The sequence below is a fragment of the Triticum dicoccoides genome, chromosome 3B (genome assembly GCF_002162155.2).
Source record: "Triticum dicoccoides isolate Atlit2015 ecotype Zavitan chromosome 3B, WEW_v2.0, whole genome shotgun sequence".
NCBI classification, from domain to species: domain Eukaryota; kingdom Viridiplantae; phylum Streptophyta; class Magnoliopsida; order Poales; family Poaceae; genus Triticum; species Triticum dicoccoides.
In genome coordinates this window covers 467,732,916-467,805,004 of record NC_041385.1, presented here as the reverse complement: position 1 = coordinate 467,805,004, position 72,089 = coordinate 467,732,916, and the positions used below count along the sequence as shown (strand labels likewise).

The following is a 72,089-nucleotide window of genomic DNA, read 5'->3' as shown; positions in this document are numbered from 1 at the left end:
CAGGTTGAAGGGCCGGGAACATTTGCACCATCCCGTGTCAAGGTGCCAGACTGCCCGTTTCGGGCCAGGAACGCGGCAAAGCCATAAACTTCCCTTGCTTGTTTTGGTAGATTTTGGATGGATCACTAGTGGCTATGCGGTAATGTGCGCACTAATCAAGCTGACACACTTATTAACGTGTTGACAATCCAAACGAGCAACAGTTAAAAATATAATATATAGAATAGAACTGCAGCAGAAGAGTGTTCATTCATAAAGCAAAGCAAGCGAAGTAGTTTCATCGATGCTAATAGATCTATATTAATAGAGGTGACAAATTTACAAGTGGATAGTTGGATGACTGATCACAGAAACACATCCAAACTGTTCAAGTCAAGGTTTAGCAGTCTCCAAAAGGTGGGCGATCTCCAAAAGAGGTAGAGTTCTTCGGATCATCACAACACAAGCATACCAAGTCTTAGTGAGAAACTAAACACGATATATGGATCATATGTACACGCAGTAGCTGGGGTCGACAGTGGTGCGTCAAGAGACGATGCACAGTTGCATCATTCGCTCACTAAGCTGCTCCTATTGCCATTTAATCAATCAACCGGTTTACCATCGAGACAGACCTCACCACCGTGAAGTACTGGCATACTCAAGAGGAGGGCACCTCACTAGGAAGCCGAAACCTAGACATCAGCACAACCATGTTGGACCTTGTACTGCCAGTACAATGAAAAGAACATTATGATTTTCCAAAGCAAAAGTTTCCAAGAATAGGAAAATAAATTTTACATCAATTTCCTCTCAGATTCTGAAGACCTCCCTAAATCAGAAGAAGAAACCAAGTAGATGTACCTAACACACACAAATACATGGAGAATTTTTTTTCGAAAAAGGGGGACACCCCGGCCTCTGCATCAGAACGATGCATACGGCCACATTTATAGATAAATGAAGAGGTTCAACAAGGTCTAATATTCTGAAAACAAAATAACAGCGCCACAACGCCAAAAACAAAAGGCCCAAAAGCCACAACCGGCTGGCATAACAAAGATAAGTAAACTAATCGCCTATCCTATTACATGACCGCCATCCAAACCGGTTGAAGATATCCCGCGCTACCATCTCCCACCGGACAGATCCAGTAACCAAACGCTCCCTGGCCTCCGTCGGAGTGAGTAACGACCACATACGGATCAGCGCAGTAGCTCGGAATAAAACTTGCAAAAAATGAATATTTGTTGTTATGTTAAAAGCCAAATCATTTCTGCAGTTTCAAATTGCCCACAACAAAGCACATACTCCTACGCGAATGTGTCTAGCTGTTTCGGACTCTATCCCAACAAGCCACGTTCCAAATAACGTACTGACCGAATTCGGAGAAGTAATGTTAAAGGCAATGTGCACCGTGTGCCACAAGACTCTCGCCAACGGGCAGTCAAAGAATAGGTGCTTGATGGTTTCGTCCCGATCACAAAAACTACACCTAGTAGATCCTGTCCAGTTGCGCTTAACCAAATTATCCTTTGTTAAAATGACTTGTTTATGCACAAACCACATAAACACTTTAATTTTCAAAGGAACTTTGACTTTCCAAACATCTTTGGAACTAGGAATGGCACTAGAGTTAATGACATTGATATACATCGACTTAACTGTGAACTCTCCAGACCTAGTAAGCTTCCAACACAACTGATTGGGCTGATGAGAAAGTTGAACCTCCATCAGTCTACTCACCAAATGAAGCCATGCTTCCCACCGGTCGCCAACAAGCGCCCTCCTAAACTGAATATTAAGGGGAATTGACTGCAAAATTGTTGCAACAGTAGCATCACGTCGTTGAACAATACGATATAGGGATGGATACTGAAGCGCCAGCGGAGCTTCACCAAGCCAAGTATCCTCCCAGAAGCGAGTGGTGGTGCCATTACCGACTATAAACTTTGTTCTATTAAAGAAGACAGCTTTGACTCTCATAAGCCCCTTCCAAAAAGGCGAGTCAGTTGGTCTCACTGTCGCCTGGGACAAAGTCTTGGACTGCAGATACTTACTATGGAGAATCTGCACCCACGTGGCCTCAGTCTCAACGGATAACTTATACAGCCAATTACTGAGAAGACATCTATTCTTGACTTCAAGATTCTCAATACCAAGGCCCCCCTGGTCCTTTGGTCGACAGATGATATCCCATTTGGCGAGTCGGTATTCTCTCTTCAGTTCATCACTCTGCCAGAAGAATCGGGATCAATAGAAGTCCAGCCTTTTCCTAACATCAACTGGGACTTCGAAGAAAGATAAGAGAAACATAGGCATACTCGTGAGCACCGAATTGATAAGAATCAATCAGTCTCGATATGACATGAGTTTGCCCTTCCAGCAACTCAGTTTCTTCTCAAACCGATCATCGATGCACTTCCATTCTCTGTTTGTCAGCTTACGATGATGAATGGGTATACCTAAGTATGTGAAAGGTAATGCCACCAATTCGCATCCAAACAATTGCCTATAAGCCTCTCGTTCCTCACTGACTACCAAAACAGAACAAGTCGCTTTTATGAAAGTTAATCTTCAATCCGGTCAATTGTTTAAATAAGCATAACACCAGCTTCATATTTCTCGCTTTTGCCAAGTCGTGCTTCATAAAGATGATTGTATCATCAGCGTACTGCAGGATGGACACACCACCATCAACTAGATGAGGCACCAAGCGACCCACCTGACCGGCCTCCTTTGCCCTACCTATCAGAATTGCCAACATATCAACCACAATGTTGAACAGAATAGGAGACATTGGATCACCTTGTCTCAGGCCTTTGTGTGTCTGGAAGTAATGACCTATGTCGTCATTTACTTTAACTCCAACACTCCCTTTTTGCGTGAAAGATTCTACCTGGTGTCGCCAAACTTCATCAAAACCCTTCATGCGTAAGGCCTGTTGAAGGAAAGGCCATTTGACTTTATCGTACGCTTTCTCGAAATCCACCTTGAAAACAACTCCATCTAGTTTTTTCATGTGAATCTCATGGAGCGTTTCATGAAGGACCACAACTCCCTCAAGGATGTCCTGTCCGACATGAAAGCAGTTTGGGTATGCTGCACCACAGAATGCGCAATCTGCATGAGCCTATTAGTCCTGACCTTGGTAAAAATTTTGAAACTAACATTAAGAAGACAGATGGGCCTGAATTGCTCAATTCTCACAACCTCTGTTTTCTTAGGAAGCAGGGTTATCGTTCCAAAATTCAGTTGAAAAAGTTGAAGTTGTCCAGAGAATAAATCATGGAACAACGGCAATAGATCCCCTTTAATAATATGCCAGCACTTCTTATAAAACTCAGCCGGGGAAATCCATCCGGGCCGGGAGCCTTATTATTTTTCATCTGCGATATGGCCTCAAACACCTCTTTCTCATAAAAAGGAGCAGCTAAAATATCATTCTCAACAGCAGTAAGTTGAGGAACATCCTCAATCCTAGACTCATCCAGAGAAACACAGTTATCCTCTGGAGGCCCAAACAACTGCTTTCAATACTCGGTAATGTATAATTTTAGGTTCTCCTGACCTAGAATCGTTCCTTCATCTTGTTCAAGCCGAAAGATCATCTTCTTTTTGTGTTTGCCATTAGCGATCATGTGAAATAATTGAGTGTTCGCGTCCCCCTAGACTACTCTTCGGACCTTGGCCCGCAGCGCCCACTTTAATTCTTCTTCACGAAGAAGCTCTTTCAACCTCATCTCCGCGTCAAGCTTGGCATGAAGCTCTGAGGCTGGCAGAACCGCGGTTTCTGCTTTTACATCTAGGGATTGAATAAGGGTAAGGAGTCGTTCCTTTTCGACCTTATAAATCCCGCTAAGATGCTTAGCCACCCATGCAGAAAACTTCTCAAATGCCAAATCTTATTCTGCCAACGCTCAAGCACAATCCTACCTTCTGCATCCTTAGCCCACTCTCTGGCTACGAGATCAAAGAAGCCTTCTCTTTCAAACCAAGCAAGCTCAAACGAAAAAAAGAGTTTTTGTTTCCCAAGTGGGTGGCCTCACTAGAGTCAAGAAATAAAGGCGTCCAGCCAAGATAGGATTGATAGATTGTGAATCAGTAGCTAACATCTAACCATCTTGGAACACTGTCCCCCATGGTGTCTAGCCACCACCCTTCAGCAATTCATCAAATGGCAGCCGCTTTTTAAATGGTACTGTGTAAGTAAAATCGGCAATCATGCAAACAAAATTGCAGAGATAACAAAAAACTTGGCAAACTCACATGCAATTTGTATTTGATGTTTAGTTAGTTTGCAAATTTAGAGCCTAATGACAGCAGTTTTTTCTTTAGAAAAAAGAATAACAACAAGAGGCAAGGTCATACATGTGCGCATGAAGACTTGTCTTCGTAGCCTGATTTGGTCATGCGAGTATGAAACTTGTGTGAGTTCCAAACTTCTTTCACTCCTCGACTCACCGTCATGAGTTGCAAACTAGTATTTGCACTGATGTACTTTATGAAATAGGTACATATATACTGCATGAGAGGTTAGCAAAATCATGTTTTGTTCATTTCCTATTTGAAACAAAAAATCGTAGTGACCTCTGCCCCGTGAAATTTCCTCAAAATATGGGGAGAGTATACATTAAAATAGTTGCCAACTAAGGAATACACATAATACAAATGAGGAAGATATCAAGAAACAATAACATTGCAAAATCTGGTAGGTTTTCCATTCATTTGTTCAACCTTATTGCGTACTCCTGCTGTAAATTTTAGAAGCCAATTGTAAGACTACAAACTATATATTAACTCCTCTCTAAACAATTCTTTTTCTGCAGTTTGATCGTTAGTTTTCTTCAGGAAACAGTAGGGAACGATCTTGTTGGAAATATATTATGGTGAAATAAAACCATGTAAGCTATCTCCAGCTGGACCAAGCATCTGCTATGTCAGATGTCATTAGACCATACAAACATTAAAGGTAAACTGAACCAACTACCAATATTCCACAGTAACTACTAAATTCATGATTTGCAATCTAGTAATATTACTCTAGATCAGTAGTAAACTTACTTTCCTGATCAGTGTCACCTCCAGATCCACGACAATCACATGTCCCATCCTCTTTATTCCCACGAGAACCACAGCTAGCCAGTCTTGTCAGAGTGACCTCCTTATAAGATCCAACAGCACATCTCCTCTGCATATGCATACAAAACTCGAATCAATCAGCTGGAATTGGTGACTTAACTGATGATCTAGCTGAAGAAGAAGATGAATTCATCCATGTTTGCTGATGAAGTGACGAGTCCATGGATGGAATCATTGGTACCTCGGAGCAGGAGGCGTGCATGGCGAAGTCGTTGAAGCAGTCGATGACACACTGCTGGATGTCGAGGGACGGTGTGTCCAGGGTGCTCACCATCGACAGCAGTAGCCCCGGCTTGGCGGCGCGGTAGATCTCCACCCGGGTGTCATCCTCCTTGCACTCCACCTCAAACTTCAAGCACACTCATTCGGTCGCTAATCACCATTTTAAGCTACATCAGCAATGGCGCTCTGCTCCATTGGCGACTAATGTTTGTGAACGTGCATATGGAGCCATGAGCAATGGCGTTCACAAATAAAACAACTGGAGAATGCTTTCCCTGAGATGTGCAATCTAGTTCTGCAGGTTTTCGAATAGAAGCAGCAACAGCAATATAAGGGCTCAGCTGGATCAGCTTCTATAACGAACAAACAGATCTCGATTGAAACCGTCAAATTTACCGGCACTGAGCAGAGCAGAGCTCGGTCGCTTGTCAGAAACTAAGACGAAATCGTGCACACGCACGAGCGCGACTCGAGTCGTAGACCAGAGGAGAAGGAGGCCCCCTGTCAGATCAAAACCGAATGGACGGCCCTTGCCGTTCGACAGTGCATCAGCTCACGAAGAGAGAGGGAGGTGCGGGGGTACCTTCTTGCAGGTCAACGGGGAGCGCGAGGTAGTAGATGCAGTCAGTGCTCCAGTGGCGGCGCAGCTCCTCCTCGTCGACCGACGCGTGCGGCGTTCTGCCTCCAATCTTTGTGGTGAGTGGGTCTGAGAGATACGGGGGGAAAGAAGGTGGCGTGCGTGGGGAGGAGAAGTGGGTTGGAGCGGGGCGGACGTATCTGGCGATCTCTTCCTTCATCCAGAAGAAAGAGGGAGAAAGTGGGTCGTGGGGCAGCGACGTAGCCAATTGTGTGCCTAATCTCAGCTCCTCGCGCAACCATCCAAAATCCGACGTGGCATAGCCGAGAGGGCGCCCTTTGCACGACTGTTAATGGGTTTAATGCGTTCACCGGTTTGCCCGTTGCAGTCATAGGCCCTGGCACGAAAGCATCTCGAACAGGTCACAAAAACTGCTCCGCGCGCTAAATTTTGGGTTTTTTGGGTGTCGAACAGCTCCGGCAGAAGTAGTAAAATAGTGCACGCGCAAAAAAATATTGGACACATGTTTTTGGGGCGTGTGTGCGGACAAACGCTATCAGAAGCTACAAATTTGGAGCGCCGGATTGCGCGCGCTTCTCAATTTACATTGCGTGTATTTTTAGGCACACGTTTTTGACATCTGCTAAACCAATGTTGGATCCAGGGCGCTAAAAGTGCTACAGTGACGCGCTAAAACTATTTTAGTGCGTGAAACTCTTATACACCTGTCGGAGATGCTCTGACAGCATGTTGTTTTATATCTCCGCATGCCGGGCGGACAGGAATGTCGTGCCACACGCGGAGGTGCTCAACAGCACCACAGAACCACAATCCGCAAACACTAAGCATTAGACACTCAGGCCACGTGGAGATCCTAGTCAATCAAATGATCTTGAAAGAGCAGAAAGAGCGTGATTTCCATACATTTTACTGCGGAGGTCCTCCTGAGAATTTTGCCTTCAACTGAGTTATAATCACTCTTAAGGGACTCTTTGATTTGCAGGATTCTGAAGTACAGGATTGAAGTGGGATATCTATTTTCCCAAGGAAAAAAAGGAAGTGGGATATCCATTTAAGTCCAATATGAGAAGTGTTTGATACCACAGAAAAACAAAAACAAAATGTAAAAAGAAGATTGGAGTGGATGTTAGATTTTCTATGAAAAGTACAAAGGGTTTCATAGGATTTTTTTTTTATGAAATTCAATCCTATGAATCAAAAATCAACGTAGAAAAACTTTCTAAGGATTCAATCCTCCAAAAATCATATAGATTCTTTAATCAAAGGAGGCCTAATTTATTTGGCATAGCCTCTAAGCAGAGCATGTTTTAGAACAATTTTGGACTCTATTTTATCTAATGGATCAGTGTGTTGATTCCTTGGGGAAAATAGTATCTTTTTTTTTGAAAAACTTTGGTCTATTCATGGCAGTACATAGAAGTAACAAAAATTACATTCATGTCCACATACTGTATAACAACGACTACAAGCGCTCAAGCGAGATCAACATATTAGTACATAATATCATTTTGACCAAACATAGTGTCACTGCATGGGGACTTCTGCTATAGAATGATCTATAAAATAATTGGATTGATCTACACCTCAGCTAAAATCATAATCTGATCAAATGAGGTTCCCTAGAGCTGGAATTCGTTGAGCCTCAGGCCTTTAAAGAAAATTCTTCTTTTTTCAATCATTTATACTTTTTTTTGCAGTAAATACTTTTGTTTTTTTATCTATAATGAAAGCACCATAGAACGATTGTTCTACAGTCCATGCTTCAGTTTTCTTTTTTATGCAGATCACAGAACCCGTTCTATTTCATAGGAAATGCCCAAACACAAAACACATACTCTTTTGCAGTTTTCACTAATCTCGTGAAAATGCAAACCAACATGTGGTTGAGATGGTTAAGTGGACGGTAGTATCTTCAGCCCACCAGGGTTCAAATCCTGGTGGTCTCATTTATCCTGAATTTATTTCAGGACTTCCGGCGATACGCTTTCAGTGGGAGGAGACGTTTCCGTCGACTACGAGGCGTCTACGGTGACTTCGTAAAATCTCAAGATGATATGCCGGCTCAGTCTCTCGGGGGTGCTCATAGATATATGGTGTACGTATGTGCATTGATAGGATGAGTGTATGCGCATTTATATAAGCATTTGCGTCTATACGCTATTAAAAAGCCTAATGTCGTGAAAATCGGACGCTGGCTCCCTCACCCAACGGACATGGCCATCCAAACCAATGGCTTTCGGTCCTACACATGGCCATAGCTACTCGATAAGTGATTCACTGTGGAAACGTGGTCGTCGTACTACCCTTTTTCTTCGGCGTGTTGTCATTTTCCTGAAGACTAAAGGTGTCGTCGGCTTATCGCTGGCATTTTAGCAGGTCGGGAACCCCAGAAAGTTTGAACAATAGGTGCCTTCGACTCGGAGATGAATGCGAAGGCCCTTGCGCATTTAAACAACAATAACGTGAAAAATATGACCTTGAATTTTTAAGCACGGCAAATCAAATGTTTTTTACGATAATTTATGTTGATGTGAGGAGCGCAAATTAATTTTTAAGCACCATATCTAAAAAAAATGAACTGAATCAAATTTGTCATTCTTACTCGCAAAAAAAAATTGTCATTCTTATCAACTATAAACTTGTCATCCTCAGCAAACATAAAACCGCAATGTCCGATTTGCAGTAGTCAAAAATCTGACATGGACTTTGTAGTTGAGTCCTTAACTAAGAGAGTTTCTCATTTGCAAAAATAAAGGGGGCATTTAGGGCATCTCCAGCACTGACCCCTAAAACGGATAGGGTATCCGTGCCCGAGGACAGTGATACCGGAACCGGACATCCAACCGTGCGCGCATACATTTCCAAGTGAATTTGAGCAAACCAAACGTTTTTCATGCAAACTGTGTGATTTTCAGACCATGTTCGTTACATTTCGCCACATTTCATTAAACAAAAGTGCCCGGACCATAATCTAGTCTAAATCTTCGCCGACGCCCGTCCTCCAAGTCCTTCTTGTTCCCTTTTGTGTCCATGTTCAACGGCTGTGAGACCCACAAAATGAAGGTGCGGTCGCCCGCGAGGAAGAGTAGGACATGGGATACGGACGCCCACATGGGACTCGAGACCCCACCTTCTCCCATGCCCTACTCCTCGCCGGAGTACGCGACCTGTCCGTTGCTGGTGGACGTGAGGTCGGTGATGGGCCTGGACGGGCCGACCTCACCGTCATAGCGGCGCGAACGATGTGCAGCTGTCGGCGTTCTTGTCCGCGGTCGCCTACGCCGCCTCGGCGTCCGACTGCCCACGACCATGTTGCAATCGACGCGAGCGCGCATGGCCTCGTAGAGCACCCACTGCTCGGTAATGAAGTTATGTTGTGCCTGCTCCATGGTCAAGCTGACATGGAACGGTGAGGGAAGGGCGCCAACTTGTCGATGGAGGCCTTCTTCGTCGTTGGGTCGTCACCGGAGACCTCTGGGGAGCTGGCTGGCAGGCTGGCCTCTATCCGTCTCGCACGCCAGCCCTACCAGTCCACCGCAAGGGCGGACAACTCATGCTTCTTCTCCATCGAGAGGCTCTCTCACAACATGCTAGAGCTCGCGGTCATGGCGAAGGTGGTGAACGGATGAGGATGTGAAGCGGGATGTGGTGTGGTGCAGTTTGTTTGGGTGAGTCCTCGCTTAAATAGTGGATGCCGATCAGGCCAGGCGGCGGGGTGTGTCAATGCGGGCACCGGAGTGGGTTTCTCGGCCTATGTGCCTATTTATGCCGGCAGGCGAACGGACGGGGGTCATTTAAATGCGGTAGATATATGTCTCATCCTGTCCACTCACTTCGCTCTCTCATTGAGCTGCTGGAGAGACTGGGACACGGCGTGAGCGACGCTCTTGGCCGGCGTGCCACTTCAATGCTTGCACCGGTTAGAGGTCGTGTACGCTCTCGGCCGGCATGAATACGGCACCGACGCTCTGGAGCGGCCCTGAGTGGCAACCGCTTCAATGTCGGCACTAGTGAGAGGTCGGGTCCGCTCTGGGCCGACATGAATGCAACTCTGGCGCTCTGGAGCGGCATAAATGCATAGCAAGCGCTTCACGCAGGAGAGGTTTTTGGATCGGTCCAGGGTGTCTGACACATATGTGGCAGTGGTTCAGACACCCGCAAAGCCTCCTGGTTTGCGCCCGATTTGCGGGAAAATAGACGTTCGGGGCGGTCCACAGACCGATAAAGTACCATGTTGGATGACAAATTGCATTCAGACCGCTCGGTCCGAACAGTTACGGGCGTTTTATGGGCTGCGTTGGAGATGCCCTTACGCCATAACTAAGAGGGGGCAGGGTATAAGTCAAGAAAAAAATGGACAGATTGTTCACGGTTCAACCATCGGAGTATATCCCTTAGAGAACCTCCAACGGCTACTAATAGGCTCAACACAATTGCTTGCCATGTTGTCCGGTCATCTCAAGCGGCTTTCATGTAAGGAAGAAATATACTCGATGGAGTAGTGATCCTACATGAGATCGTACATGGGATTCACCGCAAAAACATGAGTGTAGTTTTCAAGATTGACTTTGAAAAGACTTATCATAAAGTTAAATGGCCGTTTCTTCAACAAACCCTGATCTAAAATATGCATGTGAGGTCATATGTGTATTTCTAATAACTAGAGAAACACTTTTTTTCGAAACTATCGATCTATTCATCTTCAATCATGGTTGTATAACGAACACCGGAATAATAAAAATTACGTTCAGATTCATAGACCACCTAGCGACGACTACAAGCACTAAAGCGAGCCGAAGATGCGCTGCCATCATCGTCCCTCCCTTTCCGGAGCCGGGTACAACTTGTTGTAGTACATAGTCGGGAAGTCGTCTTGCTAAGGTCGCATAGGACTAATGCACCAGAACAGCAACCGTCGTCGATGAAGAGAAGTTTAGATTGGAAGGATCCAACCTGAAGACGCATGAACAAACATGAACAAAGACGGATCCGAATGGTCCATCAAAGACAACCACCAACCGAATCCTGCAAAATCCGCCGGAGACACACCTCCACACGTCCTCCGACGATGCTAGACACACCATCGGGGCAGGGGCTAGGCGGGAAGAACCTTATTCCATCTTCAAGAGTCATTGCTGTCATGTCTTCTTGAGCAGGACACAAACCCTAACAAAAGTTGAAGAAACACTTGAAAACGGTGCCCTCCCACCGGCAAAGGTCGGGATCCACCGTGCACCCATGATCCGCCACAGGAGACGTGGGAGACCGGCTACGCCGGCGACGGGAAACAGAAACCTTAGCCGCCTTTCCTTGGAGGAGAGACAAAGGGAGCCGCTTCTTTTATAAAAAATGCTTAAGCAACTAGTTACTAGCAGAATGGGTGTAGGCGTGTCAACAAGCAAAAGAGTTAATAATTCCTTGGTGCTACATTTTACAAAGTTCACGTGAAGTTAATAGAGATGTACAGTTTGCCAAAAAAAGGATGTACAGTTTGCTAAGTTTCAAATAATGAGGCAACATAAATCCATGTTCAGATTAGTACCTCTTTTTTCAGGATTTCCAGCGATGCACGTTCCATGAGAGGAGATGTTCCCGTCGACAACGAAACACCTGTGATGACTTCGTTAATCTCAACATGATATGTCAGTTCAGTCTCTCGGAGGTGCTCATAGGATAGGGTGTACGTGTTTGGATTCATATGAGTGAGCATACGGGCGTATATATGACCATTGGCGTCTGTATTGTGTTCTAAAAACAATCATTTCATCCCGGCATGTTTATTATCAAGGGAATGACTAGGGCTGCAAACAAGTCGAGTTCGAGCGAGTTGGACTAGGCTCAACTCAGATTATATTACAATCCAAGCGAGCTCGAACTGAGCGAGACTTAAGGTCGAGCTATAGAAAGTTGCTCGTTCTTAGCTTGTAATGATCTCAAGGCGATCTCGAACTAGTTTCGAGCAGAATAAGGTGTCTTTTAAAATAATCTAAGGTAATATGTCAAAAAATGTAGGTGACAATACAAAATACGAAATCGCTATAAAATTTGACCTCTTCTCCCAACTGAAGACTAGAAATAAGTAGTGTATGAACTAGCAAAAGAAGAAAACGAAGGTATAAAATGCTCTCAAACGTTGGTCAAAATAATAGAACATTTAACACATGGATGACCACATACCATATTGAGGCTAAATTTTCTCCGGGCTTAATAAGATTTCCGTGTTTGCTAGTAAAATGGGAAAAAATGGTACACAACATATATGATAATAAATTATCCTACTTATTATAATATATATATATATATTATTTAATAGAATTATATGATATCGAGTTATCGAGTTAAGATCGAGTGAGCCAGTGTTTTAAACTTGTTTCCCAGTCAAACTACATAAAGTGTTTTTACTCAACTTATTTCTTTTCGAATCAATCTTAAGTCGAACCAAAATATGAACCGATCTTAAGCGTCTTATGAGTCTTGCTCTTTTCTTGCAGACGTAGGAACGACCGAACGACAAAAGTAGGACGAGACTCACGACTCAAACGTCGTGCTTAACGTTCAAGACTCAAAGAGCATGCATATACGATGTATCATGTATGTACATACGATCAAATGTGTATATGTTATTTTCAGAGAAAATAAAGTGTTTGTGCTATGTCTGAATCACTTTGCGGAGCAGTTGGGCTAGCGATGGAATGATCTGGATCGAACGGATATATATGACACTAGTGGCAATCCTGATATGAAGAAACGAGTGATCAGAATGACACCAGGACGAATCTGGCCTTGCTCTCATACCAACACGCAATAAATGACAGAATTGTTGTTCCAGCACAAACGATGGACATATATAACAGCTTAATTAATTGCCTGAATGCTACTTCATGCACCAACCTGAGTTATTCTATTCTAACTTCTAAGGCTAGAATTGACTTAATTAATTGCCTGAATGCTACTTCATGCACCAACCTGAGTTATTCTACTCTAAGGCTAGAATTGACTTAGAATTGACTTGTAGAGGTGCTAAGGCTGCCATATATAAGCAAAAAAGATGATGTGACAATGTAATTAAGAGGAGAGAGATGGGTATGGTGAGCCCAGAAAGAAACAATGCCAAGCGCAGGAACCTAGGGAAAACACTTAAATGAAAGAAGCACACCAATGCATGGATAATTTTAGTTGCTAAATCATTAAATGAAGGATGCTTAGCTACAACAAGTTAAGCACCTTTGCATTGGGGACTTTAGTTGCTTAGCTCTTTAATGTGTTTAGCACCTCATCTTAGCACTAGTGCACTGGAGGGGGTCTAACTGAGTTTAGGAGTTACAACAAATATATTAATTGAAATTAGGACCTAATATAGGCAACCTTTTTTCTTGTGGAGTTGAAGGAGTTTGTGGATGGTTAATGAACCAACGAACATACGGGAAGATAAGCTCGTGCAACAATTCATGGTGATAGCTTCTTTACTCGTTGTTCATTGTTGAAATCAGGGGTGCTGGATTGAGGACGATGGACAATGACACTTGTAGCTTGTAACTAGCCTTTGGGGATCCTCTCTTCACAGAAGTGTGTTTGAAGTTTGTGTTGAAATTATACAAGAATTAAAGATAAACTTCCAAATGTAGTCATTAACAAATATGAAAGGTCTTGAATCCACATAAATGCTAAAAAAAATCCGATGCTAGATCGAATGTCTTCCATGAAAATTTATATTGACGTGAGGATGGCAAATTTAGTTTGCAAGTATGGCAAGTTCCTGGCAAAATATGAACTGAGTCGGACTTGCCATGCTCGCCAACTAAACTTGCCATCCTCAATAAACACAACTTGCTATAAAACTTTTGTGTTGCCATGCCTAAAAAACTGACGTGCGCTGGATATTCGGATCCTTAATCTAAGCTTAAGCTAGCTTAGCTCAGAAGGAGTTCCACAAACTGTACTCAACCTTGGTTTCTTCCTCTTTCTCTAATGCCAAATCACAATTGACATCATTTCACATGTGCAAGAACCATACCAGACCAACATAATCCAAGACAAGCTAAAACTATAGAAAAATATGAAGCTAATGATCTCTATCTAAATTGGTTTAACCATTGCTTGTCTATTTTACAACAACTATAGAAGGAAAAGAATATGTGATGAACTGTGTGTAAACCAGACAAAACGACAATAAGAATGAAGCTGGAAAAAGGAAAGAGACAAAAGTAGGCAATAAATGTAAATAATACCTTCTGTGAACGCAAAGAGTCAAGGACAAAGAATGCCCATATGCGCTCAAATAGCAAACCTGTACATAACCACAAACCCTATTGATATAAACACTTGGATAAATATAGTAATTAGATGGTAACTAAAGAAAACCCCTAAATTCCCATGATACCAGGATGAAAGGGACACAACTACTTTCACAATCATATCTAGGGCAATAATTATTTGATTCACATAGTATTCTTATAAGCAAAAGACAAGAATGGTAAAGTTACCATGGCAACAACATATCTATGGGGTGTTGACTCTAGTTGGCCACCTGGAAATGCAGAAGATCAACGATCACATGCGGTTTAATGATGATATAGGCATTCTCGCTTTAGAAGAAGAAAGGTGTGTGGGTCATGATTGAAATGACAACATAGGAAGAAGCGGGTCTCGCCTTGGAAGATAAGGTTGTCGGCTCACCCTGTACCCTTTCTCTTCCTCTCATGCACTTTCTTCTCTCCTTCGCTGATTACAGGAGGTAAATCGACAGTAACACAACTGCACTACAAGGAAAAATTATGAGAGGAAGATTGACAAAGTCAATAGTCATCTCCCTTATTTTGTCACCGTCGTCGCCTTCAGGTCAGGGCGTGCGGCATAACGCCAGCCAAAAATAGGCTAGGTGACACTAGGTCGAGGTCGTGAATTAAGTCCGACGACCGAGAATACATGCGCCCTCCCTAGACGAAGACATGACACCCAACCCAGCGCGGGGAAGAACTAGAAGGCCGAGCTCTATAGCAAGATGCCGCCGCATGAACGGTCATCGAAGTGAGGAGAAATGAAAGAAAGTCTTCCCCTTGTGGCCGCAAAACCCATGGTGTGTTGGCCCGATTCACGGGAAAATGCATAGGTCATTCTAAGAGCAGCAACCCTTTCCATGTTGGTTAGGCGGCTCGCGTGGAGACACACGGGGATATAAACCAATAGGCACTGCGGGAGGACGAAGAGATCTAGTTTGTTGTGATGCAATCGGATGGCTAACTACGTAGAGATACTAAGAGAAGGCATAGCTAGCTTAGTTTTACTGCTTTCTTAATGATAGCTGGTGTGTCCGCTGATGTGTGCATTTGCAATGGCCTTTTGTGTTGTTGGGCTAGATGGAGCTTTGATTTTGTCAAAATATGACATGTGGGTACTAGGAAATGAGATTCAACAACACATTAAAGATACTTAAAGTTGGAAGTACGATCCATGTATGTTGGAAACCCTTTGATCCGTTAAATGTAGGGACCTCCTTTCCCTGAAGTTGTCATGGGAAGAATAGGGAGTCGGGAGCATTACTCTCTGGGACAAAAGGAGTACAACTTTTGCACACAAAATTCTTCATATAATTGTACCATCTCAGTGTAATTCAACTACATATTTAGTTTATGATGAAGGAAATATGCCCTAGAGGCAATAATAAAGTTATTATTTATTTCCTTATTTCATGATAAATGTTTATTATTCATGCTAGAATTGTATTAACCGGAAACTTAGTACATGTGTGAATATATAGACAAAACATAGTGTCTCTAGTATGACTCTTCTTGACTAGCTCGTTAATCAAAGATGGTTAAGTTTCCTACCATAGACATGTGTTGTCATTTGATAATCGGGATCACATCATTAGGAGAATGATGTGATGGACATGACCCATCTGTTAGCTTAGCATTATGATCGTTACAGTTTCATCTACTGCTTTCTTCATGACATATACATGTTCCTCAAACTATGAGATTATGCAACTCCCGAATACCGGAGGAACACTTTGTGTGCTACCAAACGTCACAACGTAAAAGGGTGATTATAAAGGTGCTCTACAGGTGTCTCCGAAGGTGTTTGGTGGATTGGCATAGATCGAGATTAGGATTTGTCACTCCATGTTTCGGAGAGGTATCTCTGGGCCCTCTCGGTAATGCTCATCACTATAAGCCTTGCAAGTATTGTAACTAATGAGTTAGTTGCGGGATGAAGTATTACGGAACGAGTAAAGAGACTTGCCAGTAACAAGATTGAACTAGGTATGATGATACCGACGATCGAATCTCGGGCAAGTAATATATCGATGACAAAGTAACATACCGATGACAATGGGAACACCGTGTGTTGTTATGCAGTTTGACCGATAAAGATCTTCGTAGAATATGCAGGAACCAATATGAGCATCCAGGTTCCACTATTGGTTATTGACCAGAGATGTGTCTCGGTCATGTCTATATAGTTCTCGAATGTTGAGTAACATGATTGTATTAGGAAACATAGGTTAGACTAGGAAATATTCTGGCTTGCCTTGTACTCCAAGTAGATCATGTACTCCTATATATATGCCCACGAGGCTCAAGCAATACAATGAACAACTCCACCAATTCCTCTCTAATCCCTTCTAACATGGTGCATCGCCCCGACCCAGCAGCCTCGCGCCATGCGACAGCCAATCATAGTCGTCGCTCGCGCGCCTGCCCACCCATCGATCCACATCACCCACCTCCGCCGCGTCTGCACGGCGGCCCGGCGGTCTACCTCATCGGCCTCGTCCTCGGCTACGTCAGGACGGCTGCGTCAGACTTATCGGCTGCCACAACTCGGGCGCCGCTGCTCTGTTGGTCACTCGGGCCTTGCTGCCCGGGCGCAGGCGTTGCTTTGGCAGACCGGGTGCCGGTGCTGACAAGCTCATCTGCACGATGTCTCACGCCGTCCGTCGTCGCCGGCTTCATCTCGGACTCCGCCGCCACCACGTCTCCACCGAGCGGCGTCCCCGACCTCGCGCGCGATCGGCTTGATCACCCACTCGCCGCGACGATCCGTCCCATCTATGTCGCGCGACCGACCTGGCCCGTCGGTTACGGGCGCCTCCGCAGGTCCCGTGAAGATCGTCCCCGAATTCAGCGCGCCTCACCACCGATCAAGCATTGGGCTGTTGCTGCATCGCCCCGTCGGGCCGCGGCGCCGCCGCCCCGTAGTTCTCCTCGCGGCTGCATCGACCCATGCATCACCGCTGCGTCGCCCCTTCGGGCCGTAGTGTCGTGATACGCGGTCCCTGCTGCCGCCCCGAGGCCGTCCCCACGGCTGCACCGACTCGCGAACCGCCGTTGCGTCACCACTTTGGGCCGCAGCGTTGGGGCCCGTGGTCCCCACCGCTGCCCCGAGGTCTTCCCGCTGTCGCCTCGATCCCTCCTGCCGCCTCTGCATCACCCCTTCGGGTCGTAGCGCCGCGTCCCACGATCCACTCCGCCGTCACTACATGTCGACCTCCCGTGGTATGTGCCGCGCCGTCTCCCTTGGCACGGGAACGCCATCGTCCGTGTCGGTCTTCGTCACGCTGTCAGGGTTCTTCGCCTACTTCGAGCACCGCCGCCGCACTCCTAACCTAGCCGCCGCCACCGCCGTTAGGCCGCTGCCATCGCTCTTCTTTGGTCGCCGCTACCTTCGTAGCCGCCATCGCCCGTCCACCCCCTTCGTCTTTGTCGAAGCACCAGCCCGTCGCTAGCATCGCCATCATCTACCCCGACCACTTCGTCTACTCTGATCACCGTTGGTGACATCGGCCCCACGCCGATGGACGCTGCAATCGTCATCGAGTTCTTCTCTGCTGGCCCCTCCGACTTCTCCGACATGGCGTACAGCTCATGCAGGTCCCTCGTCTACGCATGCCCGGTGCTGGCAACACCGATGCGTGCCTTCATCCACGACGTGTCCCCGGGCCTGGCAAGCCTGGTCGGTGCTTCGTCAACTTTGTCTTCGTCCGTCTACGCATGCCCGGTGCTGGCAACACCGGTGCGTGCCTTCGTCCACGATGTGTCTGCTACCTCTTGAGCACTGCGTTGGATTTCCCCGAAGAGGAGAGGATGATGCAGCAAAGTAGCGTAAGTATTTCCCTCAGTTTTTGAGAACCAAGGTATCAATCCAGTAGGAGACCACGCACAAGTCCCTCATACCTACACAAAACGATAGCTACTCGCAACCAACGCGATTAGGGGTTGTCAATCCCTTCACGGTCACTTACGAGGGTGAGATCTGATAGAGATGATAAATAATATTTTTGGTATTTTTGATATAGAGATGCAAAGTGAAAAGTAAAAGGCAAAGTAAAAAAACAAAGCAAATAAGAAAGTGATGGAGATTGATATGATGAGAATAGACCCGGGGGCCATAGGTTTCACTAGTGGCTTCTCTCAAGAGCATAAGTATTCTACGGTGGGTGAACAAATTACTATTGAGCAATTGACAGAATTGAGCATAGTTATGAGTATATCTAGGTATGATCATGTATATAGGCATCACGTCCGAGACAAGTAGATCGAAACGATTCTGCATCTACTACTATTACTCCACTCATCGACCGATATCCAGCATGCATATAGAGTATTAAGTTAAAAACAGAGTAACGCCTTAAGCAAGATGACATGATGTAGAGGGATAACTTCATGCAATATGATAGAAAAACCCCCATCTTGTTATCCTCGATGGCAACAATAGAATACGTGCCTTGTTGCCCCTGCTGTCACTGGGAAAGGACACCGCAAGATTGAACCCAAAGCTAAACACTTCCCCCATTGCAAGAACTACCAATCTAGTTGGCCAAACCAAACGAATAATTCGAAGAGACTTGCAAAGATAACTCAATCATACATAAAAGAATTCAGAGAAGATTCAAATATTATTCATAGATAAGCTGGATCATAAACCCACAATTCATCGGTCTCAACAAACACACCGCAAAAAGAAGATTACATCATAGATCTCCACAAGAGAGGGGGAGAACATTGTATTGAGATCCAAAAAAAGAGAAGAAGCCATCTAGCTACTAGCTATGGACCCGAAGGTCTGAAGTAAACTACTCACACTTCATCGGAGGGGCTATGGTGTTGATGTAGAAGCCCTCCATGGTAGATGCCCCCTCCAGCGGAGCTCCGGAACATGCCCCAAGATGGGATCTCGTGGATACAGAAAGTTGCGGCGGTGGAATTAGGTTTTTGGCTCCGTATTTGATCTGTCGGGGGTACGTAGGTATGTATAGGAGGAAGGAGTACGTGGGTGGAGCAACAGGGGGGCCACGAGGCAGGGGGGCGCACCCTAGGGGGGCACCCTCGTGACTGACTCTTGTGCTTCTTGGAGTAGGGTCCAAGTCTCCTGGATCACGTTCGGTGAGAAAATCATGTTCCTGAAGGTTTCATTCCGTTTGGACTCCGTTTGATATTCCGTTTCTTCGAAACACTGAAATAGGCAGAAAACAGCAATTCTTGGCTGGGCCTCCGGTTAATAGGTTAGTCCCAAAAATAATATAAAAGTGGAAAATAAAGCCCAATATAGTCCAAAACAGTAGATAAAGTAGCATGGAGCAATCAAAAATTATATATACGTTGGAGACGTATCAGTGTCCTCGGGCTTGGCAAACCCACCGCGATGCGTCATCAACACCATCATCCTTCCAGCGCACCACTACCTCGTCACCACTGCGCCCATGACTAACTCGGCGCCTCCTTGCACCCGCGGCTCCACGGTGACTTCCTCGACACCGGCCACCCCGACTCGACATCGACCACGGCATTCTTCGCACGACTACCTCGATCACGGCTCCACCACCCACGCTCTTGGCTACATCGACAAACGGCACAAAGGGCTACCGCCTGCTTGAGCAACCTCGTTGGTTTCCACTACAGCCACGACTCCGTGATGCATCGACCGTTACGACTGTGGGGGGTGTCCGTCGGCTTGCCTTCGGATTCTTCTCCAGTCTCACTGTCTGCGTCGCTACCGTTGTGACTGCAGGGGGGTGTTGAGTAACATGATTGTATTAGGAAACATAGGTTAGACTAGGAAATATTCTGGCTTGCCTTGTACTCCAAGTAGATCATTGATAACCCACAAGTATAGGGGATCGCAACAGTTTTCAAGGGTAGAGTATTCAACCCAAATTTGTTGATTCGACACAAGGGAAGCCAAAGAATATTCTCAAGTATTAGCAGCTGAGTTGTCAATTCAACCACACCTGGAAACTTAGTATCTGCAACAATGTGTTTAGTAGCAAAGTAATATGATAGTGGTGGTAACGGTAACAAAAGTAAAGACAGCAAAAGTAATGTTTTTGGTATTTTGTAGTGATTATAATAGTAACAACGGAAAAGTAAATGAGCGAGAACTAGTATATGGAAAACTCGTAGGCACCGGATCAATGATGGATAATTATGCCGGATGTGGTTCATCATGTAATAGTCATAACATAGGGTAACACAGAACTAGCTCCCGTTCATCAATGTAATGTAGGCATGTATTCCGTATATAGTCATACGTGCTTATGGAAAAGAACTTGCATGACATATTTTGTCCTACCCTCCCGTGGCAGCGGGGTCCTATTGGAAACTAAGGGATATTAAGGCCTCCTTTTAATTGAGAACCGGAACAAAGTATTAGCACATAGTGAATACATGAACTCCTCAAACTATGGTCATCACCGGGAGTGGTTCCGAGTATTGTCACTTCGGGGTTGCCGGATCATAACACATAGTAGGTGACTATAGACTTGCAAGATAGGATCTAGAACTCACATATATTCATGAAAACATAATAGGTTCAGATCTGAAATCATGGCACTCGGGCCCTAGTGACAAGCATTAAGCATAGCAAAGTCACAGCAACATCAATCTCAGAACATAGTGGATACTAGGGATCAAACCCTAACAAAACTAACTCGATTACATGATAAATCTCATCCAACCCATCACCGTCCAACAAGCCTACGATGGAATTACTCACGCACGGCGGTGAGCATCATGAAATTGGTGATGGAGGATGGTTGATGATGACGACGGCGACGAATCCCCCTCTCCGGAGCCCCGAACGGACTCCAGATCAGCCCTCCCGAGAGAGATTAGGGCTTGGTGGCGGCTCCGTATCGTAAAACGTGATGATTTCTTCTCTCTGATTTTTTTTCTCCCCGAAAGCCAATATATGGAGTTGGAGTTGGCGTCGGAGGGCCACCAGGGGGCCCACTAGGTAGGGGGGCGCCCCCACCCTCGTGGACAGGGTGTGGCCCCCCTGGTCTTCATCTTTTGCGAGGATTTTTTATTAATTATCCTAAGACATTCCGTGGAGTTTCAGGTCGTTCCGAGAACTTTTATTTTCTGCACAAAAACAACACCATGGCAATTCTGTTAAAAACAGCGTTAGTCCGGGTTAGTTCCATTCAAATCATACAAGTTAGAGTCCAAAACAAGGGCAAAAGTGTTTGGAAAAGTAGATACGACGGAGACATATCAACTCCCCCAAGCTTAAGCCCTTGCTTGTCCTTAAGCAATTCAGTTGACAAACTGAAAGAGAAAAAGAAAAACTTTTACAAACTCTGTTTGCTCTTGTTTTTGTAAACATGAAAAGCCAGCATTCAAGTTTCAGCAAATATTATGAACTAACCATACTAACAATAACATAAAGGTCTCACAATTACTCATGTCAATAGCATAATCAGCTAGCGAGCTATAATAACAAAACTCGGATGACAACACTTTCTCAAAATAATCATAACATGATATAACGGAATGGTATCTCGCTAGCCCTTTCTGAGACCGCAAAACATAAATGCAGAGCACCTTCAAAGATCAAGGACTGACTAAACATTGTAATTCATGGTAAAAGAGATCCGGTCAAGTCATACCCGAAATAAACCAATAATAATGAATGGAAACGACAGTGTGCTCTCCAGCGGGTGCTTTTTAATAAGAAGGGTGATGACTCAACATAAAAGTAAATAGATAGGCCCTTCACAGAGGGAAGCAGGGATTTGTAGAGGTGCCAGAGCTCAGTTTTAAAATAGAGATTGAATAATATTTTGAGCGGAATACTTTTGTTGTCAATGCAACAACTATGAGATGACGATATCTTCCATGCTAAACAAATTATAGGCGGTTCCCAAACAGAATGGTAAAGTTTATACTCCCCTTCCTCCACAAGCATCAATCCATGGCTTGCTCGAAACAACGAGTGCCTCCAACATTCAACAGGTCCCAAGGGGAGTTTTGTTTGCAATTATTTTGATTTAGGTTGCATAAAGCATGGGACTGGGCATCTCGGTGACCAGCCATTTTTCTCGTGAATGAGGAGCGGAGTCCACTCCTCTTGATAATAACTGCCTAACATGGAAGATAAGGGCAGCCCTAGTTGAAACATGAGCTGCTCGAGCATACAAAACAGAATTTCATTTGAAGGTTTGGAGTTTGGCACATACAAATTTACTTGGAACGGCAGGTAAATACCGCATATAGGAAGGTATAGTGGACTCATATGGAACAACTTTGGGGTTTTAAGGAGTTTGGATGCATAAGCAGTATTCTCGCTTAGTATAGGTGAAGGCTAGCAAAAGACTGAGAAGCGACCAACTGGGAGAGCGATAACAGTCGTAAACATGCATCAAAATTAATTTACACCGAATACAAGCATGAGTAGGATATAATCCACCATGAACATAAATATCATGAAGGCTATGTTGATTTGATTCAACTACATGCGTGAACATGTGCCAAGTCTAGTCAGTCAATTCATTTAAAGGAGGATACCATCCCATCATACCACATCATAATCATTCTAATAGCATGTTGGCACGCAAGGTAAATCATTATAACTCATAGCTAATCAAGCATGGCACAAGCAACTATAATCTCTAAATGTCATTGCAAATATGATTACTTCATAATAGCTAACCCAGGAACGATGAATCATCATATTTACAAAAACAAAAGAGGTCGAGTTCATACCAGCTTTTCTCATCCCAATAAGTCCATCATATATCATCCTTATTGCCTTTCACTTGCACGACCGAACAATGTGAATAATAATAAGAGTGCACGTACATTGGACTAGGCTGGAATCTGCAAGCATTCAATAACCAGGAGAAGACAAGTAATATGGGCTCTAAGTTAAATAATCAATCATGCATATAAGAGCCACTTCAACAATTTAATCATGGTCTTCTCCTACTGACCTCCAAAGAAAAGAAAAGGAAAACTATTTACACGAGAAGGCTCCCAACTAGCAAACGAAGAACGGGAAATGTTTTTGTGTTTTCTTTTTAATTACTACAACAAGGAAATAAACTACTACTAATTTTTTTGGTTTTTCTTAAGGTTTATTAAACACTCAAGAAGAAAGCAGGAAAAAGAAAATAAACTAGCATGGATATTACAGTGAAAGAGTATGAACACCGACATCTAGCAATGAGTGTGTGTGAACATGAATGTAATGTCGGTGGGAAATACGTACTCCCCCAAGCTTAGGCTTTTGGCCTAAGTTGGTCTATTGCCAGGGATGGCCTGGCGGATACTCGTAAGTGAAGCTGGGGTCATACTGCGACGAAGAAGACTCCGACTGCCATTGGCTGGCAGCCTCCTCTGGATCCCAAGAATAAACGTATAGTCGTGGAGGCTCATCTTGTGGCTCCGGTTCCGGGGCGGGTGCAGGATTTCGATAGGCTTGAATGGCCGCCCACGGAACGATGTGAGGACCTGCAGACAAGTTAAACAAAGAGGGAGCAGGCAAAGTAATAATCTCAGGGTGATGTTTATCAAAGTACAATTTATATTTGAGTTCCCCTTCACGACTCTTAATAAGAAAATCATGCGCTAGCATACTCCTATAATCTAAATAAGCACGAGGCAACGATGTTTCCTCTTCCTCCTCATGCCTAATAGGTATTTCAAAATGTTCAGCTAGGCGTGAGGCATAAATACCTCCAAAGATGGGGCCTTTAGTACGGTTCAGACTTAACCACCTAGCAACAATTCCACCCATACTAACAGAGTTACTTTGATATAAAACATGGAACAAAATGATAACATCAGGAATACTAAGGTTTCCACAGTTTCCGTGACCTATCAGGCAACGACTAGCAAATAAGGCAAAGTAGCGTAAAACAGGAAAATGTATGCTAGTGATTCTTGCATCAGAAACTTTCCTGGTTTCTCCCACCGTGATACTGTTAATAAAAGCTTCTACTTCATTATGGTGTGGTTCATCCAAGGTGCCCTCAAAAGGTATTTTGCAAACCTCGCAAAATTCAGCTAATGGCATCCTCTTAACAATGTCATATAAATGAAATTCTACCGATGGAGGTGAACTCTTAGGGAAAAAGTAGAAATTTTGCACAAAAGTATTTTTGAGTAAGAGATACTGATGACGTTGGTCGCGGAGGAAGTCGGTGAGGCCAGCATTCTCAATTAATAAATAGAAATCTTCATAAATCCTGGCTCTCCTCAAGAAGTCATCGGAAGGCCATTCACACGGCCGGACCTCCGCGGTGCGAGGCAAATTAAATTTGGGCTTCTGTTCTTCTTCCTTTTGTTTTTCCTTAGCGCTTCGGCTCGACGAGCCCCTCAAAAATCTCTTCATTAATTCTGAAACAATCTGAAATTTTTAGTAACTTCAAATAAAAGTGAACCAACTTCAATAAAATTGATAGCAACAACTCCTGCAAGTGCCTAGAGCCTATATAAAAGCATTGGAACTACTTGGAACCATATAAATTTGACATGCAAGCTCAAGAACATGGTCACCTATGCAGCACAAATTTGCAATGAATAAAGCACTAGAACAAAAATTAATTGGAACAATGGAGGAGTCACATACCAAGGAACAATCTCCCCAAACAGTTTTGCGAGAGGTGCTTTGAGCAAGGAGATCGAAAATCACAACAACGGGGGCTGGAACTCGTGCTTGAGTTGGTTTTTCGTATTTGTGTAAAACAGAGGAAGAAGATGGGTGCAGGAATAAGTGGAGGAGGGCCACCGTGGGCCCACGAGGCAGGGGGGCGCGCGCTCCACCCTCGTGGCCAGGTGGCAGCTCCCCCGCGGTGATTTTTGCACAGTAAATTCTTAAATATTCCCGAAAAAATCATATTAAATTGGCATGGAATTCTGAGGACTTTTATTTTTGGGAAATTTTTTATATTGCACGGATAAGTCGGGAGACAGACAAAAAAGTACTATTTTACTTTATTTCTACTAAATAACAGAAAATATAAAGAGGGTACAGAAGGTTGTGCTTCTAGTTTCATCCATCTCGTGATCATCAAAATGAATCCACTAACAAGGTTGATCAAGTCTTGTTAACGAGCTCATTCCAATTAACACGGAACCGGAGAAATTTCGAATAGCACTAAGTTACCTCAACGGGGATATGAAAATCCCTAACAATAAGTATATCATACTTTTTCTTGACAGTAGGGAGAGGAAATTCAAAACCTCCAAATATAATCGATGGAATTTTTCCAATAGAGTTGATACTGTGGACCTGAGGTTGTTTCCTCGGAAAGTGTAGTATGTGCTCATTGCCATTAACATGAAAAGTGACATTGCCTTTGTTACAATCAATAACAGCCCCTGCAGTATTAAGGAATGGTCTTCCAAGAATAATAGACATACTATCATCCTCAGGAATATCAAGAATAACAAAGCCCGTTAAAATAGTAACATTTGCAACCACAACAGGCACATCCTCACAAGTACCGACAGGTATAGCAGTTGATTTATCATCCATTTGCAAAGATATTTCAGTAGGTGTCAACTTATTCAAGTCAAGTCTACGATATAAAGAGAGAGGCATAACACTAACACCGGCTCCAAGATCACACAAAGCGGTTTTGACATAATTTCTCTTAATGGAGCATGGTATAGTAGGTACTCCAGGATCTCCAAGTTTCTTTGATATTCCACCCTTAAAAGTATAATTAGCAGGCATGGTGGAAATTTCAGCTTCAGGTATATTTCTTTTATTAGTAATAATATCCTTCATATACTTAGAATAAGGATTTGTTTTGAGCACATCAGTTAATCGCATACGCAAAAAGATAGGTCTAATCATTTCAGCAAAGCGCTCAAAATCCTCATCATCCTTTTTCTTGGATGGTTTCGGGGGGAAAAGGCATGGGTTTTTGAACCCATGGTTCCCTTTCTTTACCATGTTTCCTAGCAACGAAGTCTCTTTTATCATAGCGTTGATTCCTTGATTGTGGGTTATTAAGATCAACAGCAGGTTCGGCTTCTACATCATTATCATTATAGGTTGAGCATCAACATGAACATTATCATTAACATTATCACTGGGTTCACATTCATCACCTGATTGTGTTTCAGCATCAGAAATAGAAGTATCATTTGGATTCTCAGGTGGCTCAGCGATAGGTTCACTAGAAGTTTGCAAAGTCCTATCATTTTTCTTTTTCTTCCTTTTAGAAGAACTAGGCACATCAATATCATTTCTCTGAGAATCTTGCTCGATTCTCTTAGGGTGGCCTTCAGGATACAAAGGTTCCTGAGTCATTCTACCGGTTCTAGTAGCCACTCTAACAACATAATCATTTTTCTTACTATTCATTTCATCAAGCGCTTCTTTTTGAGCTTTAAGTACTTGTTCTACTTGAGTGGTAACCATAGAAGCATGTTTGCTAACAAGTTTAAGTTCACCTCTAATATCAGTCATATAATCACCCAAGCGTTTAATCATATAGGCATCTTGTTTTAATTGTCTACCAAAATAAGCATTAAAGTCATCTTGCTTAAACATAAAGTTATCAAACTCATCCAAGCACTGACTAGCAATTTTAGTAGGAGGGACTTCAACTTTATCATATCTATAGAGAGAATTTATCTTTACTACCTGTGTCGGGATATCGGGAGGTTCTTCAGTAAATAAGTAATTGAGATCATATACTTCTTCAACAGGCGGTAAATTAAGACCGTGTATTTCTTCAATAGGAGGTAAATTCTTAACATCTTCAGTTTTAATACCTTTCTCTTTCATAGATTTCTTTGCCTCTTGCATATCTTCAGGACTGAGAAATAGAACACCTCTCTTCTTCGGAGTTGGTTTAGGAATAGGCTCAATAATTGGCTTAGAAATTGGCTCAGGAGCTGGCTCGGGAGGTGCCCAATTATTTTCATTTGTCAACATATTGTTCAATAGAATTTCCGCTTCATCCGATGTTCTTTCCCTGAAAAGAGAACCAGCACAACTATCCAGGTAATCTCTGGAAGCATCGGTTAGTCCATTATAAAAGATATCGAGTATTTCAGGTTTCTTAAGAGGATGATCAGGCAAAGCATTAAGTAACTTGAGAAGCCTCCCCCAAGCTTGTGGGAGACTCTCTTCTTAAATTTGCACAAAGTTATATATTTTCCTCAGGGCTGCTTGTTTCTTATGAGCAGGGAAATATTTAGCAGAGAAGTAATAAATCATATCCTGGGGACTTTGCACACAACCGGGATCAAGAGAATTAAACCATATCTTAGCATCACCCTTTAATGAGAATGGAAATATTTTGAGTAAATAAAGATAGCGCGATCTCTCATTATTAGTAAACAGGGCAGCTATATCATTCAACTTAGTAAGATGTGCCACAATAGTTTCAGATTCATAGCCATAGAAAGGATCGGATTCAACCAAAGTAATTATATCTGGATCAACAAAAAAATAATAATAATCCTTATCAGGAACACAAATAGGTGAAGTAGCAAAAGCAGGGTCGGGTCTCATTCTATCTCTAAGAGATTCTTTACTCCATTTAACTAGCAACCTCTTAAGTTCATATCTATCCTGGCAAGCAAAAATAGCGGCAGAAGATTTTGCATCAAAAAGATAACCTTCAGGAATAGGAGACATATTTTCATCATCACTCTCATCATTGTATTCAGGTGTAATAATTTCTCTTTCTCTAGACCTAGCAATTTGCTCATCAAGAAATTCACCAAGGGGCACAGTAGTATCAAGCATAGAAGTGGTTTCATCACAAGTATCATGCATAGCAGAAGTGGCATCAATAACATGCGGCATATCAGAATTCATAGCAGTAGCAGGTTTAGGTGTCGCAAGCTTACTTATAATAGAAGGAGAATCTAGTGCAGAGCTAGATGGCAGTTCCTTACCTCCCCTCGTAGTTGAGCGTAAAATCTTGGTCTTAGCGTCTTTCAAGTTCTTCATAGTGTCCAGCAGATATAAATCCCAAGTGACTCAAAGAATAGAGCTATGCTCCCCGGCAACGGCGGCAGAAAAAGGTCTTGATAAGCCACAAGTATAGGAGATCACAACAGTTTTCGAGGGTAGAGTATTCAACCCAAATTTGTTGATTCGACACAAGGGGAGCCAAAGAATATTCTCAAGTATTAGCAGCTGAGTTGTCAATTCAACCACACCTGGAAACTTAGTATCTGCAGCAAGGTGTTTAGTAGCAAAGTAATATGATAGTGGTGGTAATGGTAACAAAAGTAAAGACAGCAAAAGTAATGTTTTTGGTATTTTGTAGTGATTGTAACAGTAACAACGGAAAAGTAAATGAGCGAGAACCAGTATATGGAAAACTCGTAGGCACTGGATCAATGATGGATAATTATGCCGAATGTGGTTCATCATGTAACAGTCATAACATAGGGTGACACAGAACTAGCTCCAGTTCATCAATGTAATGTAGGCATGTATTCCGTATATAGTCATACGTGCTTATGGAAAAGAACTTGCATGACATCTTTTGTCCTACCCTCCCGTGGCAGCGGGGTCCTATTGGAAACTAAGGGATATTAAGGCCTCCTTTTAATAGAGAACCGGAACAAAGCATTAGCACATAGTGAATACATGAACTCCTCAAACTCTGGTCATCACCGGGAGTGGTTCCGATTATTGTCACTTCGGGGTTGCCGGATCATAACACATAGTAGGTGACTATAGACTTGCAAGATAGGATCAAGAACTCACATATATTCATGAAAACATAATAGGTTCAGATCTAAAATCATGGCACTCGGGCCCTAGTGACAAGCATTAAGCATAGCAAAGTCATAGCAACATCAATCTCAGAACATAGTGGATACTAGGGATCAAACCCTAACAAAACTAACTCGATTACATGATAAATCTCATCCAACTCATCACCGTCCAGCAAGCCTACAATGAAATTACTCACGCACGGCGGTGAGCATCATGAAATTGGAGATGGAGGATGGTTGATGATGACGACGGCGACGAATCCCCCTCTCCGGAGCCCCGAACGACTCCAGATCAGCCCTCCCAAGAGAGATTAGGGCTTGGCGGCGGCTCCGTATCGTAAAACGCGATGATTTCTTCTCTCTGATTTTTTTCTCCCTGAAAGCCAATATATGGAGTTGGAGTTGGCGTCGGAGGGCCACCAGGAGGCCCACGAGGTAGGGGGGCACGCCCAGGGAGGGCGCCCCCCACCCTCGTGGACAGGGTGTGGGCCCCCTAGTCTTCATCTTTTGCGAGGATTTTTTATTAATTATCCTAAGACATTCCGTGGAGTTTCAGGTCATTCCGAGAACTTTTATTTTCTGCACAAAAACAACACCATGGCAATTCTGCTGAAAACAGCGTCAGTCCGGGTTAGTTCCATTCAAATCATACAAGTTAGAGTCCAAAACAAGGGCAAAAGTGTTTGGAAAAGTAGATATAACGGAGATGTATCAATCATGTACTCCTATATATATGCCCACGAGGCTCAAGCAATACAACGAACAATTCCACCAATTCCTCTCTAATCCCTTCTAACATCGAACCCATAGGGTCCGCACGCTTAACGTTCGATGACGATATGTATTATGAGTTATGTGTTTTGATGACCGAAGTTTGTTCGGAGTCCCAGATGAGATCGCGGACATGACAAGGAGTCTCGAAATGGTCAAGACATAAAGATCGATATATTGGAAGGCTATATTCGGACATCGGAAAGGTTCCGAGTGATTCTGGTATTTTTCGGAGTACCGGGGATTTACGAGAATTCACCGGGAGAAGTAATGGGCCTTATTGGGCTTTAGTGGAGAGAGGGGAGAAGGGCCAAGAGGTGGCGCGCGCCTCCCCCCTGCCCAAACTGAATTGGACAAGGGGTGGGGCGCAGCCCCCTTTCCTTCTCCCTCTCTCTCTCTTTCCTTCTCTCCTACTCCGAATAGGAAAGGGAATCCTAGTAGGACTCCCTATGCTTGGCGCGCCCCCTAGGCCGCCCGCCTCCTCCCTCCCTCCTTTATATATGGGGGAGGGAAGCATCCCAAGGATACACAAGTTGATCAAGTTCATCTTTTAGCCGTGTGCGGTACCCCCTCCACAGATTTCCACCTCAGTCATATCGTCGTAGTGCTTAGGCGAAACCCTGGCGCCGGTAACTTCATCATCACCGTCACCACGCCGTCGTATTGACAGAACTCTCCCTCGGCCTCAGCTGGATCTAGAGTTCGAGGGACGTCACCGAGCTGAATGTGTGCAGATCGCGGAGGTGCCGTGCGTTTGGTACTTGATCGGTTGGATCGCAAAGATGTTCGACTACATCAACCGTGTTACATAATGCTTCCGCTTTTGGTCTACGAGGATACGTGGACACACTCTCTCCCGTTACTATGTATCACCTAGATAGATCTTGCATGATCATAGAATTTTTTTTGAAATTACTGCGTTCCCCAACATATGGCATCCCAATTGATTTGCTAAATGGACCCTGCCCAAAGTTACTATCAGAGGACAACTTTGTGCAATAAATTGGGCCCTGTCATTTTTTTATGCAAGCATGTTGATCCTATTCCGGACTACACGTCAAAAGCTCTGTCGACATTCATAAAACAAAACCCCTTTATCCTCTTGCACCATGTATTCTTCATGGGCTACATTTTTTATTCAGGGCACCACACACCACATCATTGAACTGAAGAACTACACCAGGGTAATGAAATGTTCTTGGTCATCACCGTTGGCGGCAAAATTTATAGCAGTAGGTAGCCAAGACCCTAGGGTAAGGAAGTGTTCTTGGTCACCACCCCTGTAGATCTCGTCAAGGTTCACGTCGGTGCTTCTTTCGATGAAGACAATCTGAAGGGAACCATTGGAATTGTTGTCCGTGACAAGAAAGAATAGTTTATTGTCGCAAAGGATTCAAATATAGCACTAGTTCATAATGTCCTACCAGCTCAAGCATTTGCGCTCAAGAAGGTTTGTTACTTGCCGAATCTTCGGGGTACGATAGAATTGTCGTCAGTTCACACATGGAGCTTATCAACATTTTGAATGAAGATACCCCAGAAGTGGGAATTGCGGCGACAATGTTTAATGATCACGACTGCTTCCGTTCCATAACTCTTGTCGTGGTTTATGTTCATGGTGCAATCATGCGGAGATAAATGCGATAAATGCTTGCTCGAAGACTATGAAGAGTGCTTTTATATCCATCCAGGAAGGCATGCCAATTTTGAAGCCCACAATTTGGATAAATTTGATTTACAGGATGCCATACTTAACTGATTGGGCCGTATGATCATGCACTGATTTCTGTAAACTTATTATATCAGTCAGTTAAAACTTGCCAGAGTTTTTCGGAAAAAAGAAAAGAAAAACCTGAATAGGCCTGAATCAAGAAGGAAGGAATCCTTTCCGGTCTTCCCGACAGCTCTGCTACACGTGGGCAACGTGACCCGCTCGACTTCTACTCCAGGAGCTTCCCCTCGGCGGGACCCACTCCAGCAGCTAGATCGCGTCGATCTGCACCGTCCACTACAACCTATCGCACCACGCGGACGGCCCAGATCTTACCAGATCCCGGATCAGAGAACGTCGCTAGACAAAGCCGCTAATCAAAATCAAATCGCATCGCCACAGCCCGGGGGAACGACACATCGTGGGCGATCCTTTGAAGCCCCCCACAGGCGACAGCCAAGCTCCGCCGCGGCCTGCGCTTCCGATCGAATCCGAGGTACGCGCCCGCTGCTCGGATCTCGCCCTCCACCCTCGTCCTCCTCCTCCGCGCTCGATCGGTTCGGCACGCTTAAGCTTGCGCGCGCGCTAGAGATTTGCTCATTTGAGTTGCTCGTAGGAACGAGCAGGCCGGTGGCACCGGGTTGCGATTCTGTGTTGCAAATCGGCTCCGCTGTGCGCAGGTTTTCAGGCTTTCGTACATTTTTCGCCCGGTTCTTTATCTTCCTCTTGTGCTCTGCTCGCGCCCGCGCGTGCAGTTTGTGATGTCTCTGGTCTGGAGTTCGGTCATCGGATCAACCGATGTAGAAGTATGTAGACTAGTCAACGACAAGGTGAGGGAGGGACGGATTTGTCAGGGTGTGTTGTCTCTAGGAACAACCAATGTAAGGCCGAGATTTTGCTAGCTTTTTGTGTTTGGTTTGGTGTTCTGAAACTGCGCCTTTTACTGAGCTCGGTGCGTAAAAACTGTTTCTCATGTATGTAAAATTCGAGCTAGTGATGTCGAGTTAACCTTTGTTTCTGAAGTACCATTTTCCAGTAAGCGGCACTTCATAATTGGCTTCTATGTTCCCCATGTAATCGAAAGCTTAACTTTGTCAGGATATTGTTGATATTTTTTATTCAAACAGTATTATCTAGCTTATACTTCCCAGAGTACACGATTTAACTGACAGGTGTATTAGATCATGACTCCAGTGTTTTATATGCCCGACAGCTTTATTAATCAATTTCCCTAGAGCACTGTGTGAAATGAAAAGATACAACCATCAATAAGCAATTTTACTAATTGAATTAGCATATGATAGTCTTCTAGGGATTTCTTTGGTTTGCAATGCATTTTGTTAACTTAGTCTACTCTGTTAATGTTGGTATATCAGGCTTCCTCTAGATTTCAAAAACATGGTGGTTGCAAATGGCAATGTCGACATGGAGGAAGGAACCCTTGAGATCGGGATGGGTATGGATTTTCTATTTATCTCCATATGAGTATCTTCACATCACTGATAATCTGGTAAAGATAATGCACACTTTCTAACAGTTCTCTTTGTATTGCAGAGTACAGGACAGTTTCTGGAGTTGCTGGTCCTCTTGTGATTCTTGATAAAGTGAAGGTATACTCATTTCACACTGTTTTTTCGTGATTTAATTGATAATATTTTTTGATCCTGAAGCTGTCATTTTAGGGGCCTAAATACCAAGAAATCGTCAACATACGATTGGGAGATGGCACAACTAGGCGTGGTCAGGTGCTTGAAGTTGATGGAGAGAAAGCTGTGGTTCAGGTATATATATTAGTGTGATAGTCATAGCGGCACGAAAAATGAAGAACACATTACTTTTGTTCAGAAGTTTTCAATTCATCGCCTATTGATGGGATCTTTTATTCAAATCTATTTATGGTATATTTTCATTGGAAACAGAGATGCCTTATATGGTTTATCTCATGTGTTAGAAAACCTCCAAAACTAAGATCATTTGCTGTCTGTAGTCATAACTTTCTTGGTCATACTGGAAACAATTATGCAATATTCCTATCACATTATCTCAATTTAAGCATCATTTGACAGTTAGTTGTCTTTGTCTTTTCATCGTCTTCAGTTCACCTCCGACATTGAGATGAATTCAAACTCCGATTATATGTGAATGTACAGTTTTTCCTTTTCTACCTGCCTTTCTTTCATTGTTCATGAAACTTGAGAAAATCACTCGCAGGTTTTTGAGGGAACTTCCGGTATTGACAACAAATATACAACTGTGCAATTCACTGGTGAGGTAATATTGATTTCCCCTGAGACTTGCGCTCACATGTAGCAGTTAAGATGCTCTTTTGCACTACTCATAAATTGGTGTCAATGGATATTTTTCTGTTTAATCGTCTACGGTTGAGTGGTCTTTGTGCTATTGCTTAAATTTTTTGAAAGAAAATTTGTTTGCATTTTTGCTCATTTATATCTCTTTTTTTTGCATTTTAAAGGTTCTAAAAACTCCAGTGTCACTGGATATGCTTGGACGCATTTTCAATGGTTCTGGGAAACCTATAGATAATGGCCCACCAATTTTACCAGAGGCATACCTGGATATTTCTGGTAAGAGTTAGCTGGGTTCAAATATGCAGAAGATTTCAGGCTACATACAATTTGATTCAGAATTGTTTTGTTATTAATCTCATACAGGAAGTTCTATCAATCCCAGCGAACGGACATACCCTGAAGAAATGATTCAGACTGGCATATCTACAATTGATGTCATGAATTCTATCGCTCGTGGTCAGAAGATCCCTCTGTTCTCCGCTGCAGGTCTGCCACACAATGAAATTGCTGCTCAGATTTGCCGTCAGGCTGGGCTAGTAAAGCGTAAAGAGAAGACTGATAATATCTTGGAGGTATATATAAAGCCAAAACAAGTATTTGATGCCCACAGTATTTATCTATTAAAATTATTTGGATAACTCTCAGAAGTAGCCAGAAATAATTATAATGAAGCTGAAGCTGAAATAACTAACTGTTGAGGGCTGTTTGCTCCATCAACCAGGCTTGTACACTGATATGTGAACTTTTCTATGGACCATCCAAACCTTTCTCCCCCGTACTAAAATGTTCTACACACACTCGAAGTGATTAGTTTTGGATGAGTTTGATGGGAAAAAAATATCTACCTAATATGGCATCACACGTTGTTGGCCCATTATTGTTCATTTATCATTCTGGGTGCTGTAGCCATCAATGCGTGATGCTTGCAGTAGGCAACTCTATATGTTAATCCGTATCCTCTTGGGATGGCCAGCGAATCATAGTTTACAACATGGACTTGCAATACATTGTTATTTTCTGTGGTCTTTGTTCTAACTTCGAAGAAGTAGGTACTTGTATTGTGTACAATCTTGGTCTGGTTTACATGGCGCAGTGATGAAGTACTCCCCACTTGTGCCAAGAGGTCCTGGGTTCGACGCAGCCTCTCTGCATTGCACTGTGCAGGGGTAAGGCTTGCCTCGTATAATTCTTCCCCATACCCCCACCTGGTGTGGGAGCTTCTAGCACTGTGCCTGTCATTGGTCTGGTTTACATGGCAAAGTTAAGTGTGCAAGTTATAATAATTATAATTTAATTAACAGTATCTATTAATTCGTATAATTCTCAGTTACATTGATTTATTCCGAACATCCTATCTAGTTTTTTCTCCATGCTAGATCATTAGTTTGACATTCACGCATCTGCTACAATTGTTGTAGAATGCCGAGGAGGACAATTTTGCTATTGTGTTTGCAGCTATGGGAGTAAACATGGAAACAGCACAATTTTTCAAGCGTGATTTCGAGGAGAATGGTTCAATGGAGAGAGTTACCTTATTTCTTAATCTGGTACATCTGCGTACCTTTTCCCCTCTCTTTTCTTTCCTTCACTTGTTGCTCTAAGGATTTTACCCCTTACTTTTGTTCATAGGCAAATGATCCTACCATCGAGCGTATTATTACTCCAAGAATTGCTCTCACCACAGCGGAATACTTGGCATATGAGTGTGGGAAGCATGTTCTTGTCATCCTGACTGACATGAGTTCATATGCAGATGCACTTCGTGAAGTAAGGGCTCTTACCTCCAGTAATATTTTCCTGGATTTTACTGTAGAAACATGTTGGAAATTGTCTCCCATCAACTGGAGTTACCACAGGATTTCTGTTAGCAACACATAACCCTGAATGCTTTTAATATCAAATCTTTTAACCTTCTCCAAGAAATCTCGACTTAGATATTTATTATAGAAAACTCAGATTTGCAGAGCCAAATTTATAACTGCCTTTGGGTAAACTGGCATATACTGTTAATTTATTATCAATAGGAGCTAAGTATTTACTATTGCAGGTAATACTAGTTTATACTTTTGTGTTATAAATTACTTGGTTAAGTTAGATTAACATACGATATTTAAGTAAGCACTCAGATAAAAAAAAGTATAAGCTATTGATAATTATGAATGACATCTTAGCAAAAAGAATTTTGCATGCAAAGACAATGTCATAGATAATTAAAATTCTGGTTACAGTGTTGGCTGAGGACAGTGGATATTTGTATGTAGTTCTTGTATGGTCTGGATTTAACTGATCCTTCAGTGTATTGTCCTGATTCATTCTCAGTTCCCTTACTCTATATGGACGCATATTTACCTCCTGCCTTTTTTCCTTTCAGGTCTCTGCTGCTCGAGAGGAAGTACCTGGAAGGCGTGGTTATCCTGGTTATATGTATACTGACTTGGCGACAATCTATGAGCGTGCTGGTCGTATAGAAGGAAGAAAAGGATCGATTACGCAGATACCTATTTTAACCATGCCTAATGATGGTCAGTTAATGATATATTCTTGCTTTTCTGCCAAATGTTTTATGACATGACATATTTTCTCTCCTACAATGTAACTATGTAAATTTGTAGAGTAGATTTAACTGAGGAAGAATAGTGTGAGACCTGTTCTATAATTATCACTCAAAACAAGCTACATTCATAAAATTTGTTCAGTATTCTGGCAAAAACAAGTTTTCTAACTTTTCTACTGTTGTAGATATTACCCATCCAACTCCTGACCTTACTGGTTACATCACCGAGGGGCAGATCTACATTGACAGGCAGCTACATAATCGGCAGGTATTGTACACTTTCCAGTTTTTTACTAAACTTTACAAATGATCTCTAAATGCCCACTAAACTTAGCATATGTTCTAAGGCTGTTATTTGGATTCCTGATCTGAACAAGAAAGGTGACTAGACTTAATATGGTCAATTGCAATGACCTCTTTTTTCTTTGGTGAGACAGGAGGCATACGTAGCACCTCTGTAGAACACTTCATTCTATGCAACGAATAATTTACCAGGCTCTTTAAATTGAGGATGCAGCTTGTTGCCTTCCCTTCAGAAAGAGAAAATAATACTTTGTCTGGAATAGTAACTTAGCAATAAAACGGAAAACCCTATACTGGTCTACCTGGAGTATCATAATTAACTCAGATCAATAATTTTGTAGCTCCCAACTGAGTATTATCTCAAAATTTATGTCTGATCTTGTTGCTAATATCTGTCTGGCAGATATATCCACCAATTAATGTCCTTCCCTCACTTTCGCGGCTCATGAAGGTATGATTTTTGCTACTAAAGAAAATTGTTACAATCGACACCTAAGTTATAGTGATACAAGCATTATCAGTGAGGTCCACAACTGCTTACCTATTCTGGATCTTTTGCAGAGTGCTATTGGCGAAGGCATGACTCGCCGGGATCATTCTGATGTCTCAAACCAGGTTCGCTAGAGATTCCCATAATCTGCAGCCTACATAATCTTATATTCTTATTCGAGAATATGGATCGGTTAATCACATGTTTTCCTTTCAGCTATATGCCAATTACGCCATAGGCAAAGACGTGCAGGCGATGAAGGCAGTGGTCGGAGAGGAAGCACTGTCATCAGAGGACTTGGTAATCTCGAACTTGCACTGACTTTCCACTTTATTTTCTGAATTGTTTTGAAGCTCCTTATCAACTGAACTCTTGGAATTGATGGCAGCTCTACCTTGAGTTCCTTGACAAGTTTGAGCGGAAGTTTGTGGCTCAGGGGGCATATGACACGCGGAACATCTTCCAGTCGCTTGACCTTGCCTGGACCCTACTCCGCATCTTCCCCCGTGAGCTGCTCCACCGTATACCGGCGAAAACCCTTGATCAGTTCTACAGTCGTGATGCCTCTCACTAAGTCAGAATTTGGGCGCCATCATGGAAATTGCTTGTTGTTGTGCAATAAAGCGGTGCCAGGGGCTCAGTTAATATATATTGTGCTATCCTCCCAATTTGTAGTTCAAATTTGTGCTAGCATTAGCAAAATATCAATTCTTTTGACAAAGAACGTGATTTATCTAGCAATTTGGGCAACATTGATGCTCAAATCGCATCATGTATCATATTGCTGAGGACTATTGTTGCAAGGAAGGGGAATAATGGAGGATAAGTTCCTCGCAAAATAAAATCGAGAACAAGTTGAGCTGGGTATTATGGACTTTTGAATAAAGAGTGAAACGATTTGCATCTACGGTCAGCTATTAGGCACTCTATAATAGAGCTTGTTGATGATTTCATACTAAGAGCATCTCGAACAGTAGCCTTAAAAACAAAGTCGTGCCCAAAAACTGCTTTTAGGTCACTTCGGGCAAAAAAGTAACACATCAACAGCGGCCTTATACATATATGATGGCCAAACAAATTTAGGCCCTACCTCATGATGGGAATGGGCCGACCCGGACCTGGCCTTGGACCTCGCCCTGCGGCCCCAAGGTCAATATGTGAGGCCATGGGTCGGCCTATTTTATCAAAAGTTTGTGGCCTCACTGACCCGTTGGGCACATGAGGCCGACCCAAAATCCAATGAATTCACACTTACATCTCTATTTACAAAGAAATATCAGGGCGGTCTGTCTACCGTAGGACCAAAAAACTTTCTGAACCATACTGCTTCAATACTACCAGGCATTAGTCAATACTAAGTACTTTGAATAGATATATAATTTTGGATGTCAGCTGTGTAAAGTCTTGTCTTGTCTTCCAGTGGAGTGGGCTGCAGTAGGCTGGGCATTTAGAATGCGAACGATAAAGCTCTAATGCATTCACGCAAGCTAATCATAGAAATAATCTCTCAGTGCATTCATTTGGCTGCTCACCGATTGGACTTTGCATATGTAAAAAAAATGCTTTAGGCAGGATTGGCCACGGTAGCTCCGTCGGTGAATACAAGTAACTTATAGAGTATTCCCTCCGTCCCAAAATTTTTGTCTTAAATTTGTCTAAATACGAATGTATCAATTCATGTTTTAGTATTAGGTACATCCGTATCTAGACAAATGTAAGGCACGAATTTTGGGACGGAGGGAGTATGTTTGTATAATATCTACTGCCTTATCAGAACGAGTCGACCCATCTGGCCCATTGGGTCGCATGGTGCCGGCTCCACTGACCCGTACATCTTTTAGGGCCAATCCATTTGGCCCATTGGCCTCGACTTTTTGGGCCGGGTCATTGACCCGGCGGGCCGACCCGACCCATTCCCATCTTGAGCCCTACCCAGATAAATGCTACAATTGATGAAAATATACATCACCAGCAGCCGCAGCTGCCCAGAAACCAATTCGGCTACCGTGGGAATCCCAATCGCCCAGTCGCCAACTCGCCTCCTTACCGCGATCGCCGTCGGTCAATTCTCGCTACCGCCGCCGCCGCCACTCGATCGGCCACCCCCAACCCCGCCGGCTGAGACCCATCACGATCCGAGGTCGATTAGCGGTCGGGAGACCTCCAATTGCCTAGCGCGGCCACCGCTGAGCCGCGGCTCCGTTTGGAGCCCTCGACGCTCAGGGCATCTCCGACGGGAGATGCTAAGAGGGGGCGCTAGGAATTTAATCCTGGCAGATCAGCGGTTATATTGTCGAATCCCAGCGTCACGCCTGGCATCGGTGCCTTCCTTTGCACCGAGCGCTTGCTCATTTTTTTTTGAACATCAGTACAGACACAAGCGCTCATATACACGCGCATACACTCACCCCTATGAACGCACACACGCACACCCTACTCCTATGAGCACCTCCGAAAGACTGAGCCGGCATATCATCTTGAAATTTACGAAGTCACCGTAGGCACCTCGTCGTCGACGGGAACGTCTCCTCCCACTGAATGCGCATCGCCGGAAATCCTGAAATAAATCCAGGAATAAATGCGAGCACCAGGATTTGAATCCTGATGGGCTGGGGATACCACAGCCCCTCTAACCATCCAACCACAGGTTGGTTCGTGCTTGCTCATTTTTTGACGTACGAGAGAACTGGGCCTTTCTTTCTAATTTGTTATTCAAGAGCCCGCTATTAGCGCCAGCGTTGGACAAGCGAGCGCTAACTTTCTCAGATATTTTTCTCCCACACAATAAACGCCTGCATGAGCGCTCCGCATTGAAATGCCCTCATGCGACATGAAGCCACCAGAGTTGGCAGCACCCTCGGCCCCTGGTCCCTCTTTATGCCATTCCTAGGTGGCCCGACGACTATCTCGGCCCTGGCGAGCTACGCTGACAAGAATTGGCCTCAATCTCCCTGCGACCATCAGATCCACCTCTCGGCATGCCGTTTGATCCTTGCGAGGGCATTCAATCTAAAATTGTACGGCACTAGTTTTGGGTCTGCTGGAAAAGCAGAAAAAACTCTTGAAGGCATAAAACCTTCTCTTCCCACACCTAAAATCATTTTGAAGGCACCAATTTTTGGACTGTTGTTGGAGATGCTCTATGTACTAGTTTCGACCTCCGAGGTACCAGAGATATTATGAAGTGATGGAAATGAAAAAAAAAGAGTGAAAACTTTGAGGGATAGCTTGAATTTTGAAAGTGTTAGCTTTAGTTCTGATGCTTGTGCCCCTCCCTCCGTCTCAAAATAAGTGTCTCAACTTTAGTATAACTTTAGTATAACTTTAGTACAAAGTTATACTAAAGTTGAGACACTTATTTTGGGACGGAGTGATACAATACAAGTTCAAGATGCAACCTCACAAGCGCAAAAGGTACCCAAGACTTGCACAAAATTCCCCATCAACCACCTAAGAGCATTTCCAGCCTTTCGGCCCCCTAGGACGCCAAAAAAGGGCCGTCTGGGCCCGAGCTGGCGCGTACTATAGGCGTGGGGGCGATTGCGTTCCCAGTCGTCGCCCCCGCGTCCCCCTGAACTCGGCGTAAAGTAGGTGATTCGATTCGAATTCGGCACAAACTAGGCGATTTTCATTCAAATTTGTACAAAGAAACAGAAAACAAACGAGCTACCCCTAGCCCTACTATGCCGCAGCCGCCGCTCGCCTTCTACATGCCGAGGAACCTGTAGAACCGGGTGTAGTCGCCGCCGCCGCGGTTGTCGTCGTCGTCCCAGCCGTCGCCGTCGCCTTGTGTGACGTCGCTGTCGCCGTCCCTGCTGCACCCCTGACTAGGGTCGCCGATGCGCAGGGGGTTGGACGGCCCGGGCGCGTCCTCCTCGTCGTCGTCGAGGACGACGATGCCGCCCTCCTCGCGACCGCGGTGCCAGGCCTTGATCTCCTCATAGGCCCGACGCTGGCGAGCCACCTGCTCACGGACGTAGTCCTCCTTCACCCACTTGAGGGCGGTCTCGTCGGCGGCGGCCATCGCCGCGAGCTCGGGGGGCAACTCCGGCTCGGTCTTCGGCCGGACTAGGCGGAGGGAGGAGCGATGAAAGGGCGGCCTTCCTCATTGATGACGAGGGTGCCATTGTGGGTGCGCCACCCAAGCGGCATCTCCTGCGGCTCCGGCTTGACGGGGCATAGCACCGGCGACCCGGTGGAGAGCGAACCGGAGCCCAATGACGAGGAGGCCGCCGACCCCATTCGCCACGGCGTCCAGGAGCTGCCACGTCGGTGAGAGAAGGATGGGCGGGTTGGGTACTCGAGGCGCGATGTGTTGCCGGTCTTGATGTAGTCGAGGACGGCCTCGAGGGTGCGGTCGGGCACGCCCCACCATTCGTGCCGCCCGTCGGTGTTGTAACGGACGCAGGGGATGGTGCCGTTGGTGTAGGTGATCTGCTATTCGCGGCGGCACTTGAAGAACGTCATCCACAGCGTGTGGTTGTCGGCGGCGTACTGATACGTCTCCAACGCATCTATAATTTTTGATTGCTCCATGCTACTTTATCTACTATTTTGGACTATATTGGGCTTTATTTTCCACTTTTATATTATTTTTGGGACTAACCTATTAACCGGAGGCCCAGCCCAGAATTGCTGTTTTTTGCCTATTTCAGTGTTTCGAAGAAACGGAATATCAAACGGAGTCCAAACGGAATGAAACCTTCGGAAACGTGATTTTCTCACCAAACGTGATCCAGGAGACTTGGACCCTACTCCAAGAAGTAACAGAGGCGGTCACGAGGGTGGGGGGCGCCCCTCCTAGGGCGCGCCCCCCTACCTCGTGGCCCCCCTGTTGCTCCACCGATGTACTCCTTCCTCCTATATATACCTACGTACCCCCAAACGATCAGAACAGGAGCCAAAAACCTAATTCCACCGCCGCAACTTTCTGTATCCACGAGATCCCATCTTGGGGCCTGTTCCGGAGCTCCACTGGAGGGGGCATCCACCACGGAGGGCTTCTACATCAACACCATAGCCCCTCCGATGAAGTGTGAGTAGTTTACTTCAGACCTTCGGGTCCATAGCTAGTAGCTAGATGGCTTCTTCTCTCTTTTTGGATCTCAATACAATGTCCCCCCCCCCCTCTCGTGGAGATCTATTCGATGTAATCTTCTTTTTGCGGTGTGTTTGTTGAGGCCGATGAATTGTGGGTTTATGATCCAGCTTATCTATGAATAATATTTGAATCTTCTCTGAATTCTTTTATGTATGATTGAGTTATCTTTGCAAGTCTCTTCGAATTATCCGTTTGGTTTGGCCAACTAGATTGGTAGTTCTTGTAATGGGAGAAGTGCTTAGCTTTGGGTTCAATCTTGCGGTGTCCTTTCCCAGTGACAGAAAGGGCAGCAAGGCACGTATTGTATTGTTGCCATCGAGGATAACAAGATGGAGTTTTTATCATATTGCATGAATTTATCCCTCTACATCATGTCATCTTGCTTAAGGCGTTACTCAGTTTTTAACTTAATACTCTAGATGCATGCTGGATAGCGGTCGATGAGTGGAGTAATAGTAGTAGATACAGAATCGTTTCGGTTTACTTGTCTTGGACGTGATGCCTATATACATGATCATACCTAGATATACTCATAACTATGCTCAATTCTATCAATTGCTCAACAGTAATTTGTTCACCCACCGTAGAATATCTATGCTCTTGAGAGAAGTCACTAGTGAAACCTATGGCCCCCGGGTCTATTCGCATCATATCAATCTCCCTTACTTTAATACTTGCTTTGTTTTTACTTTGCCTTTTATTTTTCACTTTGCATCTATATACCAAAAATACCAAAAATATTATTTATCATCTCTATCAGATCTCACTCTCGTAAGTGACCGTGAAGGGATTGACAACCCCTAATCGCGTTGGTTGCGAGGAGCTATCGTTTTGTGTAGGTACGAGGGACTTGTGCATGGCCTCCTACTGGATTGATACATTGGTTCTCAAAAACTGAGGGAAATACTTACGCTACTTTGCTGCATCATCCTCTCCTCTTCGGGGAAATCCAACGCATTGCTCAAGAGGTAGCACGTACCTTGGCTCGTTCTGCTGCGCCTCCGGCAGCGATGAGCGGATGCCGGCGATCTCGGCCTGCCGTTCAGCCCCGATGGGCACAGGGGGCACCGGGACGCCGCTAGTGCTCCACTTCCACCTGCCCGGCACCCGCATGTCTGGGGGCGCCGGGTCGTCGGCCTCGTAGAGGAGGCGCACCTCGGGCTCGTGGAGATGGCGGTGGCCGAAACCGTTTGCTGCCGTGGTGATACGTCTCCAACGTATCTACTTTTCCAAACACTTTTGCCCTTGTTTTGGACTCTAACTTGCATGATTTGAATGAAACTAACCCGGACTGACGCTATTTTCAGCAGAACTGCCATGATGTTTTATGTGTAGAAAACAAAAGTTCTCGGAATGTCCTAAAAATCCTCGAAGGCACTTTTTGAAAAATATAAAAAATACTGGAGAAAGAATCAAGACCAGGGGGCCCACACCCTATCCACGAGGGTGGGGGGCGCGCCCTCCCCCCCTGGGCGCGCCCCCCTGTCTCGTGGGCCCCCTGAGGCTCCGCCGACCTCAACTCCAACTCCATATATTCTGTCTTGCGGAGAAAAAAATCAAAGAAAAAGTTTCATCGCGTTTTATGATACAGAGCCGTCGCCAAGCCCTAATCTCTCTCGGGAGGGCTGATCTGGAGTCCGTTTGGGGCTCCGGAGAGGGGGATTCGTCGCCGTCGTCATTATCAACCATCCTCCATCACCAATTTCATGATGCTCACCGCCGTGCGTGAGTAATTCCATCGTAGGCTTGCTGGACGGTGATGGGTTGGATGAGATTTACCATGTAATCAAGTTAGTTTTGTTAGGGTTTGATCCCTAGTATCCACTATGTTCTGAGATTGATGTTGCTATGACTTTGCTATGCTTAATGCTTGTCACTAGGGCCCGAGTGCCATGATTTCAGATCTGAACCTATTATGTTTTCATGAATATATGTGTGTTCTTGATCCTATCTTGCAAGTCTATAGTCACCTATTATGTGTTATGATCCGACAACCCTGAAGTGACAATAATCGGGATACTTCTCAGTGATGACCGTAGTTTGAGGAGTTCATGTATTCACTATATGCTAATGCTTTGTTCCGGTTCTCTATTAAAAGGAGGCCTTAATATCCCTTAGTTTCCGCTAGGACCCCGCTGCCACGGGAGGGTAGGACAAAAGATGTCATGCAAGTTCTTTTCCATAAGCACATATGACTATTTACGGAATACATGCCTACATTATATTGATGAACTAGAGCTAGTTCTGTGTCACCCTATGTTATAGCTATTACATGAGGAATCGCATCCGACATAATTATCCATCACTGATCCATTGCCTACGAGCTTTTCACATATTGTTCTTCGCTTATTTACTTTTCCGTTGCTATTGTTACAATCACTACAAAACTCAAAAACATTACTTTTGCTACCGTTACCTTTATTATCATACTACTTTGCTACTAAATACTTTGTTGCAGATACTAAGTTATCCAGGTGTGGTTGAATTGACAACTCAACTGCTAATACTCAAGAATATTCTTTGGCTCTCCTTGTGTCGAATCAATAAATTTGGGTTGAATACTTTACCCTCGAAAGTTGTTGCGATCCCCTACACTTGTGGGTTATCAAGACTAATTTCTGGCGCTGTTGCCGGGGAGCATAGCTCTATTCTCTGAGTCACTTGGGATTTATATCTGTTGATCACTATGAGGAACTTGAAAGACGAAAAAACAAAGATTTTTCCCTCAACTACGAGGGGAGGTAAGGAACTGCCATCTAGCTCTGCACTAGATTCTCCTTCTGTTATTAGTAAACTTGCGACACCTAAACCTGTTACTGCTATGAATTCTGATATGTCGCATGTTATTGATGATGTCACTTCTGCTATGCATGATACTTATGGTGAAACTACTTCTGTGTGTGATACTACTTTGCCATTAGGTGAATTTCTTGATGAACAACTTGCTAGGGCTAGAGAGAATGAAATTATTGAAGATGCTATTATTGATGATAGTGATGATGAAAGTTCTCTGAATGATTATGAATTGCCTGTTGTTCCTGAGGGTTATGTTATGAATGAAGAAGCTGCTAGAGCTATCTTTGATTGCAATGATAGATATGATCTTAAAAGGTTATTAGCTAAATGGAAGCAGCAGTCTCTTAATGCTAGGATGAAACCTGACCCTACTTTTGCTACTTCACCTATCTGTGTTACTGATAAGGATTATGAATTCTTTGTTGATCCTAAGATTATTACTTTAGTTGAATCTGATCGTTTTTATGGCCTTGAATCTGAAACTGTTGTGGCACATCTTACCAAGTTGAATGATATAGCCACCCTATTTACTCATGATGATAAATCTCACTACTATTATATCCTTAAGATATTTCCGTTCTCATTAAAGGGTGATGCTAAGACTTGGTTTAATTCTCTTGCTCCTGGTTGTGTGCGTAGTCCCCAGGATATGATTTATTACTTCTCTGCTAAATATTTCCCTGCTCATAAGAAACAAGTTGCTTTGTGAGAAATATATAATTTTGTGCAAATCAAAGAAGAGAGTCTCCCACAAGCTTGGGGGAGGCTTCTCCGATTACTTAATACTTTGCATGATCATCATCTTAAGAAAAATGAAATACTTGATATGTTTTATAATGGACTAACCGATGCTTCCAAGGACTACTTGGATAGTTGTGCTGGTTGTGTTTTCAGGGAAAGAACAATCGATGAAGCTGAATTATTATTGAATAATATGTTGACTAATGAAAATAATTGGACTCTTCCTGAGCCAATTCCTGAGGCAATTCCTGAACCAATTGAGCCAACTCCTGAGCCTAAGCCCACTCCGAAGAAGAGAGGTGTTTTATTTCTCAGTCCTGAAGATATGCAAGAGGCAAAGAAATCAATGAAAGAAAAAGGTATAAAAGCTGAAGATGTTAAGAATTTACCACCTATTGAAGAAATACATGGTCTTAATATACCACCTGTCGAAGAACCACATTGTCTTGATAACCCGACACAGGTAGTAAAGGTAAATTCTCTCTATAGATATGATAAAGTTGAAATCCCCTCTACTAAATTTCATAGCCCATGCTTAGATGAATTTGATGATTTTATGGCTAGAGAAGAAAGTTTTAATGCTTATGTTGGTAGAGAGTTAAAGAATAATGCTTTCGAGATAGGACGCGTGAGCGATAATATGGCTAGAGTTAAAGGTGAACTCAAACTCATTAGCAAATATGCTTCTATGGTTGCTACCCAAGCTGAGCAAGTACTTAAAGCTCAAAATGAATTGCTTGATGAATTAAATAATAAACCTGACTTTGCTGTTAGAGTGGCTACTAGAACTGGTAGAATGACTGAGGAACCTTTGTATCCTGAAGGCCACCCTAAGAGAATCGAGCAAGATTCTTAGAGAAATAATTTAGAGGCACCTAGTTCTTCTAAAAAGAAGAAAAAGAAAAACGATAGAACTTTGCATGCTTCTACTGAACCTGTTGTAGACACACCTAAGAATCCCAATGATATTTCTATTTCTGATGTTGAAACACAATCAGGTGATGAACATGAACCTAGTGATAATGTTAATGATAATGTTCATGTTGATGCTCAACCTAGCAAAAACAATGATGTAGAGATTGAACCTGTTGTTGATCTTGATAACCCACAATCAAAGAATCAACATTATGATAAGAGAGATTTTGTTGCTAGGAAGCACGGTAGAGAAAGAGAACCATGGGTTTAGAAACCCATGCCCTTTCCTCCTAAACCATCCAAGACAAAGGATGATGAGGATTTTGAGCGCTTTGCTGAAATGATTAGACCTATCTTCTTACGTATTCGCTTAACTGATATGCTTAAAGCAAACCCTTATGCTAATATATGAAGGATATCATTACAAATAAAAGAAAGATACCGGAAGCTGAAATTTCCACCATGCTTGCTAATTACACTTTTAAGGGTGGAATACCAAAGAAACTTGGAGATCCAAGGGTACCAACTATACCATGCTCCATTAAAAGAAATTACGTTAGAATTGCTTTATGTGATCTTGGAGCCGGTGTTAGTGTTATGCCTCTCTCTTTATATCGTAGACTTGAATTGAATAAGTTGACACCTACTGAAATATCTTTGCAAATGGCTGATAAATCAACTGCTATACCTGTCGGTATTTGAGAGGATGTGCCTGTTGTGGTTGCAAATGTCACCATCTTAACGGACTTTGTTATTCTTGATATTCCCAAGGACGATAGTATGCCGATTATCCTTGGTAGACCTTTTTTGAATACTGCAGGGGCTGTTATTGATTGCAACAAGGGCAATGTCACTTTTCATGTTAATGGTAATGAGCATACGGTACACTTTCCGAGGAAACAATCTCAAGTTCATAGCATCAATTCTATTGGAAAAAGTCCAACTATCATTATTGGAGGTTTTGAATTTCCTCTCCCTACTGTCAAGAAAAAATATGATATTCTTATTATTGGGGATGTTCATATCCCCGTTGAGGTAACTTAGTGTTATTCGAAATTTCTCCGGTTCCGTGCTATTCGGAATGAGTTTGTTAACAAGACTTGATCAACCTTGTTAGTGGATTCATTTTGATGATCATGAGATGGATGAAACTAGAAGGCACAACCTTCTGTACCCTCTTTTTAATTTATGTTATTTAGAAGAAATAAAGCAAAAATAGTATTATCTGTCTGTTTTCTGAATTATCCGTGCAATAAAAAATATCCTGAAATAAAAGTGCTCCAAATGCCCTGCAAATTTAGTATGATTTTTTATGGAATATTTGAGGATTTTAGGCACTGAAATCACTACAGAAGGGGCAAGCACCAGGCCACGAGAGTGGAGGGCATGCTGATGTCTACTACACAACCTTCTTCTTGTAGACGTTGTTGGGCCTACAAGTGCACAGGTTTGTAGGACAGTAGCAAATTTCCCTCAAGTGGATGACCTAAGGTTTATCAATCCGTAGGAGGCGTTGGATGAAGATGGTCTCTCTCAAGCAACCCTGCAACCAAATAACAAAGAGTCTCTTGTGTCCCCAACACACCCAATACGATTATAAATTGTATAGGTGCACTATTTCGGCGAAGAGATGGTGATACAAGTGCAATATAGATAGTAGATATATAGGTTTTTGTAATCTGAAATAATAAAAATAGCAAGGTAACTAATGATAAAAGTGAGCGTAAACGGTATTGCAATGATAGGAAACAAGGCATAGGGTTCATACTTTCACTAGTGCAAGTTCTCTCAACAATAATAACATAGATAGATCATATAACAATCCCTCAACATGCAGCAAAGAGTCACTCCAAAGCCACTAATAGCGGAGAACAAACGTAGAGATTATGGTAGGGTACGAAACCACCTCAAAGTTATCCTTTCTGTTCTATCTATTCAAGAGTTCGTAGTAAAATAACATAAAGCTATTCTTTCCGCTCAATCCATCATAGAGTTCATACTAGAATAACACCTTAAGACACAAATCAACCAAAACCCTAATGTCACCTAGATACTCCATTGTCACCTCAAGTATCCGTGGGCATGATTATATGATATGCATCACACGATCTCAAATTCATCCAACCAACACAAAGTACTTCAAAGAGTGCCCCAAAGTTTCTACCGGAGAGTCAAGTTCATGGGCGGAACCCGCAAGTTGGTCACCAAAACATACATCAAGTGGCACGTGATATCCCATTGTCACCACAGATAAACACGGCAAGACATACATCAAGTGTTCTCAAAGTAAAGACTCAATCCGATAAGATAGCTTCAAGAGGGAAACTCAATTCATCACAAGAGAGTAGAGGGGGAGAAACATCATAAGATCCAATTATAATAGCAAAGCTCGCGATACATCAAGATCGTGTGAAGTCGAGAACACTAGAGAGAGATCAAACACATAGCTACTGGTACATACCCTCACCCCGAGGGTGAACTACTCCCTCGTCATGGATAGTGCCGGGATGATGAAGATGGCCACTGGTGATGGATTCCCCCTCCGACAGGGTGCCGGAACGGGCTCCCGAGAGGTTTTTGGTGGCTATAGAGGCTTGCGGCGGCGGAACTCACGATCTATCTTGATATTCGATGGTTTTAGGGTACGTAGGATTATATAGGCGAAAGAAGTCGGTCGGGAGGTGCTTGAGGGGCCCACGAGACAGGGGACGCGCCATATAGGGGGGTGCCCTCCTATCTCGTGGAGTCCTCGGGGATCTTCTGATGTGAACTCCAAGTCTCCAGGATTATATTCTTCCCAAAAATAACGCTGCCGAAGGTTTCATTTCGTTTGGACTCCGTTTGATATTCCTTTTCTTCGAAATACTGAAACAGGCAATAAAACAGCAATATGGGATGGGCCTCTGGTTAATAGGTTAGTCCCAAAAATGATATAAATGTGTAAAATAAAGCCCATAAACATCCAAAAGGGGTAATATGATAGCATGGAACAATAAAAAATTATAGATACATTGAAGACGTATCAAGCATCCCCAAGCTTAATTCATGCTCGTCCTCGAGTAGGTAAATGATAAAAACAGAATTTTTGATGTGGAATGCTACATAGCATAATTCTCAATGTAATTTTCTTTATTGTGGCATGAATGTTCAGATCCAAATGATTCAAGATAACAACTTATAAAACATAAAAATAATAATGCTTCAAAGCATACTAACAAATAATCATGTCATATCAAAATAGCATAGCCAAATAAAGCTTATCCCTACAAAATCATATAGTTAGGTCGTGCTTCATTTTCATTACACAAAATACTCCCATCATGCACAACCCCGATGATGAGCCAAGCAATTGTTTCATACTTTTTAACGCGCTTCAGCTTTTTCAACTCTTACGCAATATATGAGCGCAAGCCATGGACATAGCACTATGGTGGTATATGGTGGTGGTTGTGAGGACAAAAGGGAGAAGATAGTCTCACATCAACTAGGCGTATTAACGGGCTATGGAGATGCCCATTAATAGATATCAATGTGAGTGAGTAGGGATTGCCATGCAACGGATGCACTAGAGCTATAAATATATGAAAGCTCAACAAAAGAAACTAAGTGGATGTGCATCCAACTTGCTTGCTCACGAAGACCTAGGGCATTTTGAGGAAGCCCATCATTGGAATATACAAGCCAAGTTCTATAATGAAAAATTCCCACTAGTATATGAAAGTGACAACATATGAGACTTTCTATCATGAAGATCATGGTGCTACTTTGAAGCACAAGTGTGGAAAAAGAGATAGTAGCATTGTCCCTTCTCTCTTTTTCTCTCATTTTATTTTTTTCTTTTCTTTTTTCTCTTTCTTCCTTTTTTTCTTCTTTTTTTTCTTTGGCCTTTCTCTTTTTTTTTCTTTTTTTTCTCTTTTTTTTGTAAAGTCCGAAGTCTCATCCCGACTTGTGGGGGAATCATAGTCTTCATCATCCTTTCCTCACTGAGACAATGCTCTAATAATGAAGATCATCACACTTTTATTGATTTACAACTCAAGAATTACAACTCAAAGCTAGAAGAAGATATGACTCTATATGAATGCCTCCAGCGGTGTACCGGGATTTGCAATGAATCAAGAGTGACATGTATGAAAATTATGAAGGTGGCCTTGCCACAAATACAATGTCAACTACATGATCATGCAAAGAGCAATATGACAATGATGGAACGTGTCATAATAAATGGAACGGTGGAAAGTTGCATGGCAATATATCTCGGAATGGCTATGGAAATGCCATAATAGGTAGGTATGGTGGCTGTTTTGATGAAGGTAAATAATGGGTGCAATACCGGCGAAAGTTGCGTGGTATAATAAAGGCTAGCAAAGTGGAAGGATGAGTGTGCGTATATCCATGGACTCACATTAGTCAAAAGAACTCATATACTTATTGCAAAAGTCTACTTAGCCCTCGAAGCAAAGTACTACTACGCATGCCCCAAGAGGGATAGATTGGTAGGAAAAGACCATCGCTCGTCCCCGACTGCCACTCATAAGGAAGACAATCAAAAGAGCACCTCATGCAACAAATTTGTCACACAACTTTTACCATACGTGCATGCTACGGGACTTGCCAACTTCAACAAAAGTATTTCTCAATTTCATAATTACCCACTAGCATGGCCCTAACATTACTACCTTTATATCTCAAAACAATCATCAAGCATCAAATTAATCATAGCATCCAATTCACTTCCTATGATAGTTTTTATTATACCCAACTTGGATGCTCATCATTCTAGGACCAAATTTGTAACCATAGCAAATACCATGTTGTTCTAAAAGACTCTCAAAAAGATATAAGTGAATCATGAGAGACTAGCAATTTCTACAAAATATAACCACCGCCGTGCTCTAAAATATATAAGTGATGCACTAGAGCAAATGACAAACTACTCTGAAAGATATAAGTGAAGATCAATGAGTAGTCGAATAATTGTGCAACTATGTGAAGACTCTCTAACATTAAGGAATTTCAGATCTTGGTATTATATTCAAACAACAAGCAAAACAAAATAAAATGATATTGCAAGGATAGCACAACTCATGTGAAGAAGCAAAAACTTAGGCTCAACCGATACTAACCGATAGTTGTTGAAGAAGAAAGGTGGGATGCCTACCGGGGCATCCCAAGCTTAGATGCTTGAGACTTCTTGAAATATTATCTTGGGGTGCCTTGGGAATCCCCAAGCTTGAACTTTTGTGTCTCCTTAATTCCTCTCATATCATGGTTTCTATTTTTATCAAAAGCTTCATCCACACCAAACTCAACAAGAACTCGTGAGATAAGTTAGTTTAAACCAATGCAAAACCTTATCATTTTCTACTGTAACAAATAACTAAAATTATTATTTCACATTTAATACAAAATGCCTCTGCATATTTAATACTCCTATCCTCAAATAGAATCATTAAACAAGCAAACATATGCAAACAATGCAACCATAACAGCAATCTGCCAAAACAGTATGGTCTGTAAAGAATGCAAGATTCATCATACTTCCCTAACTCCAAAAATTATGAGAAAAATATTACGCTGTAGAATATTTATCAGGTCTCAATATGCAAAAAGTTTCAACATTATAGCATTCTCTTACTTTTCTAGGGAATTTTTGCAACAGCGGTAAACTTTCTGTTTTCAAACAGCAATATGTATACTAGCAAAATAAGCATGGCAAAGGCTATCCTTGACTTTTTTTATTGAAACTAAAAGATGAAAAACATTATTTAACAGAAATCAAAAATGAATAAAATAAAATAACATGACGCTCCAAGCAAAACACATATCATGTGGTCAATAAAAATATAGCTCCAAGTAAAGTTACCGATGAACGAAGACGAAGGAGGGGATGCCATCCGGGGCATCCCCAAGCTTAGGCTCTTGGTCGTCCTTGAATATTAACTTGTGGTGCCTTGGTAATCCCCAAGCTTAGGATCTTGCCACTCCTTATTCCATAGTCCATCGAATCCTTACCCAAAACTTGAAAACTCCACAACACAAAACTCAACAGAAAACTCGTAAGCTCCGTTAGTATAAGAAAATAAAACCACCACTTAGGTACTGTAATGAATTCATTCTAAATTCATATTGGTGTAATATCTACTATACTCTAACTTATCTATGGTTCATACCCTCCGATACTACTCATAGATTCATCAAAATAAGCAAACAACACATAGAAAACAGAATCTGTCAAAAACAGAACAGTCTGTAGTAATCTGTATCAAACGTATACTTTTGGAACTACAAAAATTCTACTAAATTAGGAAGTCCTAAGAAATTTGTGTACCAATCCAGATCAAAAAGAATCAGATCATAAGCACATTCCTATGAATTAAAAACACTAATTTACTGTGTGCAAAAGTTTCTGATTTTCAGCAGGATCAACACAACTATAACCGTAAGCTATCCTAAAGGTCTTACTTGGCACTTTATTGAAACAAAAGCTATAAAACATGATTATTACAGTAGCATAATCATGTGGACACACAAAAACAGTAAGGATAAATATTGGGTTGTCTCCCAACAAGCGCTTTTCTTTAATGCATTTTTAGCTAGGCATGATGATGACAATGATGCTCACATAAAAGATAAGAATTGAAACATAACGGGAGCATCATGAAGCATATGACTAGCACATTTAAGTCTAACCCACTTCCTATGCATAGGGATTTTGTGAACAAACAACTTGTGGGAACAATAATCAACAAGCATAGGAAGGTAAAACACGCATAGCTTCAAGATTTTAAGCACATAGAGAGGAAACTTGATATTATTGCAATTCCTACAAGCATATATTCCTCCCTCATAATAGTTTTCAGTAGCATAAATGAATGAATTCAACAATATAACCAGCACCTAAAGCATTCTTTTCATGATCTACAAGCATAGAAAATTTACTACTCTCCACATAAGCAAAATTCTTCTCATTCGGAATAGTGGGAGTATCATAAGAGACTTGAACACTAAAAATTGTTTCCACATTAAAAGAGTAATGTTCAGAAAAAGGGTAATCATAATCATGACAAGTTTTATAAATATCATCATCACTACTTTTTATAGCATAAGTTTCATCACAATAATCATGATAAGTAGCAACTTCGTTCTCATCATAATCGATTGAAACCTCTCCGAAGATAGTGGAATCATCACTAAATAAAGTTGACACTCTTCCAAATCCACTTTTGTATTCATCACAATAAAATTCAACATCCTCCAAAATAGTGGGATCACTACTTCCTAAAGTTGACACTCTTCCACACCTACTTTCATCAATATAATCATCATAAATAGGAGGCATGCTATCATCAAAATAAATTTGCTCATCAAAACTTGGGGGACAAAAAATATCATAATCATCAAACATAGCTTCCCCAAGCTTGTGGCTTTGCATATCATTAGCATCATGGATATTCAAGGAATTCACACTAACAACATTGCAATCATGCTCATCATTCACATATTTCATGCCAAGCATTCTATGTAATTCTTCTTCTAGCACTTGAGCACAATTTTCCTTTCCATCATTCTCACGAAAGATATTAAAAAGATGAAGCGTATGAGACAAACTCAAATCCATTTTTTTGTAGTTTTCTTTTATAAACTAGACTAGTGATAAAACAAGAAACAAAAAGATTCGATTGCAAGATCTAAAGATATACCTTCAAGCACTCACCTCCCCAGAAACGGCGCCAGAAAAGAGCTTGATGTCTACTACACAACCTTCTTCTTGTAGACGTTGTTGGGCCTGCAAGTGCACAGGTTTATAGGACAGTAGCAAATTTCCCTCAAGTGGATGACCTAAGGTTTATCAATCCGTAGGAGGCGTAGGATGAAGATGGTCTCTCTCAAGCAACCCTGCAACCAAATAACAAAGAGTCTCTTGTGTCCCCAACACACCCAATACGATGATAAATTGTATAGGTGCACTAGTTCGGCGAAGAGATGGTGATACAAGTGCAATATAGATAGTAGATATAGGTTTTTGTAATCTGAAATAATAAAAACAGCAAGGTAACTAATGATAAAAGTGAGCGTAAACGGTATTGCAATGATAGGAAACAAGGCATGGGGTTCATACTTTCACTAGTGCAAGTTCTCTCAACAATAATAACATAGATAGATCATATAACAATCCCTCAACATGCAACAAAGAGTCACTCCAAAGCCACTAATAGCGGAGAACAAACGTAGAGATTATGGTAGGGTACGAAACCACCTCAAAGTTATCCTTTCTGTTCTATCTATTCAAGAGTTCGTAGTAAAATAACATAAAGCTATTCTTTCCGCTCAATCCATCATAGAGTTCATACTAGAATAACACCTTAAGACACAAATCAACCAAAACCCTAATGTCACCTAGATACTCCATTGTCACCTCAAGTATCCGTGGGCATGATTATACGATATGCGTCACACATCTCAAATTCATCCAACCAACACAAAGTACTTCAAAGAGTGCCCCAAAGTTTCTACCGGAGAGTCAAGAAAACGTGTGCCAACCCCTGTGCATAGGTTCATGGGCGGAACCCGCAAGTTGGTCACCAAAACATACATCAAGTGGCACGTGATATCCCATTGTCACCACAGATAAACACGGCAAGACATACATCAAGTGTTCTCAAAGTAAAGACTCAATCCGATAAGATAACTTCAAGAGGGAAACTCAATTCATCACAAGAGAGTAGAGGGGGAGAAACATCATAAGATCCAATTATAATAGCAAAGCTCGCGATACATCAAGATCGTGTGAAGTCGAGAACACTAGAGAGAGATCAAACACATAGCTACTGGTACATACCCTCAGCTCCGAGGGTGAACTACTCCCTCCTCGTCATGGATAGCACCGGGATGATGAAGATGGCCACCGGTGATGGATTCCCCCTTCGGCAGGGTGCCAGAACGGGCTCCCGAGAGGTTTTTGGTGGCTACAGAGGCTTGCGGCGGCGGAACTCCTAATCTATCTTGATATTCGATGGTTTTAGGGTATGTAGGCTTATATAGGCGAAAGAAGTCGGTCGGGAGGTGCTCGAGGGGCCCATGAGACAAGGGGCGCGCCCTATAGGGGGGGGGGTGCCCTCCTATCTCATGGAGTCCTTGGGGATCTTCTGACGTGAACTCCAAGTCTCGAGGATTATATTCTTCCCAAAAATAACATTGCCGAAGGTTTCATTCCGTTTGGACTCCGTTTGATATTCCTTTTCTTCGAAATACTGAAACAAGCAATAAAACAGCAATATGGGTTGGGCCTCCGATTAATAGGTTAGTCCCAAAAATGATATAAATGTGTAAAATAAAGCCCATAAACATCCAAAAGGGGTAATATAATAGCATGGAACAATCAAAAATTATAGATACATTGGAGACGTATCACGCGCCCACCTACCCTGGGCGCGTCCCCTATCTCGTGGGCCCCTGGTGGCCCCCCTCCATTTATGCCAGCACCCACACACTCCATCTTCTTCCCAAAAAAATCCCCATCCAGCTCAAGCACGAGTTCTAGCTCATTTGTCTGCGATTTTCGATCTCCTTGCTCAAAGCTCCATTCACAAAACTGCTTTGGGAGATTGTTGCTTGGTATGTGACTCCTCCATTGGTCCAATTAGTTTTTTGTTCTAGTGCTTTATTCATTGCAAATTTTTGCTGCATAGGTGACCATGTTGTTGAGCTTGCATGTTAAATTTATGAGGTCCCAAGCAATTCTAATGCATGATATAGGCTCTAGGCACTTGTAGGAGTAGTTGCTACCAATCTTGTTTAGTTTTATTCACTTTTATTTTGAAGTTTTAAAATTTCAGAAATTTTCTGAAAATGTTAAGGAGACTTTTGAGGGGCTCTTCTAGCCAAGGCTCTCAGGAAAAACAAGCTAAAGAGAAGGAAAAAGCCAAGCATAATCTTCCTCGCGTAGCGGAAGTACGCCCGTGTGAATGGCCATGTGATAATTTCTTGAAAGAAGCTGGAATTCATGAAGATTTTTATTCTTTGATCGAGAATGCAGGCCTCACCGATTTCCTCCACGACCGGATCGATCAGTATCTCTTACTTACCAATACTTTCGTGCAAAATTTTTATTATTATCCTAAGAAGTCACCGCCTTCAGTATCATTTCATTTATATGATGAATTCAGAGAAATGTTTTTACATAATTTTTGCGCGGTTTGTAGGATACTCTTTGAGGGAGAATTAGAGGAACCCCATCGTAAAGATGTGGATGGCGTTGTTAACACTATCACTGTAGAGGATCCAAAGAAGGGTTCCGATGCGAAAATCTCTAGCATACACTTTCCTGTTTTATGCTACTTTGCCATATTTGCTAGTAGATGTTTGATTGGTCGTGGAAATAGTGGAAACTTTAGTGTTCCTGATATTATCATTATTCAACATGCCTTATTTGGAAATAATAGTTTTAGTGTGGGTGCCGTCATTGCTACGGCTAAGCCTGAATCGTACAAAAGGCCCCATATTTGGAGGTATCTATGCTTCACGTCTTGCTAGACATTTTGATATACCTATTAGGCACCATGAGAAAGAGGAGACAAAATTTCCTCCTTACATTCTAGATTACAAGAGCATGGTAGCACACGCATTTATTGTTGACAACAAAGAGAAGATGCTCTTGTATAACCTTAGATTTAATAAGAAACACAATGAGACTATTATTTTGCCTACGCCTCTGTTGTTTGATTTGATTGCAGATAATTTTCTTGTCACACCGGAAGCGGTGTATGCTCATCGAGGCCAAGCATCCACTCCAGAGCCTGAACCTGAGCCGGAACCTGAACTGGACCCTTATCGTGCATCATCTTACTAGTGGGATCCGGAGATGGCCAGCCAGTGGTATCCTGATTACACCTCTCAGTACACAGGGGAGAGTAGCAGCGGTCCTTGGTACTAGACCAACTTAGGCCAAAAGCCTAAGCTTGGGGGAGTACGTATTTCTCACCAACTTTACATTCATGTCCACACACTATTCTAGTCGTCGGTGCTCATACTCTTTCATTGTATTATCCATGCTAGTTTAAATTTCTTTTTCTAGTTTTCTTCTTCTGTGTTTGTTAAACCTTGAGAAAAAACAAAAACAAATTTAGTTAGTTTAATTTCCATGCTTGTAGTAGAATTAAAATGAAAACCCAAAAAGATTTCTCGTTCTTCTTCTTACTTGTTGGGAGCTTTCCCGTGTAAATAGTTTTCTTTTCTTTTTTTTTTTTTCTTTGGGGGTCGAGAGTAGAAGACCATATTGAAAATGCTTAGTGGCTCTCATATGCATAATTGTTTATTTAACTTAGAACCCATATTACTTTGTCTTCTCTTTTGAGTTGAATGCTTGCAGATTCCAGCTTAGTCCAATGCACGTGCACTATTATTATTATACACATCATTCGGTCATGCAAGTGAAAGGCAATAATGACGATATATGATGGACTTATTGAGATGAGAAAAGCTGGTATGAACTCGACCTCTCTTGTTTTTGTAAATATGATGAGTTCATCGTTCCTGATTCAGTTTATTATGAAGTAAACATATTTGCAATGACATTTAGAGATTATAGTTGCTTGTGCCATGCTTGATTAGCTATGAGTTATAATGGTTTACCTTGCATGCAAACATGCTATTAGAATAATTATGATGTGGTATGATGGGATGGTATCCTCCTTTGAATGAATTGAGTGACTCGACTTGGCACATGTTCACGCATGTAGTTGAAACAAATCAACATAGCCTTCGTGATATTTATGTTCATGGTGGATTATATCCTACTCATGCTTGTATTCGGTGTGAATTAATTTTAATGCATGTTTATGACTGTTGTCGCTCTCTCAGTTGGTCGCTTCCCAGTCTTTTGCTAGCCTTTACCTGTACTAAGCGGGAATACTGCTTGTGCATCCAAACTCCTTAAACCCCAAAGTTGTTCCATATGAGTCCACCATACCTTCCTATATGCGGTATTTACCCGCCGTTCCAAGTAAATTTGTATGTGCCAAACTCCAAACCTTCAAACGAAATTCCGTTTTGTATGCTCGAGCAGCTCATGTTTCAACTAGGGCTGCCTATATCTTCCATGCTAGGTGGGTTATTCTCAAGAGGAGTGGACTCCGCTCCTCATTCACGAGAAAGGGCCGGTAACCGGGATGCCCAGTCCCATGATCCAAAAAGATCAAAGCAAATCAATATAATTAAACAAAACTCCCCCAGGGCTGTTGTTAGTTGGAGGCACTCGTTGTTTCGAGCAAGCCATGGATAGATGCTTGTTGGTGGTTGGGGGAGTATAAACCTTTACCATTCTGTTTGGGAACTGCCTATAATGCATGTAGTATGGAAGATACAGCCATCTCATAGTTGTTGCGTTGACAGCGAAAGTATGCCGCTCAAAATGTTATTCAATCTATATTTTAAAATCGAGCTCTGGCACCTCTACAAATCCCTGGTTCCCTCTACGAAGGGCCTATCTATTTACTTTTATGTTGAGTCATGTCCTTCTTATTAAAAGCACTCGCTGGAGAGCACACTGTCATTTGCATTCATTATTGTTGGTTTATATTGGGTATGACTTTACTGGATCTCTTTTACCATGAATTACAATGTTTAGTCAGTCCTTGATCTTTAAAGGTGCTCTGCATTTATGTATTGCGGTCTCAGAAAGGGCTAGCGAGATACCATTTTGTTATATCATGTTATGATTGTTTTGAGAAAGTGTTGTCATCCGAGTTTTATTATTATGGCTCGCTAGCTGATTATGCTATTGATATGAGTAATTGTGAGACCTGGGTGTTATTATGAGTATGGTTAGTTCATAATATTTGCTGAAACCTGAATGCTGGCTCTACATGTTTACAACAACAAGGGCAAACAGAGTTTGTAAAAGTTTTTCTTTATCACTTTCAGTTTATCAACTGAATTGCTTGAGGACAAGCAAATGTTTAAGCTTGGGGGAGTTGATACGTCTCCAATGTATCTACTTTTCCAAATACTTTTGCCCTTGTTTTGGACTCTAACTTGCATGATTTGAATGAAACTAACCCGGACTGACGCTGTTTTCAGCAGAACTGCCATGATGTTGTTTTATGTGTAGAAAACAAAAGTTCTCGGAATGTCCTGAAAATCCTCGGAGGCACTTTTTGGAAAATATAAAAAATACTAGAGAAAGAATCAAGACCAGGGGGCCCACACCCTGTCCACGAGGGTGGGGGGCATGCCCTCCCCCCTGGGCATGCCCCCCTGTCTCGTGGGCCCCATGAGGCTCCGCCGACCTCAACTCCAACTCCATATATTCCGTCTCGCGGAGAAAAAAATCAGAGAAAAAGTTTCATCGTGTTTTATGATATGGAGCCGCCGCCAAGCCCTAATCTCTCTTGGGAGGGCTGATCTGGAGTCCGTTTGGGGCTCCGGAGAGGGGGGTTCGTCGTCGTCATCATCATCAACCATCCTCCATCACCAATTTCATGATGCTCACCGCCGTGCGTGAGTAATTCCATCGTAGGCTTGCTGGACGGTGATGGGTTGGGTGAGATTTACAATGTAATCAAGTTAGTTTTGTTAGGGTTTGATCCCTAGTATCCACTATGTTCTGAGATTGATGTTGCTATGACTTTGCTATGCTTAATGCTTATCACTAGGGCCCGAGTGCCATGATTTCAGATCTGAACCTATTATGTTTTCATTAATATATGTGTGTTCTTGATCCTATCTTGCAAGTCTATAGTCACCTATTATGTGTTATGATCCGACAACCCCGAAGTGACAATAATCGGTATACTTCTCGGTGATGACCGTAGTTTGAAGAGTTCATGTATTCACTATGTTCTAATGCTTTGTTTTGGTTCTCTATTAAAAGGAGGCCTTAATATCCCTTAGTTTCCGCTAGGACCCCGCTGCCACGGGAGGGTAGGACAAAAGATGTCATGCAAGTTCATTTCCATAAGCACGTATGACTATTTACGGAATACATGCCTACATTACATTGATGAACTAGAGCTACTTCTGTGTCACCCTATGTTATAGCTATTACATGAGGAATCACATCCAACATCATTATCCATCACTGATCCATTGCCTACGAGCTTTTCACATATTGTTCTTCGCTTATTTACTTTTCTGTTGCTATTGTTACAATCACTAGAAAACCCCAAAACATTACTTTTGCTACAATTACCTTTATTATCATACTACTTTGCTACTAAATACTTTGTTGCAGATACTAAGTTATCCAGGTGTGGTTGAATTGACAACTCAACTGCTAATACTCAAGAATATTCTGTGGCTCCCCTTGTGTCGAATCAATAAATTTGGGTTGAATACTTTACCCTCAAAAGCTGTTGCAATCCCCTACACTTGTGGGTTATCACGTGGCATCACCAGGGTATCACTCAGCCATTGCTTGTCGGTGGGGAAGAGGGGGAGAGTTGTTTCTATGTCTAGTCGAGGCGAGAGAGAAGGCGAGGTGTGGCATCCACCGGTGGGCAGGTCAGCTTTTATAGCCGAAGACGGGCGGTGAGAATCTGCATGCCGGGTGACGCGTAGCGGGAGCGGGAGGGACGCGCGTCGTGGCGCCTTCACTGCGCCATCGTGAGGCATCAATGGAGGCTGACCGGTGCGACAGCCTTGGCATTGATTCCCACGGGAACACCGAGGCGATGAGGATGACGAGGCAACGTGTCGCTGACTCGGCGGGCCCACTCTCGTTTGCGCCAAAATCGGTTTCCCCGGCGCCCCAGTGAGGGAGTCCTAGAGAAGGGGGTCCTCATGCGTCCGGCCTATTCGATATGGGCCGGACTGGTGGGCCATGAAGATAAAAGCAGAAGACCATCCCCCGTGTCCGGGTAGGACTCCTGTATGCCTGGATGACAAGATTGGTGTCCGGATATGCTATTTCCTCCCCTTGTAAATCGACTCTGTATAACCCTAGGCCCTTCCCATGTGTATATAAACTGGAGGGTTTAGTCCATAGAGGGAATCAGAATATTCATAGGCTAGACAGCTAGGGTTTAGCCATTACGATCTCGAGGTAGATCAACTCTTGTAATCCCTATACTCATCAAATACAATCAAGCAGGACGTAGGGTTTTACCTCCTTTAAGAGGGCCCGAACCTGGGTAAACATTGTGTCCCATTGTCCCTTGTTACCATCGATCCTTAGATGCACAACTTGGGCCCCCTACCCGAGATCTGCCGGTTTTGACACCGACATTGGTGCTTTCTTTGGGAGCTCCGCTGTGTTGTCAAGAGAGGAATCGATGGCTCGCCTCGTCATCAACGATGATGCTGTTTCCGGGGAGACCTTTCTCCCTAGTCAACTTTTTGTGTTCGGCGGCTTCGTGTTGCATGCCAACTCGGCCGGTCACCTTGAGTAGGTCAACAGCTACGCCCCTGGTCATCAGATCAGGTTTGGAAGCTTGAATTACATCGCCAACATCCAAGGAGACCTGATCTTCGAGGGGATCACGACCTTAGACGCCGCTCTCCACCCTTATGAAGAAGGTCCTTCAAATCCACTATCAGATCCCATCCAGGGGCCGATGCTCATACCTACCTCGGCCTTAGATCCGGGGCAGGTCGCATTGTCCAAAGATGGGAGGATTGACCCCGCCGGACTCTTTCCTATCACGGAGCTCCCAACCGGAAACCCAGATGCAAGAACATTGTCTGTGAACCTAAAGTCAACCGGGACTCTCCCCGTTATCGGGAAGCCAGACTCGCCTCTGGACGTCAACTCCAAACTATCAAGGTCTGCGTTCACCGGGCTCGACCACGTGATTATCACCGAGCCTGGCTTCACAGATCCACTGACTCCTATCTAGCTTTCACTCTTGAACGAAACACTGTACTTAATACAATCTCTCACCATCACAGAAGTGTCTCCTCTAAACTACCTCCAGCTCTGACGGGGGGCTGAGAGCAGGGAATTTTACGCCCCACCCACCACCCACTTAATAGTCACTGTTGAGGATTTAACCGACATGTTAGACTACGCCTGCGAAGACATCGATGGCATGGATGATGATGTCGACGCCGAACCAGGTCAAAACCCGCCTATTACTGGGCGTTGGATGGACACTTCTACCTACAACATGTACATGGTGGACACGCCTGAGAAGAAGGACGATGATGGCACTCAAGATCCTGGCAAGGACAAGCCCATCGATGAACCACCAAAGCACCGGCATCAGCGGCGCCGCTCACGATCACGTCGGGCAAAGGATAGCAATACCAGCACCAGAGATAATGACACTCCGGACAACGCCGAAGACCCCGACCACCCGTCGAACCCACGTCCGAACAGGATGATAGGGAAGAGGTCCAATACAGCGCCGAACACGCTAATCACGAAGATTCGGAAGACAGTAACTGCTTACCTACCTCCGAAGAGGATGTTAGCCTTTGTGATGAAGATTTTATCGTCCCGGAGGAACCCCTTGAACAAGAATGCTTCAAGCGACAGCTCATTGCCACTGCATGGAGCCTAAAAAAGAAACAACAACAGCTTCAAGCTGAATAGGACACGCTCAATGATAGATGGACCAAGGTCCTAGCCGCTGAAGAATACGGCCTCGAGCGACCAGTAAAGAGTTACCCCAAACACAAGCTGCTACCACAATTTGACGACGAAGCCCTTGAGACAATACCGTCAAAATACAATTATGCTGATTAGCCAGACCGACCACCATGTGGACGGGACAAAACAGCTCATCACGCCGAACATCAGCCCGCACCCCCTCGCCGTAGAGGCAAGGAGACAGCAGCTCCGGGCTACACATACGACTCACATGAGGATCTGGCCAATAAAGTCGGCTAGACTAGATCAATCTATGGATCCAGAGGATGTGCCCTGGCACGAGATGATGGCCATCAAGCCTGGCATGATGAGCATCATCAAGTTCGGGGTCAGCACCAAACACAGATGTCATCCGAACTCCGTCATGATGTCGCCCGGTATAGAGGCACCGCACACCCTATGTGCTTTACCGATGAAGTAATGCAGCACCAATTTCTGAAAGGGTTTAAACCCGTGAACATCGAGCAGTACGATGGAACGACCGATCCTGCCGTATGGATCAAAGATTTCCTTCTCCACATTCACGTGGCTCGTGGAGATGACGTCCACACCATTAAATACCCCCCCTAAAGCTGAAAGGACCAGCATGACACTGGTTGAATAGCCTCCCAGAGAACTCCATTGGAAGCTGTGAAGACTTAGAAGACGCTTTTAGGGCCAACTTTCAGGGCACTTATGTCCGTCCACCGGATGCGGATGACTTAAGTCACCTAGTCCAGCAACCGGGAGAATTAGCTCGCAAACTTTGGAATCGGTTCCTAATTAAAAAGAACCAAATTATGGACTGTCCAGACGCCGAAGCCTTAGCGACATTCAAACACATCGTATGAGACGAATGGCTCGCCCGACACCTCGGGCAGGAAAAGCCGAAGACCATGGCAGCTCTTACCGCACTTAAGACCTGCTTCTGTGCATGTGAAGATAGCCGGCTGGCTTGTTGGAGCAACAGTTCTAGCAACCCCGGCACTTCTGAGGTCAGGGATCGCAATGGTAGACCACAACACAACAAAAACAAGCGTCGGAGCAATAATGACGAAAGAGAGGATAGGCAGTGAATGCCGGATTCAGCGGTTCTAAACCCGGTCAACGGAAGAAGCCATTCAAAAGCAACAGGGACAGTCCATCCAACCTTGGACAAAATACTAGAGAGACCTTGCCAGATTCACGGCACCCTTGATAAGCCTGCCAACCACACCAATAGAAAATGTTGGGTTTTCAAGCAGGTCAGTAAATTAAGTACCGAACATAAGGGGAAAGGACCTCCAAGCGAGGACAGTGATGAGCTCCGTCAGCCGAACACTGGGGGACAGAAGCAGTTTCCCCTAGGTGAAAACAGTAAACAAGATCTATGTCACCCACATCCCCAAGAGGGAGCGCAAACGCGTGCTAAGGGCTACGCCGTAGAGCCTCTCGCCCCAAAATTCAACCCATGGTCAGAAATATGGAGCGCTCCCTCCGTACTAAGGAGCACACCGCGACTCTAGTAGCCGAGGTGCAGGGCGGCCTCATCAAACCAAACAACTTATCGGTCATCAAGAACAATGACATCACCAAGCGAGTCTAATCCACATCGCAATGCGATAGCTCGACGGATTCGGAATAGCGGTTTAGCCTCCGCCGATTGCCCCATAAGGTTGCAGCATACGTACTGCGTGTACATAATTATGCACTTACAATACCTTGGGCAGCGCCGGAAGCACACTACGGCAGAAGTCCATAGTATGGCTTGACCTATTTGGACATTCAATACTTTTTTTCAGTGCAGGTTCATTAAAAAACCACAGACTCTATGGTTGCACGGGGGATCCTCTCCAGGTCCCTCTCTTTTTGTAGAAAACCATCAACTCCTCCTCTCAAAGGATTCCCTACCAAGGAGAAACGGTGCAGACGTGCGACAGGGCACCATTGGGATCTTCAAACCACTACGTTTAGGCCCTGTGTAGACCTTTCCCTTGTGTAAAATTTTGGGGCATGTAACATGACCTTGATGTTCATGGCATCATCTGTAATAACACGTCTCGACGTATTAACCAGGGCATAAGGGAAGCAGTTGGTCACCACTTTTGTTTGGCATTATTCATTTTTATCATCTGTATTCCCTCTCTACTTTAGACTGTCAAATGTGCTTAGTCCGGCCTTATCACCGGGGGCTGTATCTCGGCCCTGCACATTTTAAGTCCAAACACCTATAGGGAACTCTTCAGCGTCCCAGATATTGCATTATATGCATCGGCTCTGAATCATGTCTTTGGTCCATAGTTGGGTTGCTAGGCTCCTGTATTTACCACCTTATGTTCCGCTTGTTCGGCTAAGGTAGTAAAGGAAGAACTACTGCAATTGTATTTCTGGTTCGTCCAGTCAAGTACCTCAGTAGAGAAAGCCAAAAACTGACTGTCATGATAAGCAAGAGCTGGTCGGCGATCCGGTGACTGGGTATTGTACCAAAAAATCATTAGCGATTCACCACGTGTCATACGAGGGGTTGGTTTTTGTCCAGCCGCGTGGAAAAGGCACCACAGTCTGGATAGCCGCACACGCACTAGGGGCTAGTACTTAGCTCCACATTTAAAACTCCTATGGTTAAGTGGAGGTAATAAAACCGCATAGTCCAATTTCTTGGTTCACCCCATGGACACCTCCTTTACAGACCAAGACGTTGGATAAAGTGTAGGCATGCGTTATGAAGAACACCCCTGTAGCATTTATATGGGGGCTAAAGCCGATGACTGGTAACTTTCAGAAATATAACAATAAACGGCCGTACAGGAGGATAAATTAATGGTAACAAAAGGCGTAAGCATAAGATATCTGACAACACGAGTTCATAACATGGTTTATATAACCTGAACACAGTCAATCGAACAGGACGTCCTTTGAACATTGACCCTCTACTACTCAGGCTCCTTCGAGGACCTCATCGAAGTACCTCTCCAGCTTCCGATGATTCTTGCCTTCGGGCGGACCCGCGGTCGCCACTTCGGTGGCCATCATCTTCGCCCATTGCATCTTGACGTGGGCAAAGGCCATCTGGGCACCCTCTATGCAAGCTGAATGCTTTATAGATTCAATCTACGGCCGCACGTCGACAAGCCACTTCACTAAGCCGAAGTAGCTGTCGAGAATGGGCTCGGCTGGCCAGAGTTGGAGTACTAGATCCTTCATGGCCAAGCTGGCCACCCTATGTAGCTCCGTTAGCTGCTTCAGCTGGTCATTTAGAGGCATCGGATGCTCCGACGCGAGATATTGCAACCAGAACAGCTTCTCGGTTGAATTCCCCTCTTGGGATCAAAAAAACTGCGCTGCATTGGTGACGCTCCTCGAAAGATCCGCAAATGAGCCTGGAGAACTCCAAACTCGGGTAAGCAAGATATACCTCTTACCTCCAAATCTACTCTGCAAAAGGAAGGCATTACTAGCCGCTATCTATCTTGCCCGCTGGATCTCCTTGCGAGCACTCCGGGACTCGATCCACGCCTCTTTGGCATCATGGAGAGCCTTGGCAAGCTCGGACAACTGGTCCGAAGTCTTCTTCTCCAAGGTCTCGCATTTGCGGATGGCGTCCTTCAGCTCCTGCTCGACTTCCGCCACCCGAGCTTCATGTTGGCGGCAGGCAGTCTGCTCTGCCTCCAGCTCCGCAGCCGCTTTGTCAGCGGCTGCCTTATTTGCCTCCGCCTCCTTCTTGGCTTGGGAAAGCATGCCTTTGAGGGACTCGACCTCGGCTGTGCCAACTATGATCATAATCAAAAAAATCCACGAGTTAAACTAATCAATATATATATCACTTCTGATATGAAAATAAATTCTTTCTTCAAAATTTCTGCATACCTTGTTAAAGGATCGATATAGTTGACTAGAGAGGGGGGGGTGAATAGGCAACTAACAATTTTTAGCTTTTCTTTACCAAATTAAACTTTGCATCAAAGTAGGTTGTCTAGATATGCAACTAGGTGAGCAACCTATATAATGCAACAACAATAAGCACACAAGCAAGCAAGGGATAGACCACAATAAAACTTGCACAAGTAAAGGTTAGAGATAACCAAGAGTGGAACCGATGCAGACGAGGATGTGTTACCGAAGTTCCTTCCCTTTGAGGGGAAGTATGTCTCCATTGGAGCGGTGTGGAGGCACAATGCTCCCCAAGAAGCCACTAGGGCCACCGTATTCTCCTCATACCCTCACACAATGCGAGATGCCATGAATCCACTATTGGTGCCCTTGAAGGCGGCAACCGAACCTTTACAAACAAGGTTGGGGCTCTCTCCACAACTTAATTGGAGGCTCCCAATGAAACCCCGGAGCTTCACCACAATGGAATGTGGCTCCGAAGTGACCTCTTCCAACAAGGGTGCCCAAGCACCTAAGAGTAACAAAATACACACAAGAAGGTATGGGGGAATCAATTTTCCTTTGGTGAGAGTGTAGATCTAGGTCTCCTCCTTCAATCCCTAGAACATCAACAAGTTTGAGTGGCTAGAGAGAGAGATCAGGCAAGAAAGCTTTGAGGGCATTAATGGAGGAGAGAGAGGGGAGAGAGATAGGTGGGAGGAAGGAGAAGCACCTCCTTAAATAGGGTCCCCTCAGATCCAACCGTTATGCGCAGAAATACATAGGAGCGGTACTTCCGCACATGTCAGCGGTACAACCAATGAATGCGGGAAACCCCTGCTAGGGCACCAGGGCGGTACTTCCGGTGGAAGAGCCGGTAGTACCGGTATATCAAAACATACCAGAACTACCGTCCCACCACCGCCCGACTACTGCCTCACCACAGAAGGAAATAACCCCAGGCCGATAGTTAGAGCGGTGGTTGGGCCGGAGCTACTGCAGGGCCAGCAGCTCCTGAGTAGTGGAGTCCGAGGCGGTACTACCGCCCTGAACACCATTAGTACCGGTTTTTCAAGAAAAACCGGAACTTCCGTTCCACTACCGGTCTACCACTGTACCTGGTACAGAAGGGAGTCACCCCTGAGCGGTACTTGGGGCGGTGGTAAGACCAGAACTACCGGCTGTCGGTACAACCACCCAAAGGAGCGGTACTACCGCCATGGGCAAAACTGCATAGAACAGAAAACTTTGGGGAGCCCCTCTCTTCTCGAACGAAGGGTGTCGGTGGGTGCAGAGAACGTGTACGTGAAGAGATTCACCCAATACCATCCTATGCGGATTCCCTCTTAAAAGTATGAAAATCCTACGACCTAAGGAATAAAACATCGAAAACTCCGTCTTCGATCTTTCCCGCATAGAGGGAAGGCCTAATCGTCTTGTGCCGCACAATGTGTACCTGAGAAAACTAGGACACATGATTAGTCCACACGAGTGTTGTCATCATCACCAAAACCTTAGGGTAGAATATAGCAAATGCTCACACTAAGGACAATGCTCCCCTAGATTTTATAGACCACCTAGTGACAGAGAAAACAATATCGAGCATAAAGCACAAGATATTAGAATAGAGCATGCAAGATTAACTAACAAACGAGTGCATAGATAAATATATAAGGGACGCATGTCTTACACCATGCACAACGACACACCCGGGACGAGTTCACAAGACACTAACAAGCAACTACAAAAGAACGCAAGAGACCAACTGCAAATGAACCCCCCCCCCCACGCAACTCCCATGACCTAATGGAGCTCTCTCCCCCTTTGGCATTAAGACACCAAAAAGGAAAAGAGTGAAGCTAGCACCCCGGGGCTCAGTAGACCTCCTCTCCAGTCGTCATAGAGCTGTCGGAAGCATCATCATCACCATCATCAGTGTCGTCTAGCTCCTCAGCCTCCTCGGCTTCCTCAGAATCCTCAGACCCCACCATAGCCGCCTCAGGACCACAGACAAAAGAGGTGGCAGGCGCTTCATCAGACCACTGACAGTTCTCCATGCACCACGAGTCCTCGGGAGTGATAGTCTTCTTAGAGCCACTCTGCACACATGGCACATTGAGGTGCTTCATTAACTGAATATGCCTGCGACTCGCCATATTCTCAGCAACATGGGCCTTGAAGAGCTTCTTCTGAATGTGAGTCTGTAAGCAGAAGGTCTTCTTGATCTTGGATGTCAGCTTGTCAACCCAAGAGGGCTGGGCCCCAGCCTCCAACTCAAAGTCATTGTCGTCCAAGGTAGCATACACGTCCTCCCGATTGCCCATAGAAAAATGAGGAGACCTATGATTCTTCTTCCTCAGAACCTTAACCTCATGCTCTGTGAGGTTTGCAGGAGTGGAGAGAGGCTCTCCTGGCCTATGGACAACCCAAACAATGTTCAGAAACTTCATCACAAAGGGAGCATAGATCGGTACCTTGCAGTACCACACCATATTGTACATCTCCTCCCACATCCACTTGGAAACATCAAACGTGATGCCAGATCCCCTCTTGGTCTTCATGGCCACAAGTATATCCACCAGATACCCATAAATATCATATTGGTTCCTGACCTTGGAAAGCAACACACGCCGGAATACACGATGCATAATGTCATAGACTGGCATAAGGTCACTGGACTTACCCACAATGCCATGTCTAGGAATGTACAGAGGGGCAAGCTTCACCTTATCCATGGGTTGAGGTTTTTCGTGAGGACAGAGACCGCCTTGACCCTCCTCGCCGGTATCCTCATAGCCAAGAGCATTGCAGAAAGCTCGCCACGGGACATGAAAGAATTCATCACGACACATGAAGGAAAGGTGACGCTCAGCATCAGAACCGAAGTGGACTGTGGCATAGAACTGATGGATGAGCTGCACATCGAAGTCACAATTCACGGTCATGAGCTTGACCAAGTCAAACTCATCACAGATCTTGAGAGCTTCTCCAAAGTAGTCAAGGTTGTTCTTCCAATGATCAATGTCAATGGACCACATCCGGGTGAACTTGTTCTTGTGATGCTCGAAGATTTCTGACACAATCCTCATCTGAAACTCATTTCAGAACTGAGAGTTGTTCCAACGAGGAGTAGGTGCAGTAGAGTAGGGATCCTGAAAATGAGCCTTTTGCCAGTCCGACATCTTACACTTGTGCAATGGCATCACAGCACGCTGCTTGGCAGCAATAGACTTCTCACGACGGGTGGCTTTGGTAGGGATGACCACCTCATGAGCATCCTCATTGTCATCCGACGGTTTGCCCTACGGGCCCTCTTCTTGGTGTTCCGAGGCTTCTAAGCAGCACGAGAGCTAGAGCCACCTATAAAAGCACACAGAGAGCACACATAAACCCTAGCAAAGGTGAGAAGAATGTACACAAGATCAGAGGAATACTTCTCATGTATGTAAATAGAAGAGGAATAGTGCAAATGGGTTCAGAGAGGGCGGTTGTTCCAGTTGTCCAACCGGTAGTACCGCTCTAGCGGTAGTGCCACTCGCAAGGAGCGGTAGTACCGCTGAGAGCGGATCTGCCTGGAGTAAGAACAAGAACAACCCTATCTCAAATCTAGATGCATTATTCCTACTGCTAGCTACGCACAGGAAACAGGAGGAATCTATACGAATCTCTCCCACCAAACATTTGGCAAAAAAATGCGGGAGTACAAGCAATGCCCTAGAGAGAGGATTAAGCAAGAGGAACCCTAAAGAAGAGAAGAGTAGGGCATTACCGGTATCCATGGGAGGAGATCGAAGAAGAGGCGGCCTTAACAGAGCGGATCCGATGAAGGGCCGACCAATCCGGAGGGCCTGAGGGCACTCCGGGGTGACGGGCGGAACAACCGGTGGCTAGGGTTCGGATGAGGGACGGACGTGAAGGGAAAAAGAAAACCCTTCAGCACGTGCCCCTTATATAGGCGCCCAGATGTCAGCCGGTAGTACCGCTTCTAAAAGTGGTAGTACCACTCCTGTAGCTGGCCGGTGTTTGAGAGCGGTACTTCCGCTCCAGAAGTAGCGGTAGTACTGCTGCCAAATACCAGTAGTACCGGCCATAGGTACAGGTGCAGGTAGGAGCGGCAGAACCGCTCGTACCTGACCGGAAGTACCGCTGGGACTACCCAACCTAGTGGCAGAACGGTAGAACCGCTCTGACCACCGGATGTACCGCCAGGTTGTACCAACCCGTGCGCAAAGAGTTCAAACTTGTGTACATTGGAAAGATGGCTTGGGATGAGACGGCTTAGGATGGAAGAATGACACTGTATTATGATGATGAAGACTCTCAAGAGTGCAAGAAGCGAACAAACAAAAGCCACTCTTTAGAGAATTCAACCATCTAGGGGAACACAAAGGCAAGGCAAAAGGAAACACACAAAAGAGACTACCTCTGCACAAGGGCGGTGGCCGGAGCCACCTATGTTTGAGCAAATGTTATGGCGCCGCGAAGAATTATCCTTGGGCCCATGACCAAGACTCGTCTTTGAAGCACAAGTACCATAAAAATGGCTAATGTGAAAGACTCGATCAATTTATGCATAATGGGGGGAGGGAGAGTTCATTGAGAGAACAACACTCCCCCTATGTCCATGCCTACACCTAAACAAGACATCATGAAGAGTGTGGTGGGGTGTGCAAGAGTTCAAGTCACATTGCTCGAATCAATGATATTTAGCTCATGCCTTAACTCGCAAAATCTTGCTTCATCCAAGGGCTTCGTGAAAATATCTGCAAGGTTATCATGAGTGTTGACATACTTGAGCTTGATCTCCCCTCGCCTAATGTGATCCCGGATGAAGTGATACCGAATCTCAATATGCTTCGTCTTGAAGTGTTGCACCGGGTTGAGAGAGATCTCGATGGCACTTTAATTGTCACACCAAAGAGGCACTTCGTCACAAGTGACACCGTAATCCTTCAAAGTTTGCCTCATCCATAGAAGTTGAGCACAACAACTACCGGCAGCCACATACCCTACTTTGATGGACGAGAGAGATACACAACTTTGCTTCTTAGAAGACCAA

At 43.8% G+C, this 72,089-nt stretch overlaps 1 protein-coding gene across 1 annotated transcript; it reads left to right on the top strand.

The window, feature by feature from the left end:
• Nucleotides 1-31,788: 31,788 nt before the first annotated feature.
• On the top strand, nucleotides 31,789-37,928 carry LOC119276562 (V-type proton ATPase subunit B 2-like). Its single transcript, XM_037557657.1, has 15 exons — nucleotides 31,789-31,898; nucleotides 32,779-32,858; nucleotides 32,957-33,012; nucleotides 33,085-33,183; nucleotides 33,614-33,673; nucleotides 33,876-33,987; nucleotides 34,075-34,283; nucleotides 35,130-35,258; nucleotides 35,341-35,478; nucleotides 36,083-36,233; nucleotides 36,451-36,533; nucleotides 36,972-37,019; nucleotides 37,130-37,183; nucleotides 37,275-37,358; nucleotides 37,447-37,928. Exons 2-15 carry the CDS (start codon nucleotides 32,801-32,803, stop codon nucleotides 37,630-37,632), a joined length of 1,467 nt encoding a protein of 488 aa, XP_037413554.1. The 5' UTR covers nucleotides 31,789-31,898; nucleotides 32,779-32,800; the 3' UTR covers nucleotides 37,633-37,928.
• Nucleotides 37,929-72,089: the final 34,161 nt, after the last annotated feature.

What these genes read in the sequence shown, in the direction of transcription:
- LOC119276562 (XM_037557657.1), top strand. Translation starts at nt 32,801, where the DNA reads ATGGTGGTTGCAAATGGCAATGTCGACATGGAGGAAGGAACCCTTGAG. An exon ending in AGACTGATAATATCTTGGAG is followed by an intron (nt 34,284 to 35,129) that starts GTATATATAAAG and finishes CAATTGTTGTAG; the next exon opens with AATGCCGAGGAGGACAATTT. An exon ending in TTTAACCATGCCTAATGATG is followed by an intron (nt 36,234 to 36,450) that starts GTCAGTTAATGA and finishes CTACTGTTGTAG; the next exon opens with ATATTACCCATCCAACTCCT.